At 42.1% G+C, this 72,089-nt stretch overlaps 1 protein-coding gene and 1 long non-coding RNA gene across 2 annotated transcripts; one reads left to right on the forward strand and one right to left on the reverse strand.

The window, feature by feature from the left end:
* Window positions 1-10,417: 10,417 nt before the first annotated feature.
* Window positions 10,418-58,341, reverse strand: LOC146684852 (uncharacterized). The gene is made up of 4 exons (XR_014917135.1): window positions 58,232-58,341; window positions 26,275-26,378; window positions 25,542-25,825; window positions 10,418-10,679 (listed from the first exon to the last, which is right to left on the reverse strand). It is a non-coding gene; the product is annotated as an uncharacterized LOC146684852 (long non-coding RNA).
* Window positions 19,072-22,905, forward strand: mafba (MAF bZIP transcription factor Ba). The gene has a single exon (XM_085443740.1). It carries the CDS (start codon window positions 19,537-19,539, stop codon window positions 20,761-20,763), a length of 1,227 nt encoding a protein of 408 aa, XP_085299866.1. The 5' UTR covers window positions 19,072-19,536; the 3' UTR covers window positions 20,764-22,905.
* Window positions 58,342-72,089: the final 13,748 nt, after the last annotated feature.

Below are 72,089 nucleotides of genomic sequence, written 5' to 3' on the forward strand. Positions count from 1 at the left end.
CAACCTAAAAATAATGATAAAAATTCTTAATAAAATGTGAGTTAACTTAAAGTTTACATTCAGGTTTCTTTTTCATGAAATATTTCTTTTAATTAAAAAATATGCAGATTCTAATAATTAAAACAGATAACTCCTTATGGTTTCAAATTTGCAGTTTGACTCCACATCAATTATTCACCAGTATGCATAGAAGGCCTGCAGGAACATGATAGGTCAATCTTACTACCTGCACCCAAATGAAAACCAGTAAGCTCAAAGTAACAAGTATGTTGGACATATGTTGGACTACATATTAATTTTTAAATGACTTCCAGGCTGATGAATCATGTTTATACAGTTATGTGAAAAAGGACTCTAGGCAGTCCTCTGAAAAACTAAGTACAATCTTACTGCTTCTCTAGTAATTAAGGGTAAGTAGCAGCCAGGTGCTGCTAATCAAATGCACTTGATAAACTGATCATTAGCAAGTGTCAGCACCTTTATAGCAGAAGTTCGGGCAATTAGATTCAAGTGTGTCTGCTCCAGCACACTTGCACTATTAACACAATGCAAGTGTGCTGCACAGTGTTAACACAGTCATTATCTGGACTGGACTGAAAATTTTACCTCAAGTTTAGTACAATTCTCAGAAATACTGCAAAAAAAAACCCTCAGACGCTACAGGCCTCAGTTAGCATGTTAAATGTTAAAATTCATAAAATTACAATTAGAAAAAGACTGAACAAGCATGAGTTTTTTGGAATGATAGACAGAAAAAAGCTTAATTTCTTCATATCTCACACCAACTGTCAAGCATGGCGCTGGAGGGGTGATGATTTCAGCTTGCTTTGCAGCCACAGGACCTGGGCACCTTGCAGTCATTAAGTTGGCATGAACTCTTCTGTATACTAAAGTATTATATAGTTAAATGTGAGACCATACTGTATTATTGTAGGGTCTTTACCTTACAATGTTAAGTGCTTTGAGGCAACTGCTGTTGTGATCTGGTGCTATACAAACAGCACTGAATTGAACTGAAATGTTAAAGCTAACATTTGACTGTTGCTAAAACCCAAATTGGCCGAAACTGAGTTATGTAACACCACAATGATCAAAGTGTCAAAGTCCTGACCTCAACCCTGTTGAAGTGCTGTGGTAGGACCTTAGCTCTCGTCAGAAGTCATTTTCATGTGGGAAAAGGTCAAGAGAGACTGATAAAATCACACAGAAAATAATGACTTCAGGCTAATGCTGCTAAATATGGTTCTACATGCTACTGAATCCTGGGATGTACTTTTGTACATGTAGTTTTTCACTTCACAGAGTCCCATGAAATGCTTCTTTAACGTGACATGTTCATTTAAATTATTAATTATTAATTTCTGGCTTTCTTTCACAGTGTGTCTTTTGTCCTATCTGTCATTCCCCAAACAGCATGGTTTTGCCGTCTTCCTGTTAAAAGGGAGTTTTTCTTTCCCATTGTTGCCAATCACTTGCTCATAGGAGGTCATCGGGTTTTGGAGGTTTTCTCTATTATTGTAGGGTCCTTACCTCACAGTGTAAAGCGCCTTGAACCGACTGCTGTTGTTGGCACTATATAAATAAAATTAAATTGAACTGATTTAATTTATTTAACTTAAGTCACATCAATGTCAGAAGATTAATTGACAGGCACTGAGCTATATTTCTCTTGATTAACCAATTTGGTTTTATCCTTTTGTCATACATAAGCAATATGTCCAGCCTGAATAGAAGAACAACCAAAAAACAAAAAAAACAACTATCTGGCTAACAAAGAAGCCAGACTTCTTTGCTAAGCTTTAGACACAAAGACAGCCAACATATAACCACCAAAACTATTAACAATTTCATTGTGTCAAAATTGGTGGAATTCTGGATTTTTAAATGACATTTCATTAAGGCTAAATATTCATAACTATGACAATAAATAACTCCTCCAAATCTCCTAATTCACACAGCTGGTATACTGATAACAGTACTACCATTTCCATTTCCCTTGAGGAAGGCATCTCTTGCAACATCTATTCTCTGAGCTCCATGGATTAAGTATTTCTACACATAACACACACACTTCTGCTGGTCTGTTGCAATACTGTATGTTGCAGGTCCATGGGTACCAACAGTGAATTTAACACACTCGAGCGAGGAAATACACAACACCTAACCACTAGACAATAAAGGGAATGAAGAAATAAAAGGTCCGATTCATCAAAATCACCAAAGACTCTACCACCCAGTAAATTAAACAATATTTCATAATCACTCTGACAATGAGACAAGAGACAGCAATTTGGGCTGAGAGCTTCTTCGCAGTGGAGGAGGACACACAAATACACACACACATACGCACATAATTATCAGAGCGGACATGCTCTAGAGGCCCCAGACACTCCCCTCGTACCTGCCCAATCAACTGTCCAACAACAGACACCCACCCAGCCTTCATTTATCTTGTCTGTGAGCGTATGTGTGTGTATCAAGCTAATTACCACCATGAACCATCCCACACAGAGACCTAACCCAGACATTGTGGCGCTGTCCAGGGACATGGGAGGTGGGTAATTAGCCTTCCATTATTACAACACACACACACACAAACACACACAGAAACAGACACACACTGAACATTGAGTAGAGAGGTAGTAGGAGTGTTGGGAGGTTGTGTTTTAGGACTTGTTTTGGTTCTAAGGACACTGTAGGAGGTCATAGTTGACAATCTGTAAACTGGTGAACAGCTGGGCTCTGGAATGGAGTTTCAGTTATAAGACTTGCCCATTCAACCCACCCAAGATCACGCTGAAAGAAGAAATATTGCACATTTTTTGAAAAGCTGATATTCAGTGTGTTATCTATTCTTGTATATTTTTTATTACATCCTTTTAAAATGAATTTCTCTTCAAAACTGGGCAAAAACGTTATTGCAAAATTAAGTTTTAAAACGGTTACATCAAATATAAAGATTCCAAAATGTTTTTAACTATTAGATTCTCCATTTAGATTACAAATATTTCACACTGTGAGGACGGTAACCTCAGCGAGTCTCCACACTAAAATCTTTTCTAGTCATTTAAAGGCAAAAGAAAGAAAAAAAAAAGAAAGATGTATAAGTCAATATACTATTAAATCAGCAGTGTGCATACTCCATAATTTTCTCCTTGTCACATACTGTTAGTTTTGGATTGGTTGCAGCAATAATTGTGTTTATACTATAATTGTCATAATTGTGTCCAATTACATGGTTATTGTTCTTCTGTCTGAATGGAGAGTAGATAGAGAAGGATGCAGAAAATGAGACATTAGTCATCGGCAACAGCCAACAACAACACGTACAGAACTCTGCTCTCCAAGAAAAATCCACTTTGCCAAAGCTAACGCCACCTGGGGGCCATGCACGGAGCACAGGGAAAAGGTGCAGGTGGGCTGAAGGTGTAAAAACTCTCATAATTCCAAGCTGGCCCAAAAAGCACTCCATTCCAGCACTGGTCCAGCTGTTGTCTGGGGGTGTATAATTGTGTCAAAACCTTCTATTCCCCTCCAAGAGTGCCCCTCTAAAGCAGTTAGACATCCCCCTCCCCCAAATGGTCCTGGGCATCATCATTTTCCAGCAACCATCCATCTTCGGCCTGCAATTAATTCTCTTCATTTCCAAGCACAGGCCATAAATCCTGGCACACTTAATTAATTTCACGGCCAACGCGGGGCTCCCGTAAAGCGGGGATTGTTCTCGCAAAAGCCCATATTAATTATGCTATTTTACAGCCATCTCATTGAAGGCTGTGTTTCATCTTTCATAATTACATTTTCAACAACAACAGGGGCAACAAAAGGAGTCTAATTATGGATTTGGCGGCACACTCCCTTGTAATAAGTCAATGTTAGCATCAAGCTCACATCGTGGTGCTAAGGCGCTACGACGTATGGCGTAGAGTAGGCCTGCAGAATTACTGCGAGCCTCCATGTTTTATTATGGCTAGAGTAACAATGATTTTAGCTGAGAGGACGATCATAACATTGAGCATATTGAAAGTATTTGGAGGCCTGCTGGCGCAAATCGTGTTGATGAAGTTAGAGGAGATTATTGTCATATTGAGGCTCTGCTGATCATTACTCTTGCTCTCTGCAGTGGAGCTCGTCAGCTGCTCTCCTGATGTTCAAAAAGGGGTCTAAAAGGGGCTTATGGGCCACAGAGAAATGCCACATACCGGTCAAATTAAAAGGCTAAAAATACACTGCCAGCGCCATTTGTTCATAAGATTGTGTTTGCTTATTTAAATGGTGTGACACCAGAAAAAAGATCAACAGTGTGATTTTCATCCGCAGGCCTAACCTCACGGTCCCTGCTGTTGCACCTTTCCTCTGGTCTGTGCTACAGGTCACCACCCAGTCGGGATGGGTGATGGCGCTTGTGTTAACAGCCACCTACACACTTCGTTCAGCCTTCCACCCACACGCTGCTGGAGCTGAGCAGTAATAATATACTCGAACACATTCCCTTAACACAGGACCTGCCATAAGTATGCCATGATGCATGGGCTGTCACGGCTGCCTGGTTGGTGGTGAAGTTAAAACTGCACTTGTTAAGTCAAGATGATAGGGCATCACCTCTGACAGGCTTTTATTCTTCACCATTAAGCGGCTGAAACTACTTATCAGTTTATCCTTTAGTTAAACAATAAAAAACTGCTAATATTATAATCATTTATAAAATCACAATCATTCAATTTCAGCTTCTCCTACATCACGATTTAGCTTTTGGATTACTGGTCAGACAAAACTAGCAATGTGAAGCCACTACATTAAAGAACAGGCTCATAATCTATCATGTTTGTATTAAATCTTTAGTTAAGTAGCACTGACGCAGGTTTTTAACTTAAGTAAGGACAGACTGGGGAAGAAAAAAAAGTTTTTTTTCAGTATTTTCACATTTTAGAGACAGAAATATTTAAGCTGAAAGTAAACAGAATTTTTTCATGAATAAAAATAATCATTTATTTCAGGCCAACGTGACACCCAATTCTTATTAAACACATACAGAATAGTAACAAATGTACAGTGAACATACATCAAAAATATAACTAAACATGCAGTGCATCTTGTTCACTCCACTCTTTTTCTAGAAATGAAAAAAGGATACAAAAAGTCACACAGATCATTGTTTAGAGTTTGAGAACCCCACCGTGTGTCTGTGCACTTATCAAAAGAAAGACAAAAACACTGAATTTGTGATAGGGACGCTGGTAATAAAGGCTGCCTGGCTGACCTGAGGGTGCAGCTATGTCACCTCTGATCAGTGGTGTTACAGTCCACTGCCAGATAGTCCTTTCACTTCCTATTTGGCTCCTCACACTGTGTGCAAAGGCAAGAGCCATAAGTCCTTTGACAGCGACCTTGAGTGTGTGTGTGTGCTCATCCATGTGCAACAATTACCAGCATCGTTGCCTGTGTGTTTGTGTGTCTGTCTATGTGTGTGCGTGATATCCCCCTCACCCCCTTTCTTTTCCAAGGCCATTGGTGATCAGTGGAGGTTAAAAGTTACAAATCACCCCACCCCCCCCCTTCTCTTCACTCCACCCCACCTCCTCCTCCTTCTCTAGTCTTCTCCACCTGTCCTCATGCTCACCCAGAAAGGGCCTCTTGGGGCCTGAGGTCTCATTCATATTTGGAACCAGGGCTCCTGTTGAGGGTCTGCAGCGGATGAGAGGCAGTGGAGGGCAATTACTCCTCTGCTTTAATTGGCATTATCATTTTAGCAGGCTGACAGAGATGGATCACCCAGCAGGACGCAGCGAGGCAAGGGAGAGGGTGTTGGCCTGGTGGACATGATAGGAGAGAGGATAAGAGGAGAAAATAGTGTAGGTGGAGAACAAGAGCAGAAAATGAAGGGTAGAAGCAAGGAAATAAATCTGATGCCAACGCCAGCTGAACTACTTGAACAAATCACCCCCATTACACTAGAAAGCTCTGTAAAGGAATTGTGTGGGCCAGTAGCTCTCTGTGTCTGTGTGAGGATGAGCTAGTCTTCGTAAATGTGTGGCTGATTTTTATGCCCGTGTGTGTAGGGTGAAAGAGCATGGGAGGGGGGAGGAGGTGTATTAGTGTAACCCAGCGTGAAGCCTGGCGCAGGCCTAACGAGCAGCATTGCTGTGGCTTCATAACTCAGCTCCTGTAAAGCTGTCAGTAGAATTAAGAGGCACCCATTATAGGTGCCCATATGAGTGCCTCAATGCAAAATACCAGTCTTCTCCCTGCGGAGCCAGCGGCGGCATATAATTTTAGATACTTAGTGAATCATCTTCAAAGACAGAGTCGAGCTTTATCTGCTCCGTTGTTACAGATTCTGCATTAAGCACACATTATTATGCAGTTTCATTTGAGCTTTTCCTCGTCTTTGTTGTTTTTTTCTTTCATAACAGATTCGCAGGTCTGCCATCTCAGAATATCCCAAGATCCCAACAATCCCCAGAGGCTGAACCAGACAACATGCCACAGAAACACAGTGATGGATCGATGAAAAATTATTATGAAGCTGTCCAACCTGAATTATTGTTCTGTCTGTTGATAATCCCTTATGTGTCTCTTCTGGCATCCAACAAAATCTGTCAGTCTGACTGAAAAAAACAAAAACAAGGGACGGTTCATGGGAGATGATGAAGTGAGTGGAACGGAGGATGTGGGCCCCTCACTTCCCGCCTCTTTTAGGGAAGGAATATACTTGAAGGGAACGATGCTGCTCGCTCACTCTCACTCTCTTTCTCTCTCTCTACCCTGATATGAAAAATGAAAACTATAAGGGAGAAAATAATAAAAATAGCAGTATGAGTGGACAGGCCAGAGCAGTCCATTACTCACAGCTACTTTGGGCTGCGTGGTAAAAATGTGCTGCTCACTGCAAAAGCATGCATCACCGCCGGCCCAAAACAAATGGGCTGTCTCCAACGTATTTACCTCCAATTGTTCAAGCATTTGTAGGGAGAGCTACGGCCTGTCCAGACAACTCAGGCCTGTCCGACTGCAGGACAACAGAGTGGGTTATTGGGAGATATGATGAGAGTGCCATGCAAGAAATGTATATAAAAGATCAGAATCTGGGAGAATCCTAAAATATTTCGTTTTAACAAAACGATCTATCCATCCATCCATTCGCTTCCGCTTATCCTTTTCAGGGTCGCGGGGGGCGCTGGAGCCTATCCCAGCTGTCATAGGGCGAGAGGCGGGGTACACCCTGGACAGGTCGCCAGTCTGTCGCAGGGCTAACACACAGGGACAGACAACCATTCACACTCACATTCACTCGCACATTCACACCTAATGGCAATTTGGATTATCCAATTAACCTATCCCCACAAGCTGCATGTCTTTGGACGGTGGGAGGAAGCCGGAGTACCCGGAGAGAACCCACGCAAACACGGGGAGAACATGCAAACTCCACACAGAAAGACCCCGGCCTGATGTTGGAATTGAACTCAGGACCTTCTTGCTGTGCGGCAACAGTGCTAACCACCGTGCCACCGTGCTGCAAAACGATCTAATGATACTTAAACTAAATAAACTTGTTAGTCTTTTTTGCTGAGCTCTTCCATTACTACTTGTAAGTCATTTATTTCAGCCAAAATATCAGATGTTTGCTTCTGCTAGGTTTATTGCTAGTGTAAGTAGATTCCTGGTTATCAAAATCTTGTGATCGAAATGAGGGAAGTAAATGATGCAAATGCGATCGTTGCTGGAAAAAGCTTGGGCCTTATCCAGATCTACAAGTGGTTATTAACTCTTCCAACTAAAACATGTAAAACAGTAAATGTGTCCTTCAGTCACTGGGAATTAGGGGAAGAGAATGACAGTGAACATGTTTTGAAATCTGTCAACATGATGATATTACTTCCTATATACATTTGTCTAAACAGCAAGATTATTGACCTGGAAAGACAAGCAGATCCTTCTCAGAGTTGTTGTTATTTTGTCTTTTTATCATTGCAGAGGAGTATTAGTCTCATGGCTACAGATCTGTTTGTTTTCTCTCTGAAGCCACTGATGATTTTGGAAAGTGAGACGAGAAAAAGGAGGGGAGGGGGCATAAACAGAGCAAAGGAGACAGAAGGGACGAGGGAGTAGGATTCACATAAACTACAAATTCAACCCCCGACCCCCACCCCCCTACACTATTGACTGAAGTTTGAGTGTCCCTGGGAGGCTTTGACTGGAGCCAGTCAATGGTGGATAATAATTTCATTTGGCCGGTTGTTTTAGACACTTATCTTTCTATTCTTGATCATTTTGGATTTAAAGGGGCAATCAGAACAACACAGGACCCCCGCAGAGCTTGGGGCTGGGATCTGAGCCAGCTTCAGCGTGCAGCTTTACAGCTCGGCATTTCCCATATCCTGGTGTGATACAGCTGTGCTTAATGACAGAGCCCCACTTTTAAACAGCTCTCCCGATTAAGATGGCTCTCCACGTCGCTACTGTTTATCTCCAGTGCAGTCGTTAGCTGGGATGGGCCCGCTAATGATGAGTAGTTTACAATATGGCACTCTGGCATAATCGGCCTCCTGTCATCGTTCCATGACAGAAAGGATCCTAGCAAGCTCAAGCCTATAGCTTTTTTACAGAAGGCAGCAGATTTAGAGAGCGTCACAGTGATAAACAGGAATGAGTAAACCTATTTTCACTTCATGATGATCTGTCCTTAAGTATGTCAAGGCACTGCCTGATGATAAGTAAGTCAAATAATGTGCTGGAAGGCAACCCGGCAGTCACTGAAAAACCCCTTTACTGTTTCTAACCCATTCCAGGGAAATCTGAGATTGAGATGTATGTAACAGCTGAATTATTATTACCACACAACATCAGCTCTAACTGCTGTTGGTTTGATGTGTGGGTGTGTGTTTTGCGAAACAAGGTAAAACTTCCAAAATGTAATAAAACTAATAAAGCTAAAACGAGTCATGAAAGGGGAACTGGAGAGCACGGAGGTACAGAGAGAAAAAGTGAAAAGTAGAAGAGAGGGGGAGAGGCAGAGGAAGAGAGAGAGAGAGAGCTGGTTATTTAATTTATATGGGGAGTGGGAGAGAGTGGCAGTGATACATGGGTTTGTTAGTCAATTGATAAAGGAGAGGAAATTTCTAAAAAACATTCATCACCAAGAGATATGGCCACCATACATCACCTATTTGCAAACAACAAGGACTAATATTTATCCCTGTGAGGGACAGAATGACCCTCACACACACACACACACACACGCATACACACACGCATACACACCATATCGTCATGACCTAATTAAGCCTAAAGAATAGACGTTAATTGGAAAAAGAAAACTGTACTCTACAAAACAACAAAAACATCTTATCCCTTTATTGCAAACATGAACGCCTTTATGCTGTTGTTGTGTGGTTTTTTGCTTCTTTTTTTTTTTCAGATATACAATGCCCCACGTACGAGCTTTTAGCTGTGCAGCAGTCGTAGTAATGGGGTGTTTGGCAGAAGAGGGCCAGATAAGGAAAGTGAAGAAGAATCTGGTGGGCCTACATGGTTAGTTGGATGTACTTAGTATAGCCTATATGTCAGGAAAAGACAGTACAGAGTACCTCTGCACATGCATCATGCATATAAGCTAAAAACAGTACACCCTTGTGCTGTAACACACATACATACACGCATACTTTCTCCCTGTAATGTATTAGATGCTGAATCCTTCTGATACATCGCTGCAGGCGGAATCTTTCATCTTTCCCTCTTTCCTCATTCAGTCGACTTCGTGTGCGGAGACTTTTAAATTGTCAAGGCTGAAATTTAATTATTGAATCCCTCGTGATCGATCATTAGTTAAAACACTCGATCTACAAACCCTGCAAGCCCCCCCCCCCCCCCATACACCCACTCTTCATCACTACCCCTCCAAACCACCCATTAAGATCAAGACAGCACTTTACAGATAGGGGGAGGGGAGGAACACTTTTCATTCACAAAAAACAATAAACACATTTTCAATTCCACACAAGCAGTTTCCATTTAATTCAAAAAAAACAAACAAACAAATAAATAAATGTGTAAATAAACATTGCTGCTGTGTGGGATGAGTGTTGGGTGTAAGTGTGGGCGTGTGTATGTGTGTGTGTGTTAGCGATGTATTGGGGGCGTCTTTGTTGCAACTCATAGTCCAGATGGATGACTTGTACAGGGGAGTGTATTTATTTTGCGGTGAGGGGACATCAGGAGATTTGTTATTCCCTGGCGTTGCCGAGTTTTTCACATTGCTCCACATCCCGGGGACCATATTTCATCCCCACACCCACAATCCCCAAACAGATTTATTTACAGGCTCTCTTCCTGTACATATACACCCCCCCCCCCCCCCCCCCAACACATGCATACTTACTGCTACACACACACACATACTCTTGCATATATGCTACAAACACCAAACCTACTCAAGCACTGGAAACCACAAACACACCTTATCTGATATCAAATGTATGAGCACACACGATACACTTTTTCTTTTTTTTTCTTCTTTTGTTTTGTTTTTTTATTGTTTACAGCAGTATTCTTACTGTGAGCTTTGAATCAGGCTGTTTAACAATATTGCCATTTTACCATTCAGCATAGGTCCACAGTCTCTTCATGATGGGGGTGTAATTGCTCCCATATATTCAACAAAGTGAGGGATCTTTCTCCACCTGAGGAAGAGACAGAATAAGCAACCAGATAAGATGCATCTTGGGAAGATTAGTTATAAATACAAAAGAATTATTATAATAAATATGCCTAATAAACTAGGCCAGAAACTAGCTTAGTAAATGCATCGACTTCATAAGAGGTTCTCTAAAGTAAAGTTTAGCATTGTAGCAACCAGCTTGTGCGTCTAATTCTAATGTGGCAGCGTAGTGCTCATTATTAATTATGCCTATTAAAGTGAATCTCCACCAGCACAGCCAGACTTAAGTACCAGAGTAAAGGTTCACTGGCTTTGTAGGGGAATCCCAATGCTCAAAATCAGTGGGAATTCTGCACCTTTACAACTCTAGAGGCCAGTATCTGCTGCTACTGATTTACATCTGGAGTCTCAAAATGCAGGTAAAAACCCATACTGTAAATTAGCAGCAACTTTTTTTTTTCCATCCTTGCCTTTGGTCGTCTAAAAACAAGTAGCCATTGGGGCTGGGGGCTGACAGCTTCCCTTAAAAAGAAAAAGAGAAAACGATACAGAGAAAAAGGGAGAAAGCAATGACAATGAAAGATTAAGAGAAATGAAGAGGTAAGAAACAAAGAGCACAAGCAGAGAATATAAGGCTCAAACGGAAACCATTCCTCACCCCCCCTGCAAAAGGGAACCCAATGCTTCTGTCTCTTAATAAAGGGGGTTTGTTGGGGTGGAGGGGGGCGGATATGGTGAAATGCCAGGCACTCTGCGTACAAATGAATAACCTGGGGATATGTGAAAGCCAGAGTGTGTGTGTGTGTGTGTGTGTGTGTGTGTGTGTGTGTGTGTGTGTGTGTGTGTGTGTGTGTGTGTGTGTGTGTGTGTCAGTGCAGGAAGGTGGAGGATGTTAGGGGTTCCTCGGCCCTGGGTCTCTCCCTATCTCTGTGAGTAATGATTCAGACTGCCAGTGTGATGGTGTAGTCCCATCTATAACCACTTCCACACAACGACACATATAAAACAAACACACATACACACGCATGCATGCATGCACGCACGCACGCACGCACACAAAAAAGAACATTAGTCAGACAGGAAACGGGGCAGGTGGATGGACACAGCAGCAGGCTGGGTCCATCCATTCAGTCCTGAAACAGACATGCTGTAAACACACAGAGAGAGTTTTAGGTGAAAGCAGACACTGACCCACCGGCAGCCGCGCTGACAGCTTCGCTAGGCTAACGCGTGAACATTATATTATTTTTTTACATATACACTACATGCACACACAGTTTGTTTCTTTCACTGCTCAGCCAACACATCCTGATAAGAACCTAAGAACAGCTGAGCTGATTAGGAACTATCTACATGGATGTAACTGTACTTTAACGCAAAAATAAAAGTGCAGTGCTGAGAGCCTAAATATTATCCTTTAATATCTGGTCAGCACAAAAAAAAAGTTAGACGTCACTGTAGAGATCCTTTCCTAACATGTCTCCACTCTAAGTGATTATGGAGAACAGCCACAGTCATTTTTTTTTAACCTAATCATATATTCTGAAGTACAGCTTAATGTAAGTCCAGCTCTCTTCTTGCTTCCCCAGACAGTCTTTTCTTGCTGAGAGTCAAAGGAAGCATACAGCATAGGGGAAGTTTGCTTTGTTTAATTCAGACAACCGAAGCCTGAACTCGTTTTGACAGAGAGGCAGGTGTAAGATATGAATGGCAAAATGCACATTTTATCATTCCTATCTAAAATCGAATGCATTAAGACTGTATCTCCCATCTTAGCCAGGAGAGAAACATATAATGTTTCAGTTTACATAAAGCATAATCTTATTTAGAAGCTGCTGAATATGAAAATAAAGACAAGAAATATATGCTTTTTTAGCATCCGACTAGATAAAGATGTTAGTGTGGGCTGTCTTTCTGCAAACAGTTCAGCCAGTAAATAAAACAACCATTACATTACGTGATGGAAGCGAACGTGGCTGTCCTGCGGGTTTAGAGTAGGTGGGGTGTGGTCCAGTGGTCAGGGAAATGGCCGGATGACCTGAAGTGTGCTGAGTCATGTCCCAGGTGAGGGATAGAGCTGCCTCCACTGGGCTCCAGGACATGCACTTAACCTGCAGTAATTACTGGAAACAACACTGAGAACATGGCAACATGGAAGTCGTGGAAGTGGCTCTAAGATTTCAAATTACTCTGAGCCTCCTGAGGAATGCTGCGGGGAGACCTAGCAGGACTGTAATGTGGATACTTGAGCTGGTTTTCTTAACATGCCTGGGCTATATCAGACAAGAGTTCATGACTCTCAAACAAAGAACAATAAGGAGCTTTTTTCAATTCTCATTTTTATGCATAAAATCTCTAAATCAAAGCCATTTATAACATTGTGACTTCCATTAGCAGTGAACACAACTGTATGAATAGTGGCCTTGAAAACTAAACAGACAAAAACGATCAATGCTGATTGGAACTGCAGTAAAAAGGAGGAGGAGACGACTGAATCAGTAAACAAAAAGTAAAACAGATATGGATGGGGATACAGGAGAGTAGAAGAAGTAGGTAAAAGAAATAAGAGCAGAACGAGTGGGGGGAAAGAGGAAAAGTGGAAGAGAGACAGAAAGAGAGAAGGACCCTGTGAATGAGACCCAAATGGCTGCTAAAAATCATTAATCTTGTGAGGATCTGTGTCAGCGAACGGCGGCGACACAAAGAGCACTCGGAGCAGCAAGGAGAGCAGCTCAGTGACCCGAGCCCAATTGGCTGAGAAAGGCCCACCAGGCTTTAATAGACTTTTGCTGATCCAACACTTGTTTGCTGGGAGCCACAAAGAGGCGATTGCAGGGGCTGACGGGGGCTTGCAGGCCCGGGGGCTCCCCTTCTGGTCCATGATAAATGACCCAGGGTGGGCAGGGCCAGGGCCAGAGGAGAGGGGTGAGAGAGCTGAGAGGTAAGGAGGTCACCCGGCCAGGGAGGGTGGACAGAGAAGGAGAGAAGAAGACTAAAAGGGTATACGAAGGAGTATAAAGTATAGATGTTTGATAAGAGCAGCGTCTTTCGACAATGTGACTGAACATTACTACAAACAGGGACAGTGCTGTGCAAGAACATCCTGATGGGAGGTGAGAGAGAAAAAACAGAACAGATGAATGGTTGGGTTAGAGGAGGAGTCTGTGGCACTGAGAAAAATAAAAATGCCAGTTCGGCTCTAATCCCTAAAACTGCCTGGTGTGGCGCCCACCCACCTCCAGATCAATCATGCCCACACACTCAAACATGGCCAAAACAATATGACCGAGGGTCTGCTAGCTCCTGTGTGCAGCTTTCATGTGCAGACAATCAGAACAAACTAAGTCTGCTCATAAACATTTATGCTTTACACACTTGACAGGAAGATAAAGTCTTCTAAGATATTATAAAGAGACGTTTGAGGGCTATTAAATCTCTCTCTTTACTCTTAGCTTAATAACATGCCGGTGTTGTGTATAAGTCTCTGCTACATGACGCATATTTTCCAGAATATATGAAGTGGAGGTTTAATGTAAGTCAGTGATAAGCTCTGACAGCTCCATATGCAGACAATTAGAAAAGGCTAAAGAAGCCAGTGGATGTTCCTCAGCACTGACATGTTAAAGTCTGACATTCAGGAACAACACAAAAGTTAAAAAAAAAAGAAAAAAAAGAAACTGCTTCTAGGTGCTTGTACAGCTAGAAGCATACATCAATTAATTCTAAGAAAAATATTTAACTTTTTACTCAGAATTACTGTAATTATGTTTTCAGTACATGCGGGTATCTTTAGAATTACAGTAGCCAGTTATTGGCTAAGAAAATACAGATGTAAATTGCAGTTATGACCTGAGAATATGGTCTTTAATTATGTCCTGCCTGCACTATGATATTTGGTTCTTGTGGTGTCGCCTACATTCTGTGGTCACACAGCCACCAGTTTATGACAAAACCCAATATCATGCATATGCCTCAGCAATAAGCCAACTGGAAGGAAGCCAAACTATTGTACATAGCATTGCAATTTACATTAATGAAATGACCACAGCAAAAGGCAGATTTATTGTTCTTTTTCTTCTGGGATTAAGCCAGTACAGTGCGCACTGACATTTATTTGTCGTTATATTTACTACATGTCAATCAGAGACATCTAATCTCAGAAAAGGCCTACAATTATGTCTTGGCCTCCCCATCATATTTTTATATCCTCTCTGTTGCTCTGCCATATCCAAAAAAGCAAAGCAAATAACTTCAGTTTTGAAGTTGGAGCTGTCTGCATGGGGTTAGTGCCAAAAAGAGACTGCATGTCACTGATGATACACGTCAGACTATTAGCAATGAGTAAATGCGCCACCAGAGGCGCCCTGTCACAAGAAATAAACCTTAATTTCCCTCGCAAACACAACTACCCTTTTAACGTGCAAATAGCGAGAGTGCAAGCGTTGTGATAATACTCCTGAAGAATGGTGGACTTTTAAAGACAACATTTGATGTCCACCGTTAAATCGATACTATTTCATATTAATGAGACTGCATGAATTTGCACTTATCTCACCTCTTGCCGTTTCCCCGAAAGTCTCTTCAGTCAATTATCCCTGATGGGAATGTTACTCTTCTTCAGAGGCTGGCCTCTGCCTGTTTACATAGACGACACGTCTTAATAATACATGTTTTTACGGAGATAATCGATCAGTCTGGAGTAAACAAGAATGCCTGAGTAACTCTCACCTTGTAAACGGAAGATGTAGATTACTGATTCAAAAAGGACGACTGAGTGTATAATCGAACTTAAATTTTAGAGACGGATTTGCTGGTGTTATTACTATTTTATGCCGAAACCCATCACGTTAATGATGGGAACACCTGTTTATACTGCGATTCCGCCTGTTAAATACATTATGCACTTTTAGTGATGAAGTGCATTTCAAATGTTTCAGCTATAAAATATTGACAATTAATCATGAATCAGTTAATTCGTTGCACAAAAACGAACATGCATTCTTGTCAAACTCACAGCGACTCTTTTTCTGATATTGATTCTGCAAAACTACAAAAATACAACTTCAATTAAACGCGGGGTGATTGTTGCATTGACAAAAAGCTACTAAGTTTGTTTTACATTTGCGTATATTACATCTGAAAAAACATTTTAAATCAGTTACTGCGCAATGAAGGCGTGTTTCAGAGGATGGAGCCGGGTCTGCCCGTCTGCTCTGCGTCTCTTTTCTTCCTCCTGCATCAAAACGCATCAAAGCAGCACTTCCGAAAGCACCGTCTCCCCATCTCCATCCCTCACCCTCCCCGTCGCGGGCCTTCCAGCTCGGCTACCTCCCTTTTTTCTGTAACATTTCCAGCAACTTTCGAGAAAACCGTTAAAGTTTACGCGCGCCAGATAGCAAAAATATTCTGAAATAGAACCAAATATTTACCTTAGAGTTAAACAGAGAAGCTGATTCTGTTTCTAAAAGAAGGGGGGAAAGGTGTTCCTTGTAATCACTCTGTCTTTCCATACAGATCGGGTTTGAGTTGAGATCCAACGGGTTTTGGCAGTGCAGCTTGGCCACCGGAGCGCAGATGCGCATGCATGGATAGGTCCTGAAGTAGAATAGAAATCCATATTTGTGAGGCGAATCATGTATCTTCCTATGGACAGACCACGGGCCTCCTGTGTGAAACCAGCGGGCCTGCTGCAGGTGTGAGATGTGAGCTGTGGGAAGCTGTGCAGCCTCTGCAGCCTCCATGCGTCAACTGTTAAATGTAACATTTTAAAGGTGATTTTATTTCTGTTATTCATTCCTAAAATCCGTAGGATGGGACTCTCATTAGGGGAGAATAAGCAAGCATCAACACTTTTTTTTCGCTGTCCATAAGCACACGGATCACTTAATAGATCATTAACCACCGATATGCTGCTGACATGGACGGTTTTTTACATCTCGTCTCTCCATTACAGCCCGTTATTACCGAAGGGGGAAAGCCGCCGCCAGGCCTGCCTGGATCTATTAGACGGTGGACTCGGGTTATATTTGAGAGCATTACAACCTAATGGGGCTGCCGCCGGGTCGGCCTCGCTGGAAAGAAGTTTTAAGTCGGCTGTGCTCGGCATGGCACGACTCGCTCAGGGCGCTGTTCAAGTTGGAGCTCAGGATTTAGAAGCTCGCCTGCAGGTGCAGGGAATTAACAGAGCACGATTGTAACTGGAATACTACCTGTATGTTTTTATATCCTGTGCTCGGGAAAGGGAATGCCTAGAATTTGAAGTTGACTACAGCAGTATGTGGTTATCAGGCGCTTTGAGCCTGAAAATAAAAAGTGGGTAGCGTGTGAGTTGGCTTGAGATGTTATAAAGATTCCGGATAATTGTGCATTATCGCTCGATAAAAGCTAAAAAAAAAAAAAAAAAAAAAAAAAAGAAGAAAAAAAAGGAATGAACGGGATCCAGAGTCGCGGTAAAGTGCACTGCAAAGTGCATTTTTCTTGGATCAATACATCCCGTTATTAGAATGTGCCTTTTGTCCAAAATAATAAAGACATAAGCCTGTGATGACTGATAATAATAATAATAATAATAATAATAATAATAATAATAATAATAATAATAATAATAATAATAATAATAATTCGCGTGTTTGGCTAAAAGCTTCATCTTTTATCATCAGTTCTTCTGGGGACTATATCAATTTAACTTTTAGCCTTAAGTCCAAGACTATTTGCAAAGACATAATAAAACAAACATAAACTACATCACATCGAGTTATCATGGGTTGTTAAATATGAGGGTGATTTATGACAGAAGTTTGAGTCACAGTTCATCTATTGATACACTGCTACAGCTCAAAACTGATTAAGAATTTAAACTAAACAAATAAGCCCTTCATTATCGGATCTCATCTTTGGCAGCCTCCTCTTACATTGAGTCTGATCAATACGCTATGGTCGCGGCTGTGCTCAACCGTGGATATGAGGTGGAAACGAAATGATAATCCAATCGATCCTACAAACGGACTCATTTACAAGCAGTTTCTTTTTGCAGGGAAGCGAGACATTTGCTCACACTCCCTTTTCCCCCTTCTTTCTTTCTCTGTTTTTAGCAGACAATTAAAATAAAGACCAGATCAATGACGCTTGCATACTTCCAGGGAAGATCTGACCCTATTTTGGCCAAACTACCTGTTAGAAAGTGAGTGTTAAAAATACACGCGTGACAGCGAGCTTGTCGGAGACTCGTGTGACAGAAATGAATTGCTGTCAGTCACAATTGCATGATGTGACCTTTGAAAGCAGCAATTAGCGCGGAGATGACGATCCAAACGCAAATTAAAGGGGAATGTATAGCAGAAGCGTCATCCACAGCTTCGTCGGTTCGTGCGTTGCCCACGCAGGGGCAGCCTTGAGCCTGTTTTCTGGCGAATCCGCTGTTTTGATACTGCCAGGAGTAAGACAAACGGTGCGAGCCAAAAGCAGCCTGATGTGCGAGTAACAGAGTCTGAACAAAGTCAACTTTGCTTTTACCGGACAAAAATATATTTAATCCACGAATTTCATTATATAGAATACTGCAGTGGTCTGTTTTTTATTTGTTTAAACAATAAATTGGGATTAAAAAAATCCATAAATTAAAGTGGACCAGTATTGTCGCCAGTGAGAAGCAGATCTACATGTAAACCTTGAGACTTTATTGTGGTTCTTCGCTACAGTGAACATTAAAATGACGTATTTGTAGCTACAGCCTTAATATAGTTATTATACATTAAAGCGCCTGTGTGTGAAATTGTGTGTGGCAGAAAAATAGTCACGATTTAACTTTTAAGGTCGCTTAGAAACTGTGTTCTGACCTTGTGTTATCACCATGCTGCGTAATACAGGCTTGTATGTGACTGGTTATCTTTTGGGTTTTTGAAAGTTATAGACATGCAGCAAATAAACATAAACAAGACAACATAAGAAAATGATTCTTCTTGATCTCATTTTCAAGACAAATGAAGTTGTGTCTTGAACTATAATGCAGGAGCAGTGCCTGTAGTAAGTCCAATTTGTATTGTGCATCTGGAAACATCTGGAACAACTGTTAGGACTACCTCAGAAATCTGCCTGAAATTCAACGTTTGGTGTCATTCTAAGAGTGTTGGACCATAAAGTGGCAGTTCTTTCACGTTTCTCTCATTTCAGACACGACTGAATACGAGGAGCAGCGCTTTACATCGAAGGCATTTCACTCCGCCACTTTCCACCGTTCTTCTACTTTTAGGGAAGTCGGTCAGCTGACTGTAGCTGTCAAGACTGGAGCGCCCTCCTCTCCTTCGTCCCTCTCCTCTTTCTCTTCCTCTGTTTGAGCGCAAAGTCCTGTTCCCATTGGAGAACCGAGTGCTACCGAGCTCGACGTCACCAGGCGATATTAGTATAAAGCGCAAGGCTGGCTTCAAGCGCAGTCTGCTGGATACCAGAGAGTGGAGAGAGTGAGAGAGGCGAGCCTTTAAATCTCTGCGGTGCAGAGCTGGAAAAGCTGCTTCTCAGCGAAAATCAGACGCCCTATTTACACCGCTTACTCGCTCCTTTTATTTTCCTGGGGAAAAAAGGGACTTACAACCAAGAAATTGCAACGAGGACTGGTGCCCGTCTCAGCGAATTAACGTGGTATTTCTTTTGTTATTATTATTTATGTTTTTTCTTGTAAATGCACTTCTGCTGAAGGGACTCGGGTTTTACTTTTGCACTGAGACGCGCAGCTTTCTACCTCCCGCCTGGTCTCTCTGCCAGATTATCCCAGCAGAAGTAGGCTATATGACGCAAACCGTGTGCAGTGCATTAGTCTGAAAGTTTTCCTCCACGACTTTTTTTTTTCTTTTTTTCCTTTTTTTCCACCAACCACGCGCTGTTTCATGCTACAGCAAGTCAGTGCACAGCGGTGGAGGAGCCAAAAGAACTATTGCATGAAACAAGAAAGGAGAGAAGAGACGCTGATTAATAAGTCAGTTTTTGCGACGCTCGCCAACACTTTTGCATATCTGCAAAAGAGTCGCGACAACAACATGAGCGCAGAGCTGAGCATGGGGCCGGAGCTGCCCAGCAGCCCTCTGGCTCTGGAATATGTGAACGATTTTGACCTGATGAAGTTTGACGTGAAGAAGGAAGGCCTGGCCGGGCTGGATCGCAACGGGGTGCGCCAGTGTAACCGTCTCCAACCCCAAGGCTCTGTGTCTTCCACCCCTATCAGTACACCCTGCAGCTCGGTGCCCTCGTCGCCCAGCTTCAGCCCCACGGAGCAGAAAAGCCACCTGGAGGAGCTGTACTGGATGCCGAACAACGGGTACCACCAGCAGATAGACCCGCAGACGCTAAGCCTGACCCCGGAGGACGCAGTGGAGGCCCTGATTGGAGCGACAGCTCACGGCCACCCTCCGCCTCCGCATGTCCAACAGCAGCTGCAGCAGCAAGGCGCTTTCGAGGGCTACAGGGGCCCGCATCACCACCACAGCCATCACGGCCACAGCCAGCAGCATCATCACCCCTATGCGGGGGGCATCCCGCACCACGCCGAGGAACTTTCTGGGCACCCGGGCGGACACAGCCACCCACATAGCCAGCATCATCATCACCACAGCCAAGACCCCGACAGCCCATCTCCGGTGTCCCCAGAGTCCCACCAGCCGCTGCACCATCACCGCCACCATCATCACCACCATCCGCACGGCCACCTGAGCCAGTCAGCGGCGCACCACAGCTCCGGGGGCGGACTCAACGTGGAGGACCGCTTCTCCGACGACCAGCTCGTATCCATGTCGGTGAGGGAGCTCAACAGACACCTACGGGGCTTCAGCAAGGACGAGGTGATCCGCCTCAAGCAGAAGAGGAGGACCCTGAAGAACCGGGGCTACGCTCAGTCCTGCCGGTTCAAGCGGGTGCAGCAGAAGCACGTGCTGGAGAACGAGAAGACGCAGCTGATGAACCAGGTGGAGCAGCTGAAGGCGGAGATCACCCGGCTGGCGAGGGAGAGGGACGCCTACAAACTCAAGTGTGAGAAACTGACGGGGTCGGGGGCCAATAACGGGTTCCGCGAGGCTGGCTCAACCAGTGACAACCCTTCATCACCAGAGTTTTTCATGTGAGTTGCCATAGCCTTTTTCTTGTGAACCCTCCAACTTACTCAACAAACAACCCCCACCCCCACTCCACCACCCCCCGACACCTTTACTTTCTGACTGACTTTGCTGATGCGCAAACGATAATAATCCACACCTCCCATACTGTTTGATTATATTAATAACGGTAACAATTATATTCATATTAGACGAGTAATCCATCAGATAGTATTCTCATATATAATCATCTCACCATCCACGTGTCAACTGAGATACAAAGAGCAATGTAGAGTGTCCGATCAGTCGCAGCATCTTTGTAGATTAGTTGCTTGTAGTGAAGAGACTTTTGTTTTTCTTCTTCAAAGAAGAGGAGCGACTGATGAACTTTTTTTGTTTGTTCGTTTGTCTCTCACTTGAGGCTCCAGCTTTTAAATCACCTGTAAGTAACGTGGGACGGCGTAAGGCAGTTGTATTTTTGCTGACATTCTTATGAACCAACAAGCAGGCCCGATCTCACAGCCTGCAACTCACCAGACTCACATTCGACAAGTGGACCCGAAATCTGAAGAAAAAATTAACAAATGAATCTTAAAAAAAAAAACATAAAAAAAAACGGGACACCACTTTATGCAAATTTATCTTCCGTCTACTAACCCGTCACGGGAGGGGACATTTTATGCAACATCTCATTGATTTATTGCCTGCTTGGTTATATTCGAATATATATTGAAAACAAAACAAAAAAATCTGCATTAAATATTAATCCTGCATGCTGGACATGTACGGTAATAATTTCTATTTTGTACCTTCATCTTCTCGTGTATATTAAGAGCATGTTGTTGATCTGCGCTTTTTTGGGGGGTGGGGGTGGGGGGTTAGAGAAATGCAGCGGGGACAGAACAGCAGGACTGGCGGTGCAGTATCATGGTGTGGGCTTCTTTTTCTTTTTTGGGGGGGCTTGTAAATATTATGCAACCGCGAAAACTGCACAACAAGATTGAGGAGGCTGGTTTGTACTTCTTTCTGTGTGTTGTGTTTTTATTTCATTTGTTATGATTTTTTTTTTATCGTGTTGGGTATTGTTTGAAAGAGGAGTGCATTTGTTTTCCCAGTTGCATTTAAATACAGCAAAACTGTGTCAAGTGCACTTTTTTGGATAATGATTTGCGAGTTTTTCATTTTGAATTTTGTGCAGACCCCCCTCCAGGAAAGACATACTATGATGTAATACTGCAATAATATTAAAGGCAGGCCTCAGTGCGAACTTTTAAGAGTAGTATTTAGGACGCATGTTGTGTGAGGCAGAGGAGACAAGCATGTGACCACGACATTATTCAAACCAGATTACGCAGAGTTTATACTCCATTGGACCGAAGGCTGGATACCGCGTGTATTAACACTCTGCTATTTTCACACTCAGTGTAGCTTTTATGGCACATATTCAGTGGGGCGAGGTGTTATCTGCATTTCTAAACAAATTAGAACCAAACAAGTCCAAATATTTCTCATCATAATTGGCAGCCACCTGTAGCCCCCCCAACTCCATTCGACCAGATGTTGATCATTTATATTTTACGCAATATTTAGAAAATTCGCAGTTACGATTTAGATAACACGAATGTTTTTGATAGAAAGTTTGAATATTAATGTTCTATGTTTTTCCTGATTTTTTTCTGCCGGTCAGTAAAAAAAGGGGATCCAGGTTGTGCAAAGTCTCAAAATGAAAACAATGTGTATGTTATGTAATACTTTTTTTCTTTGTTTTATTATTATTTGATGATTCTGGTTCTGCTGGCCAGATGCATAGTTAAAAGTTTTTATTTTAATGATTTAAATTAAACTGTCAGATCATATCAATTAAAGCATGGTGCTTGCATTGAAACTGTTGTTGAAAAGTCATGCATTTAACAATCTTTGGTTTGTTACTGATTCAACTGTGTTGAAATCGAACTGAAACTGCAGCAGCGGGTTGTTGTTTTGTTTTCACAAATTTCATGTACTTGGCGATGATGGGGATCAACTTTCAATCCTGTTTATATAAATAATAGTAACACTTAAATTTGAACTGTTCCATTCAGGCTGGTTTCTGTTTTGTCTCTTTTTGTTGTTTTTTGGAAGAAATTGTTTCCTATTTTGCTTATTAAAGTCATTGAAATGGCAATAATTACCTCTCAGACTTTATTATTTTTTTCGTTTTCACATTTAAGGATCTGTGACAAAATCATTCTGTCATATAAACAACAGCATACTAGCGGTAATTAAAGCTGCCACGCAGTGTAACGACAGTAACAATATGAATCTTTAAAAAGTTTGCTAATGCCCTGAAAAACATTTAAAATTATTTTTTCCCTTTAAGAGCTAATTTGCACTAATCAAGCAGTTTCCGTTTCATTTGCACTTTGCCTTCATTTTTATTTTCAGACTTAAAAACAAAGTGCAAACTTTGGATTAAAGCCCACTGGCCTGCAGTGATTAGATCACCGGGTATGGTAGTTTATGTGCCGCTGCAGGGAGATTCCTATACACGCTGCTCTGCTGACATGCTGACTTCTGCAGAAACCCCGCGCCGTAAAAGGAGATCTTTGACCTTGCAATATACCGGAGAAGAGATGAAAACCTCAAATTTACATTAAGTGTTACAATAATTTTCATTCTCACCGTGCATGGCTTTGAATACACTTAAAGGCTAAATCTAACTGGTTCTTACAAAATTAGAATCTTAAAAAAAGTCCGACCCTGTCGCCTAACGCGCGGAGCAAGGCCTCAGTTTCAAAATAATCCCGTGTGCGCCCGCGGGTGTGATATTTTTACGGTTAACGGTAATGGAATCTATTATTGCCATGTGTCAACACACTTGCTATACCTCGGAAGTCTGTCTTCACTTCTGATTATTGCTGCATGCAAACACTTGAGCAAAGTATACAATTCTGGTATTTTGTTGATTTGCCTTAAAACAAACTAAATAAATGAAAACACACTCTTGATTTTTAGGCGCAGTATATATACACATCAAAAGCACCGTCACTCTTCAATGTGCATGTCCTGACAGTACGATGATAGAAGCAGAGAAGAAGAAGGGAGTAAGTGTTGATCTGGTCCCGGTCTAGAGTTTCTGGTGTCAGAACATTATCTGCCCCATGTCTGCACATTCTCAAGGACAAAACCGCTAGGAAGGAATCAACCAATGAGACTCAAGGAAGGCAAGTCTAGTTTACATTCTCCCCTCTCTCTCCCTCTCTCTCTTTGGACAGCCACCAGCAGCCTGGGGCCATGAGTGCAACTGGGGTCAACCAGGAGAAAGAGGCCTTTAATATGTGATTTTAATTGAACATAACAAAAACAACTGAATAGGCTTATCTTTATCCCGATTCTTTTCTTCAGATTTTTCATAAACGTTACTTCATGAGTGAATCAGATCTAAACAGGTTATGTAAAGAATCATATTATGACTTCAGCACTCAAAATGTGCATGAAACTCAGCTGGATGCATGGAAAAGAAAAGGGGAAAGAGTCTGGAAGCGCTCGCTGAGACACACAGAGGGAAATAATCCAGCATTAATATCAAATACATGACGAAGTTTACCAATTTCATCGCAGAGGCTTAAATTCTATTTCCGCCACATGTATGATAAACCTCTGAAAAGCAACGCATCAACATTGGACAGCATAAAAAAAGCTGATCCTAAAAAATATTACGGCAATCTGATTTATGTCTAAAAAAATCTGAAAACCTGAGTACATTATTACACTATTTTTTGCTCACATGATTCCTGACTGCATTTTATGTGCATTATTAACAAGCTGCAGCGATAACATCTCAAAGGGAACTTTTTGTCATATTCTTGCCTACAGAGAGTGATTTAAAATTTTGCGAAGAAGAGCGTCTTTCATTGGGGACTGTGTGTATTTCACAGAAATGTGTGATGATAAATTGGGGAAAGGATAAAAAAATATGAGCGAAAAAGGCAGAGGTTGAAACTACGAGAGCGCATCAGCATCAACCTCAGCTCAGCGGAAGAGCCAAGGACACAGGGACCTGGCGTACTGTAATGATTTTAGTCTCCAATCACACATTCATGCCCCCCCACAGAGATCCTATCTGCATTCAGCCCGCTCTGCCAGCCTCCACCTTCAGCTCCTTGTATCTGCAGCGGCAGCATCAAGCAGTCCGGGACAGCAGCCTCAATCATGGCATGCTTCTGTTCATCGCCCGGACCTCATGACATTTTTATGCTCCAGTCAGCTTCAGCAGGTCAGCTCCTTTTATAAGCTCTCCAAGCATTAGCCTCAACCCAGCTGCACGCATTTTAGAGCCTCTGAAGAGTGTGTGCTCACTGCTGCTTCCTCTATGCAGACTTGAACTCAAACCATGAACTCATTTGCATCTTTCATCATTTAGGAAAAAAAAGAGGGGATCTTTTTTTTGTGCTAATTTTACCACACGCTGCTCAACTGAGAGAACCACATTTAGTTATTTTTAATTACCACCAGCATAGCTTGAGCTTTGTATGTATTATCATGTTCATTAATTTAAACGTGGAATAAATCCCATTCAGATATATTGCTCACACACAGAGACACACATGTGCACAAGCAGTCTAGCCCACTTCCACACTAGCAGTCCATTCACTGTAATTGGAAGTTACTTTGCTGCTACTCTAAATCACAGTGATTTCCTGGGAAATTACAGCAGGCTATTTTCAAGGGACACACACACACACACACACACACACACACACACACACACACAAAAGAGCATTAACCAGTTACTGAGACTGTTTTTGGATGTGTTAGTATTTACCTACCAATACAAACACATTGAGAATAGAAGATGAAAGAAATATGTTGTTTCATCTCTCTATTTTCTGCTTTCCTCTTTAGGGTTGAGTGCTGTCAGATTCTTCTTGGCACTGGAAATGTTTGCTTTCTTCCCAAATATGCTGAGGGGATCTCCCAGTTACATTAGTACACTGGACGCGAGTCAGTGGCAATCAGTCTTCAGCATCTTCTCCTCATCTCTCCCTCATCTCCCTCGTCATCCTTCCCTTCATCTACTCCCCCTTCAGTCCTCGGACGAGGCCAGCCAAGTCTGGAGTTCAGATAGCGACAGCGTCACAGCATCTGTTATTCATCTTCAGCATGTTACGCATCATGCACGCAAACACAAAAACACACACGGATGCACATTCTTAAATAATAACATACACACACATTACATCATTCCTCTGGTAGATATCACACAGATTGGTGCAGGTAGTATAAATATATTTCCTTATGTCATGTGATCCGGCACATGCACACACAGACACATAGACAGACACTTGACACAAAATATGGGCTTTCCAAATGCTTCCACATTCACACTGTGCTGTTATTACACCAACTTAAATGATAATACGTCAAAAGGCTTAACTTTCACCTGACTGTAGATGGGAAAGAGCTACTTTTTTCCCACTGACCTCGTCAACCACACTCTCTCGTTGTGATGAATTTGTACCTTCATGGTCACAACCAGTCAATGGTCTGTATGATGGATACCTATAGCCATGGCCGCAGTGAGTCGATGAAAGTGACCCATGTGTACATCTCTGCTTCCGGGATGTGAAACCCAATTCCGGGTGGGATTGATCCATGTCTGGCCACTGCGGGGATAAGGCCAGAGGGAGAAGATAAGAGCAGACACAGAGCAGTCAATGATACGTTTGACCATCAACCTCTACTGCAAACAGGATGCTGTAGTAACTTTTAAAGGTATACAGACCGCATGTCACCAGGTCATGTAAAAGGAACTTGCTGCTGTTTAAGTGCTGTGGCTGAAAAGCACTGGTGGAGGAAGCATTCAAGCTTCTCCACGTAAGCCGTACATGCCACTTATTTGAGCATATTAGTAAAAAACAAAACACATAAGTATAAAACTTGTATGGATTCCTAATGCTATAACTCTTGTACTTGTTTTGTGCTTAAATACTGATTATTCACAATATTGATTACTGAGTTTTAAACCAGTGATTAGACAAAGTAAGCTATTTAAAAACATCATCTTGGGCCCCAGGAAGCTGATTTCTACCAATCAATAGAACAAGCAAAAGAAAAAATCAAAAACAATCCTTTGAGAAATGGGTAGCAGTCAGCTAATTCTACAGAGAACACGCTCTGTGTCTGTGTGTTGTGCATGTCGACAGTATCATCTCCACCTTATGTACTGCGCTCTGGCCTGTTGTCGCCCCAAGATGTGAGGTAAATAATTGAATGGATCCATTAATAAATAAAGTGCAGGGGGTGGTGGGGAGGGGGGATGAGGGCGAGAAGCGAGACGGGAGAGACAGGTCACTCATTTTTACAATCACTGTTCGGGGGAGTGACATGGCTGCACACGCGCTGCCACTTCTCCCTCTCTCTCTGTGCTCTCTTTCTCTCTAGCAGGTGTCTGGACGTAGCGAATACTAGCGATACTGAACTGTGACCCAAAAGCTGTGAGCAGGATGTAGCATTTCAGCACATTTCCTCTCCGATCCACCAGGACAAGCCTACTTCCTGTAAAACAGGTGGAGGGAGGTAACATGGAGCCGCCCCCACAGATCAAACCAAGCCTATTTGAGCCCAGCCAACCTATTTTCCAGTATGCACCGGTAAATTCCAGCTGGTACTGGTTATTTATATATGTTATAAAACACTATTTAATGTAAAAACCTGCCAAGGGAGCAGCAACTGGAAAGGTGAATATGAAGCTGTGGTTTTGAGCCATATAGAATTTTAAGGGTATAATTATCAGCTACTGAGAGGCTGTAGTAGTTTGTTGAAAGTGTATGTTTCCTGTTACAGTAGCTGCCTTTTTTGGCAATATTTCTATCGTAACCTAGTCCTGCTCTGTAAGTATACCACCATTGTGCCACAGTTTTGTGTTTGTTACTACCTCTGCTTGTCTGTTGTGTGGGAAATAAAGATGTTTACAAAGATGCAAACCAGAGCAAACTGTCCAAGCTCTGCAGAAAGCAGTCATTAAAAATAACATCACATTTCATACTTGCCCAGTAAGTTTTTTTTTCTGTCTTTACTAATTCCACACTAATGCCTTCTACTTTCTCTCTAACCCATTCACCTCATTCTCGCATTTGCTTTCTTGCTTTTACCCTTGTTTTCTCTTTCGCTTGGCCTTCTTTTTTATTTTACAGCCTGATCTCTATTTAGATTTCCTCGTTTGGAGTTGCCACAACGCTCCCCGCTGCCAACATCTGTAAGTGGTTTGCAGGCAAGAGACACTATGGAAAAACATCAAAAAACTCAAAAAAAAAGGGCATAATGGGTCTCCTCTACTAGGGTTAGAGAGAATGGAGGCTGTGAGAAGGATACAAACTGCACTGGGATCATGCACAGAAGAAGGCGGCCGGCTGTGCTCTGTCTCGCTGAGGGTATGTATGAAGACAGCTGTGGAGCGACATGTCTGAATCACTGTGAAGCACTATGTAATATTCTGCACAGTGCCGGCAATAAATGCATACCTGCTCATAGAGTACTGTAGCTTATACTGGGTGGAAGTTCTTGGGACCCCACAGTTGAGGTTTTACTGCGGATTGACCTCAATCACGTGTCAGGTTTTAGGCAGATTGGACTTAAGCTGCAGCACTTTTAAAGAGATTATGTTATTGTAAGCGATTAGGGGAAGTAGATACATTGAAGGGAGCTAATGAGGGGTTTCTCCCCTCCCCAGCTGCCAGCCTAATTCAGTGCTCACTGTCCTGTTGATAATACACACTACAATAGTATTACTGTGGCATTAGAGGCTTTACAATGTTGTGGCACTGAGAGCTACTCTGTTGACAGTGTGGTAGGTGTTCAGAGCGTTGTTTATCGCATTGCTATAACAGTCTATAGTGTTTTTCATGAGCATGTGGCTGCTCTTTATACATATGTGTTTGGGGGGAGGGGGCGGGGGGAGGCTTTGTGTGTACAGTAGGGTCTCATTAGGTAATGAGGATGATTACGCTGCATTAGGTGGTGGAGAAGAGAGGCAACAGCCACAGGGTGGGAGGGGAGAAGGAACATGTGTCTGTGATTTGCGGCATAAGCACATACCATTTAATTGACACAAGCTCTCTGTGTCTGCTGTGTCCTCTCCATGTCTGCTTGGTCCTCTCTGTCCTTGACTCGGAGGGCAGAGAGACAGATGTGGTGTGAAAGGGGCGGAGTAGGGGAATTCAGTGAATGTGGAAAGGTACCGGGCTGAAAGTCGGCTGCAGTTAGAGGTAGAGTGGAATATTGGATGTGTCTCACTGCTCTGTAGGGCAATCTGCTGCAACTATGAAAGGCAACTTCAGAAGTCCCTGTGATATTGCGTAATTAATGCTATATAACTCCTCTAAAGGAAGAAGCAGAGAGACTACCAGAGTATTTCCCCAATACTAAGGGGGCATTTGGCTGAATGTGTGAAGACAGGCTTCCCTCACTACTCCCCTTCTATAAGTAGGCAGGTATTTTTACCCTGGATAAAGTGCTGACCCAGTCTCAGGTAATTACACCCCTATTGGGCTTTGGCACAGACAAGTCAGGGCGGTGCTGAGTGCACCTTACACCCCGGCGACGGGTAAACCACACTTATCTCACTATTTACAAGCAAGTATAGAGCCTTGCTCCACATGAGAGACAGGGAGGAGGGCATACCTTGGCAAAGACAGGAAACCTTTCCCCTGGAAGCAGTCGACTGACATCCCATCCCCCATTAAACAACACAAAAAGGGACACAAAAGCAATGAAACTATATTCCATATTTATGCAGAGGGTGTAATCAGAGTAACAACAGAAGAAACACGTATATTGCCTAACTGAGGGATCCTGGCAATATTGTGCCAGTGTGTGGCACATTTCCTGGCAAAGATTCAATCCAGTAATCCCTAAGAGGGTTAGGCATGCTCTAATCACTTCTAACATAATAAAGCCGAATGTTCATGAATGATGGATATCTTTCTTGGAAGCAACAGAACAACAAAAGGAAAAAAACAATGCTTCTATTAACGTGTCAGGGTGTGATGATATCTCTAAATGTCACGAGGAGCATGATACTGGCTGTTTTTTTAGACGGAGCTGTTAATAACATCAAGTATGAAGGAAGTTCAGGTCTGCAGCCTGGCACAATGCCAACAGAACCTGGAGGCATTTGGACCAAATTCAGGCTCATCTTTATGCTGAACTACAAATAATAATCCTTAATAACCAGGGTTGTAATTAAATATGAAAACTATAATAGGGTGCGCATTAACAGGTTGCAACTTGCTCATTTGATAAGTTGGCTTTGTACAGACAGTTGCAGAGACCTAAAAGAATCAGAAAGGTTAAGCTTACATTCACAAGCTTCTACAGTTTCCAGGTAAATCTGCATTATATAACAACTCTGAACTTCTTTCTTTGTTTTGCAATCATGCATTCTCAAAACAAGGCAACCTTTGCAGTCAACTTGTAAATTGATAAAATGGGGAAAAAAACATTTAAAACACCGGCATCAGGATGAGAAAGATTCGTTTTTTTCTTATGCCTCAAAGGTTATGGTCTTAATCAGACTACGTAAAACTTTCAAGCAACTGTTTTACACTAGCATAAAAGCTAAACTAAAATGATGACGGTACAAAAAGACTAAGCAGCACAGGATAAAGTAATTATGTTGGATGATTCACTGATGGCAAACATACCTTGTCTTGTCTGAAACATTGTTCAGAAGATCATATTCGTAAATTCTTAACCTTTATTTTATGCATAGCAATCAACATACCTCCAAGAGAAGATCTGCATCAGAACCAGTGAACATGTGCTCTTCAGAGTGTCTTTGAATAAAACGGGGGATCTTTACAAGACACTTTTCTCTAGTATCTTTAATATATCTTCTCTCCAATTAAATGCAAGTTCTATGGAAACTATGTGCTGTGTGCTGCTAGGCAAGGAAGAGACTAAGGGAAATGGCTGTGGTCAGACCATAGTCCTTGAAAGAGGAGGGAAGTGCCAAGCAAGGAGAAGAAGACGGAGAGGAAGAAAAGAAAAACGAAAAAGAGCTTTCTGAATTTGAATGATTTACCTATAAATGCACACATATGGGCATGCTCATGCACACACAAAACGCACGCACAGAGACATGCACATGCACAAACACATGCATGCACTCTGGCAGCTGAGGTGCTGTGTGTAATAATACACTGATGGGAATGTGCCACTGCACGTTAATTCTCCCTTCACGCTTGCGTTGAGGAACACAGAGCCTCTAATTGATGCTAAAACAAACTGCTGACCCAAACTCAGGATGAAGGTCTGTCACTGATGCACACAGAGAAACACACACTCCTGCCTGCACAAACTATGAAGTGTACTATTTGCACCCCAATTTCACAAAAACTGAACATGCACAACTCCAATGGAACAAATCTGAGGTTTCCTAAACTGTCACACACTTTTGCGTTCTATAAGAGGCTTATAGGTTCAGAGCTTGAAAGTCATCCACCACATGAACAAGAATAAGATGCCTAGGTGGCAATCTGCAATGTCCTTGGATTTCTGGAGGCACATCTGGGAGTCCGTGTGCACGCTTGCATTAGGAGTACCTTCTGGAGGGTGGTTGGGGGGCCTTGAGAAAGTAAACTCTACTCATCCTTTTCACATTCAAATACAGTCATACACACATACACACATGACGCCCCTAAAGGAAGCTCCAGAGAGGCACAACGAAGCCTTTGTGCGGGCCAGATTTCTCATGTCTCCCCGCTCCAGCACACAGATAGATCATCTCAGTATAGCCCTCTGTCTGAAGGGCAAGTGCATGCACGCCTCAGAGACAGAAAGAGGGAGGGAGAAAGACAGTGGAAGAGTGCGAAAAAAAGTTACAACCCAAATCACTTCTTTCCTTTCTCTTTTAATACTTTCCCCCCTTGTCTCTTGTCTCCCACATCTTTCCCCCTCTTTCTCCCACTCCCTCCATACCCTCCCTCTCTCTCCGCAGAGGAATCCAGTCTCTCCACTGGGATTGGAGCTCTTTGAAGGTGATCCAGAACTGTACTGCTTGCTGCCTCTGCTCTCCTCCCTCTCTGCCCTACCTCCCTCACCCTCCACCCTCCGCTGACACCCCTCAGCCCTCAGGGGGCCTGGATCCTGCTCAACCAAGAGCAGCCGTGCTCCAAATCCAGGCCCGGGCTTAGCACTCCTGCCGCAGGCCTTGCTCGCTGTCCCGCTGCACCACAGAGAAACAGAGAGGTGGGAGGCCTGAGGAGACAGGACCATGGGTGGGTGGGAGAAGGGGGAAAGTAGGCGTTGGGAGAAGCAAGGCACGTGTGTTTGGTCACATTCACATTTGGCATTTTGGAGAAAGAGATTAGGAAGGAGATGTAATTGCAACTCTCCCTCCTTCCCAAATATCTCTCTTTTTTCCTCTTCTCCTTCACATAACTGTTTATTTTCCTTTTCATTTCATCCTTACGCTCCCTCCCTTTTTCCATCCCACTTCCCCTGTTCCCTCCATCCCAAGGGCAAGCTCTTCACACACTCGTCAGACTGGTTTCTTTGGCACACCTCGCGCACACAAACACACACTTTTGGGTGCCAACATACGTTCAGACACATAGCTCTTCACTTTAACAGAGGGTCCGTTACTCAATTTCTCAGAACTGAGAAGGAAAAGACAGAGAATGACAAACAGACAGAAAAAAAGAAAAAGAAAAGGGAGGCCGATAAAGAGAGGGAGTGAACTGGAGGGATGTGCATTCCTTTGGCTTGCCTGGCTTGGGAGCACAGGAGACGTGTTGCTGGCTGTTCAGTTTATTATCCCCAAGCCATATGGGTTGGCAAGCTTTTGGGGTGTGGTGGGATTCATGTGTGTTTGTGTGTGAGCAGGGTAAGGCAGCAAGTGTGATTATACCTACAGTATGTCTTTTATCACCTGCAGTATGCATCTGTGTGTAGTCTAGGCCACAATAACCTAAGGAACCACATTTTCAGATTAGAGCTTTCACTAAAACATTGAGAGTTTCCAGCACATTTCAGCCTACATAACAATACACCACACATGCACACATGAGTAAATTTACACAAGCTGATTATTTCAGTCATTTGTGGTTTAAATTGTAACTTAATGATAATCACATGATGGTATGGTATCATGCAGTGTGTTTTAATACTGCTTCCTTTAAGATTCAAGTATATTTAGATTTATTGCAACTGGAATCGCTGTAAAATGTTAGGAGAAATTGGGTCATCGTCCTTTCTCGCAATTAGCTAGTCTGCTTGGTTTAGGTGAAAGTTCTGCCTGGATGGAGCTTACACATGCTCACTGTGAATCCACCGTACAACTACCTACACTATCCTCACATGCATGCAATCAGACATTACATGGACTTCAGAGCTGGCTTCAAGATTGAAGCTGATTTGTAAAACTAATTCCTACAAAGAGCAGTTTAGGGATTCATTTTACTGATCATCTTTGTTTACTTTAAACGTCTAGGTGGGTTGAAGCATTTAAGAGATCAGTATGATCAACTGACTGCCCGTGCTGAAGTTCTAGCTTTGACTTTCTGTGCTTTGGATACAATCTGGAAATCCATCAGCTAGTTTGTTGACTCGGTTCGATTTCAGAAAACACAACCCCTCTTTCACTCTTCATATGGACTCTTTGCCTTCATGCAACCAGAGCCTACTCAAACATAACCGGTCAACAGATCTCAAACTACAAGCAGACTACAAAGGAAAGCTTCCCTTAGATATAAAAAAAAGTTCACTGTCATTTTCTTTGCTGTTCTGTTTTTGTAGCCATTTGACTGAAAATGACCAGTCTTGTTTTGCAGCAGGTCATGGTTAGTCAAAACACAAATACACTGTGTTGCCTATGGCTGCTTCAGAAGAAAAGGCACTTGAGGCTTATATCAATTATTTCAATATCTCACTGATGTTTCAAGTACAATATCATGTACATTTAAAACCAGAACACTAACAATAAAAAATCATGGTTTGACATCTGCAAATTTGACTGCACATAGAAGGAATGGCTAAGACCAGAGTAGGCTAGAGTGAACCAGTGCAACGTCACAAGAGTCAGCAGCATGTGTGTGTGTGTGTGTTTGTGTGTGTGTATACGTGTGTGAAGAAGGCACAAGCTATCTATAGCCTGTGTATCCCTGGGGATTTGAGTCTTAAACTCCATATTCATGACACATCACTGTGGGGATTAGAAGGGCATCATCAGATAGAGGGGCTTACGTCAGCGGACACACACACACACGCTCACACTCAGAAAATAACAGACACACTCTCAGCATCAGTCTCACCCAGGAAAGCACAGCATATACACTGTCCAGGAAGCTCTTTACTTATTTCTGAAGGAAGTGCCTTTCTTTCACACGTGCACATTATAAACCATTGATAAAACAGAGAGGACTCTTCTCTACATCTACAGCTCGCTGCGTATGGCAGAGTCACCAGAATGACTAACCCAAATAGTTCGCTGATAACTTGAGCAGCGATTATTTGCCTATTTGAAACTAAAAGCATCCAGTGTCCGACTAGCGATGCCAATTTAAACACTCTGAGTTGGACCAGGGAGTGCAAATTGTTGAGAAGAGAACAAACCAAAATGTGTGAGAGGAGACGGAGGTGGGGCCGTGCAGGGGAGTTGATTAAGGCCAAACCACGTGGAAGTCGATCTGCAGGGGAGGCGGAGAGGGAGGGGGCGTTAGCGCAGGCAGCACGGGTCTGTGTTGTGATTGTTTGTTCGTGGCGGCGTGTGCATCCATGTGTGTGTGTTCTTATCTCTTCTGGTCCACAGCAGCAGGAGCATCAGAGGAAGCGTGGCCTTTCCTTCCTGTGCCTTTCACACTGTCACAACACACATGAGCCATAAAACTCTGTGGCTCCATCCAACATATAGAGAGGAAGACAGCAAGAGAGGCAGACGGGTTAGCCAGCGAGTGTAGAACATGTGTGCAGGATTTATGGTGTGCAGCACATGTCATTTAATTGACACAATGGCCCTTTTCTGTTTCTGAGAAGAAATACAGAGACATTTGAGGGCAGGATTTAAGAAAGAGCTGAGGTGAATGAGGAGGAAAAGTGGCAGTTGCAGCAGTAGAGGGTACTGGGGCAGTGGATGTTCAGTATGGGCTGGTTCACTCCACAGGGGAGCTGAGGAAGGACACCTCTCTACCCTATATTCTGCACCTGGCATTCGACTCTGGCAGCCAGCCATTCGCCCATTCCCCCATTTCACCCTGTGCTACTACCCATCCATTTCTCAGCAAACATCTAAGTCATCCTTCTCAGTCAGTTACACAGTGGTGGATAGCACTATCACTCACTGACTGCAATGCACACTGAAGCCAGGGAGGCTGAAAAATCAAATAACTGAGCTGATATTTGCATGTTTAAATGATCATTTCATGGTAATTATCCCATGTTTGACCTAATTATGTATTATTTATTACTCTTTGAATGAATAACATCATCATCATCGAGAGAAACAGTGTGGTTGCTTGTACCTGACTGCAGTGTATGGTAATTCAACATGTTTTTCCTAACAGATTTTTGTTGGAAAAAATGATCTAAAGGATGAAAAGGTTGTCTCACCTCCAATTATGACATTCACCTTTTTTGCACTAATCTAATGTCGAGCTACACACAGGAAAGGCTTGCAAATTACATATAACGTCTCCCCCAATCACACCAATACGTTTGATTTTAAAAGGCCTACACTTTGTAATCTACTGTCTTTAAACTATCAAATCAACAGCTCCAGGCTTAAAAGTGGGCAGGCCTGAAGCCTGAAGATGGCTCTTCTGTGTAGAACAACAGCTGTGCCCTGAATTAACATAACCCTGAGAAGGGACACGAAAATAAATAAGTGCAGAAACCACTGTGTAGAAACTTCTCCAACTGTCTGTTGAGGCAAAGTCCATCTGTTAACTCCATATCTATTTAGGTCTTGCATCAACCATAAATTGCAAAAAGTAGTACTTCTGAGTCACAAGTTCACAAAATCGGTGATGTTCTGTGCAGTTAGTTTGGTACAACGCTCACAGGTGAGGCTTGGCACTGACTATGGGTTCTTAAAAGATGTTTTATTGTATGCTTTCATTTGAAACACAGCAATGAAAAGAAAGTCAACTTTAAGTCTAAATGTCACAAAATCTTTATATCTGTATTGTTATCGCGTTCATTGAAAGGAGGCCATGTAAGAACATCCAACAAAGTTGTATTCACACATCCATAATGTGAAAGCAATGGTGTGTTAGTGGAGCACCAATGAATCCCATGAGAGTGAAGAAATACTGCTCTGACCCATGTGAAATGTACTCACTTTATTAAACTTTAGTATACCTCGCTAATACTAGGTTGGAACCAACTTCTGGCTTCAGAACTGAATCTTCATGATTCAACAAGGTGCTGGAAAGATTGATGCAACAGGCATTATACAGTTGCTGAAGATTTTCCTGCAACACATCCATTATGTGTATCTCCTGTTCCACCAAATCCCAAAGGTGCTCTACTGGATTAAGTAGAGGGAACTCCTTCTCATGTTCAAGACACCAGTTTGAGATCATCTGAGCTCTGTGACATGCTGTCCAAAAGTCAACAGAAGATGGGCAACTGTGATCATAATGTAATGGACACCACACCACCAACGCCCGCCTGAAACATTGTTACAAGGTAGGGTGGATCCATGCTTTCAAGTTGTTCACACCCTACCACCCAAATGTCACAGCAAGAATCAAGACTAATCAGATCAAACAATGTTTTTCCAGGCTTCTGTTGCCCCATTTTGGTGAGCCTGTGGAAACTGTAGACTCAGTTTCCTGTTCTTAGACGACAGCAGTGGAAGCCAGTGTGGCTTTCTGGTGCGTTCACAGACGCTCTTCTGCATACCTTGGCTGTAATGAGTGGTTCTTTGGGTTCCTGTTGCCTTTCTATTAACTAGAAGCAATCTGGCCGTTCTCCTCTGATCTCTGGAATCAACAAGTTCATTTCCCCATGAGAAGTGCCCCTAACTGGATATTTTTTTCTTTTTCAGATCATTCTCCGTAAACAGTAAAATGGTTGTGTGGGAAAATCCCAGCAGATCTCTGAAATATACACACCAGCCCATCTGACATCATCTGACAGGTTGGGTCGCCTTGGCTACATACCTAAATGGATTGCTGCCATATGATTGGCCGATCAGACATCTGTATTAGTGAGCAGCTGAACACATGGACCTAATAAAGTGGCAAGTGAGTGTACAGTCATTGTTTTTACTGAATATGCTTCCATAAGAAAATCCCAGCACAGAACATATAAAACAGTGGGAAATGAGGGCAAAATGTGTACTCAGGTGGTGTTTTGCTGTGCGCGCACACACACACACACACACACACACACAAACACTCTCTTTCCATAGAGTAGTGAGGTGGGAATGGTGCCAAACCAACACTTCATTTCAATTTCAAATCCGAGGCCTGACTTTGACCTTTCAGCACAAAACTAGTTATAGACTCACTCTCGGCTTCTTTCTCTCCTCCCACCCGTTATGCTGCTTTTTCAACACACACACGCTTCTTTCCTTCATCTTGCTCACAATTTTAATCTGTAACTCCTTCTCCTTCTCTCCTTTTCTTTTTTATATTCGCTCATGATTTCTCACCTCATCTTCTGACTACTTCCCATGTCTCCTCATGAGTAACCGTAAGTGACTATTGCAGCTCATCCCCACTTGCTTCCTGCTTCCTGTGGCCTTTGAGCAGCACTTCCTGTCCTCTGTCTGTGAGCTTTCTGGAATGCCACCTTTCATCATTATGAAACACTGACACATCTATCAATGAAAAATGCGAGTGCATTTCTCTCTGGTGTTAAACTGTCGACAATGTTGATTGTTTGAAAAGAAAAAAGAAACAAGGTGGGAGGGAAAGTAAGAGAAGCAAGAAAACAGGGTGTGTGGAGAGGAATGAGTACACAACCAGTAAGGACATGTTTTATAAATATATGGAGCCAAGGTCGAATTTATCATTTGACTTTATAGGAAACAATTAGGAAAAGTTTATTTCAGGAAGCGAAAGTGACATAACCAGTGACATAATACCATCAGTAGTATTACAGAATGGGATTTACAATGATTTCTCACTTCGTCTACCAAATGTTAAGTTTTTTGATCACCAAATGGCAGTTACACAACACTAGTTACAGGGAGGGAGAGTGTTGCTCTAAGCCAGAGGAAGGGCGTGAGTGTAAAATAACACTAGAAACTACACTAAAAGAAGAAATGAGATGGAGAGAAAGAGTAGGAGGAAAGTGGGAGATGGAGAGGGGGTACCCAGGCGGGTGTTCCAGAAACCTGTCAAGGTATTTCCTTCTCCAAACACAAACTTTGCGCAACTGCACAGTACAGACAAGCAGATACACACACACACACACACACACACATATAATCCAACGTTTTATGTTAAAAATACCCAACAGTGGTCAACAGCACAACTTTGATTTAAAGCATTCTTTGATTGGGTAGGTCTCAGGCCAACTCCCGATTTCCTGTGCGGCACTGTATGTCGTCTACAGCTGTATGAACATGCACACGCACACACATACACCAGCTTAATGAGGCATTCAGTACCCCCACGGGCTCCATACTTTGTGAGTCTCTTCTCCAGTCTCCAAGTGATTCAATATCTCGTTCCTGCTCCACATACATTTTGGTCAATGTCTCGTCACTCCCAATTCTACCACACTTATGCCTGCATGCGTTCACATAAATATGTACACACCTACGCAAACACAGACACACACACACACCATGTCCCACTGCTCTCCTTCTACGCCAGCTGTAGTCCGCCCAATCTGTTTACATAGCCTGCTGAACCTAGAAGAGAGGAGAGGGAGAGAGAGAGTGTGTTGGATGGGCAGACCATAGCTGTTTGTCTGAAGGGGCTTTCCTGTTCTCACAGGAAATGACAGAGGAAAAAAAAGAGGGAGAAACCAGGAACAGGGGAGGAAAATGCAAGATGAAAATAAATGAGACAACAAAGTGAACAACATGAACAGCAGAAGAGCGACAGTAGCAAAGAAAAGGTCGTGAACGCTCATGGAAACATCTGTCCTGCTGTTCAGATAAGCCAAAAGACAGCGAGTGCAGGACTGGAATCCAGATCTCCTCTCCTCCTCTCCCCACTGCTGGGCAGATCACAGATTAGACTGTTATGCAAACCTGCAACAACAGTGTTGCTTTTTGATTTTTGACTTTGCCACCTGTACTTGCTGACTCACAAGCTAAACCTCAGTGCGGCTTGTGGTTTATTCACGGCAAACACATCGCACATTTCCACAAAGGATATCTAATTAACACGTAGCTTTAAAAGGATGCAGACGATTTACCTATAGTGTGCCTCCTTCTATAAGCGTCACATCTGTGGGGACTGAGTTGATGTGTGGGGCGTTGCTTGTGCCTTCTGGCCATGTACGGGGGTTAACACTGTGTCTGTCTTGACCAGCTGTCCAGACCCGATGACTCCACGTGCATGTTTGATGATGGTGGTGATGGCTGAGGGGAGTAAACAGCCACCAATCACTAAATATTGATTTAAAGCTGCTAATTACTCCTCTGTATCTCCAGGTAAAGAAAGTAAGAAAAACTACTTTTCCAAGTCATTCAAGCCCACTTGGTCTCTCTCATTTTGTTAAATTTGTCCCCTATCATTCAGATTTTCCACAGTTTATGTTAGGCTGGCCTCTTATTTGTACTTTCCACCAAATAAATGACAAAAAAATGACACGTAATTCAGTCATTATGTGGGATGAAACATTATGAAACACATGGGTTAAATGATGTCCAGTCATTTTTGCACATTTAGTTCCTGCTGATGACAAGGCATCAGAGCACACTTTACATTTTTGCAACAGTTTTTATCTTGCATATATATTAGGTTAAAAATGCTCAGTTTACTTGATGGATAAAGATTAAACTAATTTGGCATGAGGTACAGAAAATATGAAATAGACACTAAAATAAAAGAGTAACGTTTTATTTTATTACCCATCCATTTCATAGCGGCTGGAGAGTATCCCAGCTGACATACAGCAAAAGGTGAGGTACAACCCGGCAGGTCACCAGTCCATCATTAATTAAGGTAATGATGTTTTATATCAGCTGTGTGCTACAAAACATTTGCTTAGTTTGAGTCTGTGTATCTTAGATCCCAGATGAAGTGCAAAGTGTCTGCATGAATCACACAGAGTGCTTTTCTCCTCTCAGAACAGTGAAATCCCTTCTTCCCACACTTTTCCAATGATGCACGTTGTGAGGGGGATGCCCATCCAACAATTTTTGCAACTTCTGAAAGCCAACAAACAACAGTTATTCATGTGAAAGTGAGAAAATAAGGACACTTTTTTTCCAAAACGCTCTATTTAAGTCCTCTGTAGATTATCTTTGTGAGCTGTACTTCAGAGTGGGAGAATGTCACAAAAGAGTGTTTTCTGTTTTTCCCATTCTTTAAAATTAAACTCTTTTTTTTTTAGAAATACTACTCCTATCAGACAATGTTCATATAACAAATAAACCCGTTTATTTCAAGCATTTCGTGATCATATGTATTTTTGGGTCACAACAGCATGTGTACAGATATTTAAAGATGATGTCAGTTCAGAAAGCACTCTGGTTTGGGTACTGTGATAAAGGTCACTTACAAGTTTGAAAACTGCATCCAATTAAAGATTTTTGACCACTCCACTTCTTTCTCTGCCTCTACCTCTCTGTTCTGTCTGTAGTCATTTCCTTTGTGGTGTTGTGAAGGAGCTGTCCACCTCTTACTGGAAGGCACACCTCCTACTCCCATGTCCTCCCTCCTCCTACAGCCCCTGCTGCATTCCTTTATCTTTAACCATTATAACATTTTCTTCCCCACATCTGGCAGTTTTTCTGTTGTCCTGCTTCTGCTCCCTGTATGTTTAGCAAAGGCAAAAGGCTCTGAGAAGCTTGTTTGTGTCTGTGGTTGTTCTGTTCTTGAGCTCGCTGAGTAACGAGTGTAAACGTACACAGCGCGAACATGCAGGAATCAGGCAAAACCAGTGAGAGTTGGTGAGAGACAGAGAGACAGGGATGCGACATGTAATTGTGCTCTAATGAAAGATAAACAGTGCAGTCTGAGGGAGTGTGTCTGGGCAGGGCCCTCGGCTGGCCTAAAGGCTCTGCTCTCCTAGGCTCTTAATTAATGTCTGAGGAGGTCAGTCAGCCTCTTATAACCTGTCACCAAATACTCTAAGTAGCGTAAATGTGTTTTTGTTTGTGTGTTTGCGTGTTTCGCTGCAAGTCTGTATGTTTATGTGTGCGAAATGCGTCAGAGAAAAATATAGAGAATGCCCACTTTGCGGGAACTAACTGCTCCAAATGTTCTCTCAACTGCTCTCATTCCACCCTGCACGATGATCAACCTAACTGCAGGTGTCCACCTGTCTTTTTTATTGTTTTTTCTTCTTTTGCGCCTGGTGGTGGTCACATTCACTTGGAGCACTGTCTCTTTTTATAACCACATACTTTTTGTTTCTCTCAGTCCCGGCAGGAAAAGCTCAGCTGTCGTATACCCTGTTTCAGGGGCCAGTTTGTTTCCTGGCATGTCTTTTACTGGACCTTCCACTGATAATCAAGATACACTGTATCTGGTTATTATAAAAAATGAAACAGCTTAAAAATGCAAAAGTTATCATTTTGATCTGTAATTTTGTTGTGCCAAAGTTGATCTGAAGCAGGTGTGCGTCCACACACTGTGTGCATGTGGGAACGTCACTTGTGGCCAAGCAAGGTTTAACTAAAAGAAGGGTATTCCCAGCCAAAAGTCTGGCCACAAAACCCAGACTAAGTAACCTCAGAGTCTGGGTGGCTGGTCTGAACCTCGCCGTCAAAGTCCTAATCAGCCTGCACATTACACACTATTATGGTTAGAGCGTGGGGAGGGAGAAGGTGAGAGTGGTAAAAAACATAAACACAAGAAAGTGAGACACTTCAGTTGCTATAACTGTTGCAACGTTATTGTTGGGTTTTTTCTCGCCATTCGGTTTTTGCATAAAATCCAAACTGAAAGAAATACATGGAGAGAAAAAGACAGTGACAGCTGTTTGCCTTTTTGACTTCGCTTTTCTCACTACCATTTATGTTGTTCGCTTTCCCTACGAACAGACAGGTGAGAGTGGAAGAGCTAACCAGGAGGCCCTGACCCTTGACCTCTCCCCTCTAACTCAGTTCATCAGTTGGTCTGACCTGACCTCAGCCCTAACAGTGACTCAGGGTCACTGCCAGTTGTTAAAGGCACACAACAAGCCTGGGAAAAAAGAAAAAGGAAAGAATCACAACTTTAACTTAAGAAAAATTACCAATACATGAATGTAAATTGGGAGAAAAAAGTATTTAAACATGATGTAATGAGTAATATCAAAGACATTTATTTAAATTAAACCCAAAAGTACACTTATCCCTCTGTTAGATTTTAAAACACCAAAAAATTGGGGGATGTGACACAAGCAGAAATATTTCTAATTCATTTCTAATTTTTCAGATAAGAAATCAGAAGCCATTTGGGATAGCAAACAAAAAAAATGCATATTTTTATCATTCTATATTGTTCTGTAAAATCCCAATCTGAAAAGTATGCTGTATACACTGGGGTCAAACAGTTTTTATAGCATAAAAATACAACAGCACACTCGGATTTACTGTTCTAGGCCCTGATGTATTAAAACATTTAAAGTTATAAAAAACTTGAGTACTCGAGTACATGTGCTTAGACACTTGCCAGGAGAGGACGAGAGGCGAGGTAAACAAGCTTCCATAGCCCGTGAGCTGAAAAAGTGTGCAAACTGCCTCCTCTACATCTCTAATTGCATGTTTTCTCCCCACATACCTGTAATTACACTCTGCCTACCACTCATCTTTCGCTCTCTGAGGCAACACTCGTGCTAAACCATAATGAAGCCAGGCTCTAATGATTTACAACTGCTTAGCATTAGCACATACACTAACAGCTTCAGACATTACCAGCGACAGTAAAATTACATCTTTATCAAACCAATCCAAATTACATGAGATTAAGAAAAATATAGATTTAAAGAGTGGCAATTTAGCCAATCCTTTTTGTCTTCCATTTAAATGTGTTTAGCTCGACGATTTTGAATATATGAAGAGCTCAACAGTATTGGGCAATTGAGTTATACGCCTGCACAGGTATAACTTAAAAAGGCCCACTTCAAGTTCTGTTCACCTCAGACTGACAAATATGAAATGGAAAAGTGTTTGTCCTTTGATTTATTTACATTTGTCCTGACTGACTGACTGCATGTGCCTCCCAAGGACAGAACTTTCAGGAGAGAAAGTGTGCATATGTGGAGTCATTTGCATAAGTAGGCCATTGGTTCCTAATGGAGGCGTTTTGTTCAGGCGTTAACAAGGTGTCTCGCTGGGGCTCTCGTTCATTCGCTCCTTCCTGTCGTCCGCTGACTCTGACGTCCAGGCAATCAGCGCTGCATTTGGGCTCTCTCTTTGTGTGATTTACGAGCTCCCAGATTCATTTAAAAGCCATTGTTCTCCTCTGACGGATACCATGGCCCCCTCCGCTTCCACACTCTTGCTCAGGGACCGCACGCACACGCACACACACACACATTTTTACACGGCTGCCGCTTACTTTATCTCTCACTCACTCACCCACTTGCTCAATCACTCAACACATACACACACTGTGCCCATCTATCATGAAGCGATGCAGGAGGAGATTGTTATCCCGGTAACCGTATTAACCCACAGATCTCCAGCACTGGCTGATCCAGCAGTGTATTAAGGCGCAGGACAGAGAGCGGTAGACGAAGGGAAGAGAAGAGAAGAGGCTAAAGAAAAGAAAATCAATAGCTAAATTTATTATCATTCACATTCATCCTCAAACAACACTTCTGTCCGCAAAGCACAGAAGATAGGAAAGATGGCAAAACATCTCCAGCCTCGTCCCCTCTCTCGTTTGCTGAAGATTGTCTGTCAGCGAGGCGTCTGTAAATGCATCAAGACACACCTGCGCTTGATTAAGTGTGTTTAGACTGCAGATGGAAGGATGGGGGCAGGGTGTGTTTGGGGGCAATTTAGAGAGCAGAGGTTTTATGAGAGTAATCATCTCCAATAAGGCCTTCCTGGGAATCATAAGCCCCCGCCCTGCACACACACTGTGCCTAATGTGCGCCACACACACAAGCAGAAAGGCACACTTTTGCACCTCCGAACCCTCTCACACCCGCACACAGAGATCCCTTATGCCTCTCTGTTCATTTTGAGCTTTAATAAGAGCCAACTACATTTTAATCTCATTCCTCATAAGTGGACAACTTGTATTTAATTCTCCGAGATGAGAACAAGTTGGCCTCCCACAAAGCAGGCTGTATTGAGTTACAGCCTCTGCTCTGCGTTTATGTGGGAGATTAACTTCTCCCTCCGAGTTCATATTTTGATCTGGGCCAGGCTGTGGCAGAAGGGACGTTGTTGGAGGGAAAAAAGTACAGAGAGAGAAAGAAGAGGCCAGGCTTGGAAAAGACATAATGTTGTTACATTGTTTAATGACATTAACGTATGTGCACGCCAGTGAGTACACATCTACTGGAAGTAGACAGCATTAAGACCCCTTACAGCCATTAGGTTTCTTAACGTGAAAAGTAAAAGATGTTGTCCAACAGTTATGCATTTCATGCTCGCACAAACCTCCATCCTCAAGTGGATGAACTTGAGGATGTTCATCCACTGTTCATGAAGTGGATGAACAGGCAGTCGCTAGAAGATGATTTTGAATTCCGGCTTTGAGATTTACTCTGTCAAGCGGCACCGCCTAAAGTAAATTATAATAAGCTTTGAAAGTAAAGAGTATTAAATTGCCAGTGCTATGTTCTATTGATAATATGACTGATCATTTTATTTTGGGGTTCTACTGCATTCAGTGTGGAGTTTGCATGTCCTGCTTGTGCCTGTGTGGGTTCACTCCAGGTACTCTGGCTTCCATCCACAGTCCAAAGACATGCACATTAGGTTAACTGGTGTTTCTGAATTAGCCTTAGGTATGAATGAGAACATAACTTATTGTCTGTCTCTCTGGGTTAGCTCTATAATAAACTAGTGACCAGTCCACGGTGTACCCTGCCTCTCACCCTGTAACAGCTGAGATAAGCTCCAGCCCAATCAAAACACTGAACTGAATAAGCAGAAGAATGCATGGCTAGATAGCTGGCTGGCTGGCTGGATGGATGGATGGATGGATGGATGGACGGACGGATAGATGGATGGATAGATGGTTAGTCTACTAAAGCAGTTTCATGTGCTTTAATGCCTAAAAGAAAATCACATTAATGTCTAATACTCTAAACTGCTGCTGTAAATCTCCTTTCTCTTTAAGCTCCAAAAAGCCCAGACTGCGCTGACTGGGCTGGCAAAACCAAGTGTTGGCTTTGTAATGTAACTGCTGCTGGCTACCTGGGGCTTCAGCACCTCGGGAGTCTTGTGTTCATCGTGTGCAGTCATGCACTGCTTCTGACTGAGATATTTTTGAGACAATAGCAAACTGAGAGCCCACTCTTCATTCGTTTGATGATGTACACACTAGCCAGTAGGTGCTTCTAGAAAGATGATTCTGTTCATCTGGACAAACAAAATCAACTTTCTCGCATCTCCTTACCTAGATGACTGAGCATGCAACAAGAAAAACACAGCATAATATGAGCACTTGAATTTCCTCCAAATAGGCCTATTTAGCATTCAAGGTAATCGGGAACTAAATCCGGTTCCTTTTTTTTTTTTTTTTTTGTTAAGGGGGCTATTAGCTATAAATTAATACTTCATTCTTATCTTTAGTCTGACTGATAACAATTTCCTCACACTGCTCTCTCCATAATCACTAAATCTTTTATCAAGAAATTCTGCTTACTCTGAACAGCACCGGCTCCACTGCTCAAAATGATCTTTCATGAGAACAGTGGTGCAAACTATGTTTTTATGTTTTCCACTGGAAAAAAAAAAAAGAGGTTGCGTGTCACTCCAGCAGCTGTAACAGTGTGTGTCAGCTGAAGTGTGTCGGGAAGACTGCAAAGATCCCGTAAGCACAGGGCACAGTGGCACTGGGTTTAGGGTAAGTGGGATGTTGACAGCTTTTTGGACAGCTCGCGCTCTGCTCCGACAGGCCAAGAGTTATTATCCAACCTGAGAAAGCCCAGTGGCAATGCTCAAACCTTCAAACATTCTCAGTTTCAACTGTGTGTGTGTGTGTGTGTTTGAAGGCAGGCTGAGGAGGGCAGAGAGTCATCCAGTAGATTTACTGTGTCAGTAAGCAGCTGTGTTTGTCAGTGCAGGCCCGAGGCTTTTCAGTGTCATCCAGTCGGTGTGATTATACACCGTACGCTCCTCCCATTTTCTGCCCTTCTCATCCACCTCTTTTTACAAAGGCCCACTGAAAGCCCGGGTCAGCTTACCTGGAGCACAATATCGGTAAGAGAACGAATTTCCAAAAGAAATGTGTTAACACTGAAACAAAAACAGGTATGCACAATAATTATATTCATATTTATATCTCATTCCCACACACAAACACATATGGATGGTCAGATGGATGGATGCATGCACATGGCAATCCATGAGTAGCTATTGTTTAAAACCGTGACCTCAAACAGCCCTTACTGTGAAGTAGATTGGCCAGAAATGATGTTGAGATTTGTAATTTTTGAAAAGAGATCCTGCACTGGCCTGAGAAAACGTATAAGCTGTGCTCCATTAGGAGAGTCTGTGACGTCTAAACCGGCCTGTATGACTTTTCAGCAAGAGCACTTGCTGTTGCTTTTACTGCAGGTGTTCAAAGTTGATTTGGTTTGAAAGGATTACAGGGTGGAGGAATTCCAGTAAGTACAGTTTTCTTTTTTGTGTCTGGCTTTGTGTGCATGCCTGCATGTGTGCATGTGTGCATCTGAAAGAGAAAGAGGGACATCATTAGACTGCTTATTTCATGATGGAATAAGACGGTGTTCCCACCTCATCTGTCACTCTTCACCTCATCCTGTCTCAAACTAAAACATTCATCCCTTTCTTGCAGCAGAAACCCATCAAACCTTCTCGGTGCTCCCTGAAACTGCTTCTAACTTCTCGCTCAGCTTCTTTTATTTGTGCTATGTTAAATACAGCTAAAACTTTTATAGTAATGTTTTGTGCATCATTTGGGGGAGTTATGTCACTGTGACCGTGGAAGAGTATCAGCCACAGTATCAGTCTGAGTGGTTTAAACTATCTGTGTAGAGCAGCTGTGGTGTGGGTAGCTGGGTTGTGTAAGTTTATTCTACTGTGGGCAATCATTCTGAGTCACTCTGCAATCAGCCACCAGCTTCTGTAAACAATGTTTACATGCATGAAAAAGATGTTAAACATCACTGAGCACACCAGCAAGTCAAAATATCTAATAAATAAATATGCATAAAATTCATTTAAATGAACGACTTCATGCTCACCTTTCATAACTTTTTTATAAGCTTTCATAAAACCGGATTTTAAAAAAATAAAATGACTCTTCAGACTTCATAGCATACATACATTGCTGATATACAGCGGAAGCATTTGAGTTAAGTGCTACATATTTCCCTTGAGAGTTGATAGAGACTGAAAAACAGAGCTAAAAGTGAATCAATATGGGATATATGACTAGAAATAAACTGTAGTGGTTTCATAACTGCTGGATTTATGAATAGTCAACTTTTTTCCTAATAAGATCGGCTCAAAAGGTGCTTAAGTTTAAGTAAATATTTTCATACCTTGTACCCAAACAAATTTCAAAAGGTCTGTGTGTAACGTGCTGTCTTTAAACTACAAACAACACGATCTAATAATCACACCTTCCAGTGCACGCTGTGATCAGCATTACTCTTACAGATTTATAAAAACGCTAAACCGCCCTGAAAATGTTTTTTTCAGAAAAAAACATACCCCTTAGTCAAAATACGAGACAAACAGTTCAAATACTGTGTTTAAAATTTCACTAAAAGCCATGTGTCCCTCTCAGTTCACCCTGCCCTGGGCTAATGGTTAAGTAAACAGCCTGGTGTCTGGCCTGCTGTGGGAACAATCTGGGACTATGTGTGTCGCTCTGCACACCTCTGCACTAATGCTGGTCAGAGTGTCGCGGCTCGCAGGCTGCATGACTCCATTGTGGGCTGATAGACACAGACAGGCAGGCAGAGATAGACAGTAAGGGAGAGGAGAGAGTTCACCAGAGCTCACCACTATGAGAGTCATTAACCGTTTCTTACTCAGCTTCCTATTTAACCGAGTCAAGGAACTGACAGCAAGTTCTCACCTCCTGAAGTTCCTCCTTCACTTTTGGAATGGCAAATTTGTCTTCCCTTGTATTTTGTTTAATACTAAATGCAAAATTTACATGCAATTGGAGCACGATCAGAGCCGGCTGACCTGCCTGATTCTCAGCAGATAAAAAAGGAAAGCTGTAGGCCTTAGTTACTACATAAAAAGTGAGTCTATTTTTAATTAAACAAGAAGTCCAATAATTAGTTTGATTAATAGTAAGCTATTTCTGTTATAAGAACAGATTGATTTGCACACCAAAAAATACCATATATGGATTTCATTAGCTGTGTAACGGTTCAAGCACAAGGTCTTCCTGAGACTTCTGGTAAATTCAGCAAGTAGCTTTTAATCTGAAGCAGTAACCACAGGAAAGGTTTCGCAGTAGCTTTTGCAAGCTAATAGGCAGCAGCTATGGCAAGAGATAATGAGATCAGTGTGTAAAGATCAATTAGCTTTTCTTACAGAAGCAACACAAGCTCTGGAAGTTGAACTCAGTGAACAGCGAGAGTTTTAATTTGGATAACAATGCGTTAGTAATTTCTCTCTAATTTTCTGACCATACTGGTTCAGGAAGATGACTCAGTTGAGGGTGGAGTCGGTTGCTCTTAAGCAACCGACTCCACCATATTATATTATTATTATATATAGTTATTATATTTATACTAAAAACTAAAAGAATTACAGCTGATATGTATAATAACAGTAGAGTGCTTTTACAAAAACGAATTAAATTGAAATAAAAATATAGAGGAAAAAGTCCTTAGCTTTAGTCTTTGTTAGCACAGCCTAACCCCAACAAGATATAGGGTGTCTACATGACTCTGAGTAAACTGCCCTCTCAAAGTGTCTCCTCCTAACAAGGAACTCCCACATCGCAGTGATTGCAAAGACTAAAATGAATGCCGAAACTAAAAAGAACCAACAAATCCACTTTGGGAAGGAATGAAACGAAACTCATTTTAAAGCAGAAACTCAAAATGAAATAGAAATTAAAAACTCATCAGAAAACACAAAACTCTAATAATAACTGTGGTGCTGCAAAACCAGAATACTGCACATCAGTAGCGGCTATCCCCTGCTACTGACGTGCAACAGAAATGCATATGATTACAGTCTGGCCCAGCTAAAGTGTGCTATACTGGTCTAGTGGAAGAGGTCTATAATAGTCCTGTTAGTTCCCAGCAGTTAAATATAAGGAGTGTCTGCACTAATAACCACCTACACTGAATATAGACCTTCAGACATTGGAAGATGTTTATCTATTTTTCAGTGTTTGCCTACTTGAACGGTCATTTATCGAGTTGACGTTACCTCTGTGAAGTTAGTTTGTTTGGATTTAACTTTCACTGCTTTCTGAGACACAGGGAGTGAAAGACAGAAAGAGAGCGAGAGGGAGAAGTAGGCCATGACTCTGAATGGTGGCAGTGTCATGTCTTTGATGTCAGTTTGTGTCCAGATCTCACACGCCTGATTGGACAGCTCCAAACAAACCGGCAGGAGCCCAGTTCAACACTTCGAGCACGCAATGACAGAGAAAACCTCAAAGGGACAAGCGGGTGGGTGGGATCTGAAGTCATTTTAAGAAAGTCTGGACTGAAAATGTTGACTTTTAACCCTTTTAAAGAAAATCCAGTTTCTTCAAAACCTAACTAGACTGCTAATTTCTTCTTTTCAGCTGCAGAAAAATCAAACACGATGCATTATTTTTAATATATTTGTTTATTCTCCAAACATTTAGCTCAAAGACAGACAAAAGACACACTATTTCCCCATAAACACGTGCAAATATGTGACTTCAATATGTTGTTAAAGTCGGGGAAAAAAACAAACTCAGTGAAATTACCTCTTGAGACTTCATGTTTAAATTTGTGCACACAAACATACGATGCGGGCCTCTCCAGGCATGTTTACAAATGTGGCTCCCCAGTGACTGGGCTAACTGGGGTAAAGAGACCTCAAAAAACAGCGGTCTACAGGGATATTCCACAGAACAAACATATGTATGCACGTACACACCAATGTGGATACACACTTGGAAGATACCCCATGCACACATGCATGGTGAACACCCACTGAACCAAGCAGAACCCACCTAATGAAGAACATTTTTAAAATCTTTTATATACCTACGAGATAGGCCAATGAAGGTCTTCCATTTACAAAATAAAAAACAAACAAATGGAAAACTGCTGCTTTATGTGAGACTGCAAGCTTTTGCAAATCAGTTCTTGTATATATCATCAGGTTTTTGATTAAACATATCTTACCAACTACTGGATGTTTTCCAGTATTTATCATATCATTGATAAAAGGATTGCCTCTGTGTTTTTTTACTCTCAGATTTGTCAGAGCTCTCCTTTCTTGTGTCCTCAAGATGTTCTTAAGGAACTGAAGAATGTCCGTGATCCTAGCAGAGAAATAATTTAAGGAACTATAGCAGAGCTGACACAACAAAGTACAAGCATTGCTTTCGTTATAAGCATTGGACCCCACCTGTCCCCAATGGCAGCTGGATAGACTCGAGCTCTGCAGCAACTGTGACTTAAAATTCAACCCTAAAGTGTAAATTCACAACTATCCCTCTGACCTTCAGATATAAACCAGTGGTGAGTGATTCTTACCTATGATGCCTCTTTAGCTCAATGGGATAAGTCATCATTTGTGCTGGTAATGAGAAGGCCGTGACCTTATGTGGCGTATGACCTACTACATGTTTTACAGTAGCATGTGTAACTTAAATTTTAGACATCTGCATAAATTTTACGTTGGAAATAGAGCACACGGAGATAACCACTCACACCTACAGCCAACGTAGCGAGAATGGAGAGAACCCATACATGCAAATCCCACACAGAAAGGTCCCCTGAGGCACAATCGCTGCACCAAAACTTCTCCATGGTACAAATTTGTAGCCTCAATCTGTGGCTCAATTAAGTCGAGTCAATCAAAAGACAGATGAAGGAGAAAAGGAAAACATCTTGCCAGAATTCACTGTTTAGCAATGATATCTGGAATTCTGAAGGGGAGGTTGATCGGTAGTTCAGCAGGCAGCTTCGGCATAAATCTGCCAGCAGGGTAGGGTTTGAACTTCTCCCTCAAGCTGATTTTAATTCTTTACAGAACTAGTTTTTGTCTTGGTTCTTGTGTACAAATGAGTGGAACATTTGTTAATGCTTTCCAGCAGAGACTGCCTGAAAATATGCATCAGTATCGCACTGTGTGAATTATTATTGTGTCATGCCTCTCTCATTAAGCTTTTCACCACACCTTCAAGTGTGGTTACAAGAACTACTCGTTGCAAGCATGCTCTGGCCGTAAATGGTATTGCGCACTGATAAATTATGCGATTTAGAAGTTTTGGGAATTATTTCAATCATGGCAATTTATTATCCTCATATCATATACTGATATCATCCTAACGTGACCGAAAGACAGTAATATCACACCAGTGAAACAGCAAAGACAGTTTTCCTCTTGGTGACATCAACAAGATAAAAGCACAGAAATGCAAAACTGTGGATTTCTTTCGTCTATCATGTGACTCTAGCGGCTAAGCTAGCCACATCGCAAATATACTGTACACACACACACACACACACACACACACACACACACACACACACACACACACACAGGGTTATACAACCCAAAATCAATACTTCATGTGCCCTGTGTCTTTTTGTGCTGAGAAGACATCTTGCGAGAAGACAAGATGTATAAATGGCAAAGTTACCTTTGTAGTGTTGATTGAAATCACTGCTGGGGCGGATGTTTCTATACGATACAGGCATGTGCTCTTACTGCTGCGTCTGTGTGCATGCATGTAATTGACATGAGCACACCCACAGGTACACGTGGGAGCAGTGTGCCAGCTACATACATGCTAGTTAGGGAGAGTGCTTAGGCAGCACAGCGCAGCACATTCTCTGTGTCAGTTGTCCTGATGAAATAAGGTTTATAGAGGGGTGTGGTACAACAAGGTAAGGCCCAGAACAATGATTGTTTGTTTGTTGTTGTTTTATTGGCAGTGATAATTGCTCCCCCTCCTCTTAAGGATGCTTCCTTACCGCCATGCCGCCACACACATGCACACACTTACGCGGCCACAGGAATGCGTCCACACTCCGTGCCGCCGGCACATGTATCCCTGTTCTTGTTTTAGAAAAATTTCAACATGTGCAATTCTGGAGATCTGATCTAAAACAAACTCTAAAAGACATGCAACAGAATGAGCTGTCCCTAAACTGAGTTTTCTAATTGTTGGAAAATCAAAACTGAAAACAGTGTTTCTGCACTGTCATGTTACACAAAACCTTCAACTTTCCCTTTTGTTTTCATGTAAACTATGAGAGAAAGCAACCGATGGCTTTTTTTCCTTATTACTCCATACTCTAGACTTCAAGTGAATGTACATCAATTTTAAAACAATTAAAAAGTATGTTGTGTCGGTGTACTGGAATATAGTTCAAGATTATTTTGAGGACTGGCAGCCATTAAGTCAGTATATGATTGAGTGCTGAACAGTAAAACACCCAAATCCAATGATTTTGTTTTCTAATGTCTCTGCTCAGAGTATGGGACTTTTACTGATCAGCTCTTAGCTCTGCTTGTTTGATTTCTTTTTACTTTAACCCCTTTTTTTAGCCCTTCCTGGTACAATCCTCAAGGGATTTGCATCTCCTCCCAGAATCAAACTGGTGATCTTTTCATTGTTAGGTGAGTGTTTAAAGCATTCCGCTATGGAAACACAAGTTCTCAACTATGATGGATAAAAGGGAAAAGTTGAAATTGAAAAGAAACGCTCCCGTGGTTTCTTTCTGCTGTATGACATGAACTGTGGCTGAGTGAAATCCATGGTAGTGCATTCCTTTCTTGTTGCACTTTGTGAACCCTGATGAATGAAGCCTTAATTCACATGAATTCTCCCGTGCTGAAAATCACATCATGATCTCTATTAATCGCTTTCTGTGACACACGTGCAGAGAGGCTGTTTTTCTGTGAGGCGTAGGTAAAGACAGGCAGGCTCCAGAGCATAATTGAACATGTAGCTACACCACCACAGGGAGTTGGCAGCGCCCGGGGAGAAGACTTGGCTCCCCCAGAGAGGCCTGGAGCATAACCAGACCAAGCTGTGCCAGGCACTGAAACAAACACACAGTGCCCCATCTCCTTTAACCACCACCCCTTTCTCTGCTATCCCACTCCTTTAAACACCCCTCTGCTGATTTCCTCTCCTTTCATGCATAACTTTTTAGCTCTTGCTTGTTTCTTAAATCCTGGACTTGAAATCTTGTTTTGTCATTTAAAAAAGTGTTCGGGGTCAACACTCAATTCAGTTAGTTAAAGGAATTTTCAAATGTTTCCCAAGAAAATTTCCTCAGGCCTTCTGCCAGGTCCAAGTCACTTAGTTGGGAGTGAGAACCATGTTCTATCTTGTCTGATCAGCAGTGCTGTCAAACCTTCTCTTTCACTGCCACATAACACTGTTTGCTGTCATAAAGTGGTAGAGACAAAAAATTAAATAAAGACTTAAAAACATTTGTCTAGTCTGGCAATATAGTTTACACTTGGCCTTATGTATATAAATACACTCATACATGTTCACATGTTGTATAAACCAAACAAACAACGTACACACATACACAAAAGCAGCAGCAACAGATATGCAAGGATACATTTACACAGAAAGCACTGGCAGGGTTTTTCTGTCAAGCTTTGGTCAGTGGGGGAAAAGGAGGTTTAGTCTAATTTGGGATACAGTGTCTAACCATAACAGCATCATATCTACACCAGAAACCTCTAGGTTTCTAGGAATTTAGAGTTCATGACTGGATTTTAAAGGCAGACGCACATTGTGACCATGTCATCATCCACGAGTGGCTTTCCCAATGCCAGACGACTCTGCGTTAAGACATTTTCAATATATATGAAGATGTTTGTATGATTTTGTGCAGCCCATATGTAATTGATGTATAGTGAGGCCGTGTGGTACGCCAGCAACAGCTATATATTTACACTTCCTTTCCCCAGTACAGTGTGCTCGTTCTCTGGCTTGCTTTGAAGAGCTACATAAGTGGGCATAGACCCAGCCTAGCCCGGCCCTGACCACACTAGAGGCCATGGGTCGAAATGGAAAGCGTGTATAAATATATGTGCACATATGGGAGTGACGTTTTGAGGATCATATCTGAATGTGTGATGAAATGAGCAGCACCTACTGGCACTGTTGCTGTCAGTGGAAAGAACTGAGAACAAAGAGCTGTCAGTTTGAACACATAACACTGCGAGGCCAGGACAGGACATGGCATGCACCGCGCTCAACTGTGCCACCTGAACACTCCCCGACACACAAGTTAAGTCAACACCTGCTGTGTAAACGCTAAATGTTGTCCCTCCTTACATCTCAGCTTTCCCTCTTTGTTTTGATTGGTCTAGTATTTCTCCCTCTATTCTGCAAGGCTGTTTAATGAGGCCCAGTTTGTAATTGGGCCAGTCGTGTTATTTTAGGGTTGGAGCACAAAGTAATTACCCATCCGCGGCTGTACTGTACTCTCAGAAAGACAAAGAGAAGGAGAGAGCAAAAGAGGGAGAGCAAAATAGATTAACGGGAAAAGAGAGAACACGAAATACTTTGTAACTCAAAACTATAATATTACTACATTCTTGAGAGTTTAACTTTTGTCCTTTGCAGCTGAATTGCGCTCATATGGGAAGTTCTCGAGCAGCTCAAACATATCGAAGTTGTGAAACTGCCCTTGACTTCTCCATCAGCTGCATCCTGTTGATGAACTCCAAAATCAACGTGACTATGACTTGGGCTCGCTTGAGCTCAAAATAACATAAAGAAGGGGAAAACTAGAAATGTAACTCTGAACATTGGATTGATTCAGCACATTGAAAGCATTACACAGTGGAAAAGCTATTGTACACGTGCACTCACTCAGATCATGACTAGGCTAAAGTTGTTATCTGAGAATGAAGCTCAGCATGAAGAAAGGGCTTTAAGACATTAAGTGTTGTTTCAAAAGGACATTTTTTGCACCTTGAGAAGTACAATTATAGTTTTATTGGAGTCGTGATAGTGAATATATCCGGTTAAAAGCTTCACAAGGTAGAAACAATCTTCAACATTATATTAGGATTACTGCATCTATAATTTATTAATTATTAGGTCTTTTTTAGCTAACTTCCATAACATTTTCCATAACATATACATGTCTGAGATGCTTTATGTGAGCTAATATCATTTAGAAATCTTTGGATAATAATCTCTTAAAAGAGCACACTAGCAACCAAAACTGCAATAAATAAGAATAAATAAATCTAAATTAATGCAGAAGAATATGAATTATTTTCTATTCTATTCTATTTTAATGGAAATTACAACAAATCTGTCAAATTCTTACTACAAAATCTTTTGGTTCAACAAATAAAGAAAAACATGTATTAAAACATGTCTTAGATATGGATACTCAGACTCTTCTAGTGTGTCTGTGGGCTTTATGCTAGCCTATATACTTGCAGCAGTGGTAACTTTGAATAATAAGAGAGCCACTGAGGTAATGATTTACCATGCCAACCCTTCCAGTCCCTCTGGTGATGAGAGGTGATGTCATCACAGATATTAGTGCAGCACACACGCAGACACTTGCAAGTCTTTTACAAGTAGTCGTACAGGCTGCAGTGTATATGAGCGTGTCAAGGAGACTAATCCTTCAACTGATAAGATTAAACTGTGCCAAACATGTGGTCACAAAGATGTGAGCACACATATATATATAGATACAGACACGCTTGCAAAGCATGTGTTCAAAAAGCATAAACACGGTTGCTGTAAATGTTCCTGTTCAGCTATTAAAAATTAAGTACCATTTTTGGATGGAGCATTTTCCAATAACCATACAAAAACCCGGTGCAGTTGGCGTTTACAGTTTAATTTAACATTAACATTTAATCTCCTAGTTAAACAATAAATGTAATATTTCACATTATATTAAATTTTCTTTTCCTACAGTTGTGTTTCATATGCATTCTACCATGAAACCAATCACTCTCTAACCTGCAACCTGCATATTAAGTGGCCATTTATCGGAACTGGAGGAAGGGAAGACGCATCTGCTGCCTCAATTTGTTTTCTTTTTCAGTTCTTCCTCATTCTGACCTGACTCACTTTGAGACGAAGGGACAGTTAACGCATGTTACAACATCGAAACTTGATGCTGGTGGCCCTCACCTCATAGTTTCAGTGGAAAATTTTAGAGAAATTAACTCAGCACTTTTGTTTCAGCCTGCTCTCAAAGGACACAAGAGGGTAAGCAGTCACGTTGTCAGAACCAGAACAGGGGAAAAAAAAGCGTGTGAACTAATGGAAAGAATGACCAAGCATTAATAGCGACATGAGTGAAGGGGCAAAGAGGAAAAGAAAGCTGTAGGACAGGTCAGGAGATGGACCAGATTATAAATAAACAGCAGGAAGAGGATGGCTTGGCGCAATCTGGACCCAACCAGATCTAAAAGCTTTTTTTGTTTTTTTGTTTTTTTGTTTTTTTAATTGCTATACTCACATAAAATTAAATACACCACCACTGTTAGTCCACAACATGAGCAGCATGTAGCCTACATGATTAGAAAGAATTCTGCTGATGCGAACTATGCAGTGTAAAGTAAACAAATGGGAATACGAGCACATTAGAAATAGCACAAACAAAGGAGAAGAAATACTACACGGAGACAACCCTGCTGTGATATTAACACCTCCTTTGTTCTTGCGGCTTCTACAAGATAGAAGTGTCAGCTAGAGATCCTTTCATATTGCAGAAAAGAAGAATAAGAGATGTACAATACAATACAATGCAATATTTACAAAATCTCCGTCCACGGCTGTCTAGACTAATTTATAGTAATATTGTACTTCGCATGTCCAGTGGCACAGGAGCCCCATCAATAACCACTGATTCAAGGTGTGCAACTGAGATTAGTGATCAACTCAGTGTGTGATCAAACGGGGAATATTGTGAGTCATGGTGCGGAATAATGGCCAGAAAAGTCTCCTAGCAGAACATTATAGTGACACAGACCTATGACCTTTTGTATTTTCTTTACCATTTTTTGGTATTAGATGAATGGATGATTTCTTTTTTATAATAAGCTAATGAATTTCCTGTTTTTTCATGAATACATTTTAACTGCCAAAACCCTAATTATTTCATTCTTGGCTGAATATTTATGCCACATTTTAAAGAGCAAATCCCTCCCTGGGACATTTACTAATCACTGCATTTTATTAAATGCTTATCCAATTAGGGGTCACAGGGGTTAGGGAAAGGCTGCCATAAGGCAAGAGGTAGTGTACACTCAGGATAGGTCACGGGTCTATCGCAGGGTAACAAAGAGAGACAGACAACTATTCATGCTCGTATGGAGGGGCCCCACAGTTGGAGCCAATAGCCTTCTTGCTATGAAGCGACAGTGCTAATCACCATCATCATCATTATCACCATCATTACATCAGATCATAAAAAGTGTCAGCACAAAGGCAGATGTATACAGATGGCCATTTTAACGTGAGAGTCTATTGGGACTGACTGGGTTTTAGAGCCGGCCTCAAGTGGCCATTTGTAGAATTGCAATGGCACCGTTGCCTTGGCTTCAACAGTCACCCCTGGAGATTGCCTCTTGCTTAAGATCAGTCTGCTGAGATAATATTTTGACGTGAAAATTTGAAGATTTTTAGGCAGAAACTCAAGAAGTTTTAAGATAATTTGTCTTCTCTTTTTACAGGACATAAACCGCATTTCTTTGCATGCACACACACATTAACATGCACACACGGTTCCTGGTAAAGAAAGAAGAGAAGAGTAGATGAGGAAGGCCTTCTTTCAGTTCCCTCAAATAAACAAGGTTTTTATAATGTGCATGTGTGTGCGTGCGTGTGTTAGTGTACAAGTTAGTCTGCGAGGGGTTATTAGGGTGGGGGTTCGTGAATGATGATGACTGTGGTTTTTCAAGGAATTTTAGACTGTGCCTGGCCGCAAATAAACGCGAATGCACATATATCTCTGAGAGGGAGACAGATAAAAGGCAGACAGACACAGAGCGAGAGAGAAGACACAGGGAGATGTACTGTGATTCACGGTTCCTCCTCCTAAACCGAAGCCTCACCCGCAGCTGATGTTGCAAGCCCTTGTCATAGCCGTGTGAGGATGACAGAGGATGGAAGTGGCAACCAGCTCCAGATTCAACCAGCCAGACCTGGTTCCAAACTGTGACCTCATGACTGCCTGCAAAGTCAAAAAAGTCAAGTAAACAGACAAGTTGTCTTAGAGAGCCCTGATCCTCTTAATGGGCGATAATGAGGGGGGTCAAAATGTTTTACTAGCAGGCTCCAGGCACGAACGACTCAGTGGCTCCATAACTTTGAGGGCTTCAGCTTACTCCTTTCTTACTGTCATTCACTCACCTCCTTCTCTTTTGGCTTATAAATACATTAATTACATCAGACCCATGATCTAGCCTCCCTGAACTCACAGCTGGAAAATATATAAACAGAAATGTAGTTTCGCTGTTTCAAAGAAAGCGGTAATGAATTACACTCCCTGTTCTGTGGACAAAGGAAAAAATAATGTTTTTCTAACAGATTTGGCAAATCCATTTAGAATCTTTCACTTTTTTGTTTGTAATGTATCATCATGGGATATAACATATCCAGTTGTCCTCCAAAATTCTGTATATTTTCAAGTTATCGGCTCTCATACAGTTGGAATAAATAAAAACAGAGCAGGAGCAGCTTGTATTTTTTAAAAATCAGTACCGTTACTATAACAGTCTAACAGATGAGAAAAAACAGGGACACTGGTGAAAGGTGAAAAAAGGAATCTCAAAAAGAGCAAAATAATAGCCAATGTAATTAAGATGTTATAAGAAAGAAGAAACATGAGTAAAACTGAATTTAAGGTCCATTCCTGTTATTTTAACCAGAACTGCTCTTTGCTGTAAACTGAAAAGCGCTGCCTTTTTCGTGAGCAAATGAAAAAGTCCATTAAAAAGAATGGCAGCGTGACAATAGAAAGCAGAGAAATTGAAATGGTACAATGTGATAGAGCAGATCTACATTTATGAAGGCACTCTGTAGCCGTGCACCTTTGCCTGTTGGCATTTGCATTTGTATGAGCCCAGACACGAGGAGACGCAGCGAGTCTCGAAGTCTCCGCTTTAATCCAAGTGAGAGTCAAGTGGACAAGAAGTGGGGATGCTGTTGCCGCAAGTTCCCCAATGGAGGACTTTTGAGCTTAAGAACACGGGAAACAGAGACGATGCAGACAGGAAATGCAGGCAGACGGAGGGTATGCAAAGTGTGTTTAAAGGAGACAGGACCCTATGTGGCAATAACAAAGTTAGGGGTCAGTGACACAACTGATGAGAGGCCATATGGATGATGTGTGCAATGAAGGCTAAAAAAAGCTCTTGAATGGCCAGTGGACACTTACACACATGTTGTGGGCTCTTTAGCAGCTGGGTTAAGGTTAAATTAAAATAATTAAAAGTGCACTTATTCACACTGATTGGCTGGACCATGCAGAAGTGAAAGAAGACTAACAGATTCTGCTATCAGTGATGAAAAGTAATAAAGTAAACTTAACCTGGGGAGGTAGCCTCTGATTTAGCTTCTGATTTAAATCCAGACTGGGATCTTTGTTGCATCTCTTTTTCAAACATCTCTCGACTCCTGAAGACTTAAATTTATATACTAAATATCCATAGCGATCAGATAACAAGACTTGAAGATGTAACTACTTGAAGATGTAACTGGTACGAAACTATAAAACTACAAACTATTCGTGAAAAACAACTGGGCTAAGTCACCACAGCCTTTGGGAAACTATGCTGGAAATGACTAATGAAGTAAGGAAAAAGAATTAACAGATAATGAAAATAATCATCAGTTGAAGCCCTAGTGTTTAATCCAGGTGCCCATATTGGTTTTAAATGCATTTCCAAGATGTCCAAACACCTCAGGGGATTTCTTAAGCATTCAAAATAAATTCGAATGGTCACGCCATGGCCAGTGTGTCGTGAGATTAGCACATCCTTGAGGAGGCAACGTGTGTGTCTGTGTGTGTGGGTAAACTTGGTCATCTCTGCACTGGCTGCCATTTAGTAGAACAGAATTAGGCGTGAGGACGTCTGTCCGGTACCAAAAAATGACATCAGCCAGTTGGCAGAGGAGGTGTCAGAGCAGGTGCTATATGGGAACGAGGGAGGGATGGAGACATGCGGGGAGGGGGTGGAAATGGGGAAGGACAGGGAGAGGATAGAGGGAGGATGGAGGTGTGGGACAGCAGAGCAGAGGGTGGTGCAGGAGGATGGGGCAAGAGCCAAGAAGAGTGTCCAAGTGAAGCTATTTATAGCTCTCCATCATGGGCCATTCTACCAGGCCCTGATCACCACCAGTATTATCCCTTTATTTCCCCTCTGCTCATATTCAGCTCATAACCAAGAGGAGGCAGGAATACATTTACCTCTGAATCATGTCACGTCTCTCTATTCTTAGGCAGGAGTGCTTAATATTTTTGGCAGTTATGTCAAAAAATATGAAAGATAGTAGTTTTGTCATGATGCTTTTCGTGTGAAACGCTGCATGCTTCAAGGAGTTAGTTTTAGGCTATATTGTAATACCCATACACACTTTTAAGCAGGAGTGAGTGTATTTCTTAAGCACTATACCCCAAACAAACACGTGAAGGTACTTTAAAAGTGTCAGATTCATACTATTTTATTGTATACATGTCTTCTACTAGGGATCGTATGGAAATATTGTACCGTACCACATTTATTTGACAACTTTGCAGATTTTAGATATGACATATAAAATGACTATTGCAGGTAATTCATGAATTAACTGAGCAGAAAAGTAGAAATTAAATTTTACAGCAATCGAGAATAAAACTACATGGAGTGTGATAGACTTACATAGCACTTGCACATGCATAATGCTAAAGTAATGCGCAGTAAACACCACTGCAACCATCCTAGCTCTTTCTGTCAACTGTTTTGTTTTTAACAGAAACCCTACAGACAGTTGAGAAACAAAAGGAAAGGATGAGCCACTAATTAACCCAACTGTACTATTTGCAGTGTAAACGCAGTCTTTTGACCTGTGCTTGACATTAGGTGACCCAGCTACAAGAGATCCATTACTGTCCGTTGCTTCAGCAAGGTTATCATGGGAATAGTCAAAGCATCCATATCACAGGGCATCAAATGCCGCTGTTTTTTTTTTTCAGGAGCCACTCAAAACACAAAGATATGCACAAGATGTCCCTTGGTGTTAAGTCTGTATAAGGAAGGAGAATGAGTGATGGTGGTGTAAATCACAATCATGTCAACCAAGGCAATGTGGTTTGTGTCCTGTTTTGGAAGCTTAGCATTTCACAATTTGTTTTGCTTTTAATTTTTTTAACTTGGTGTTTACAACTAATTTTACTTGCAGTTTAGATTCACTATTTTTAGGAAGATATTGTGGTTTTGGTTAACATATGTTGCTTTAAAAGATTATCCCAGTGGTGTAAAGGGGGGCCAAAACCAGCTTCTATACAGTACTGGTTTGGACAGACACAGCAAAAGACATCCTGTGAGTATTTGTGAGACACTTTGACAAAACTGCAAAATCTGACGCTTAGGGAGAAAAAGCAGTTGGCAAGCAAGTGGATCATAATGAAAGAGTAAGTTATGTAACCGATTAAAAACAGAACTGCTTCTCGATTTTTAGTGCACGTTGTTCCTTGTTAAACTTAATGCTTACATTATCCACAAGGCAGTTTAAATTCTGGCTTTAATCAGAGATACATGGATACTATGCTAGTAGCAGCTATTTTAGCTATGAGCCACTATCTAGTAGCAGAAATGAAAAGCATGCTACAGAGATCTATTCTTCATGTAGACAAAAGGCCATTTTGTTAGGTACACCTGTTCAGTTGTACGTTAACACAAATATCTAGTCAGCAGATCACATTGCAGCAACTCAGTGGATTCAGGCATAAATCCGGAGAGTAACCGTGCTCAAGACAACCTGCTGAAGTTCAAATCGGGCATGAGAATGGCAAAAAAAAGATTTAAGTGACTTTGAATGTGCCATGGTTGTTGATGCCAGACGGGCTCGTCTGAGTAATTCAGAAACTGCTGATCTACTGGGATTTTCCCACCTCGCCATCCCTTGAATTTACAGGGAATGGTCATAAAAAGAGAAAAAAAAATATCCAGTGAGTTGCAGTTCTCTGGAGAAAATACCTGGCTGCTGTCAGGAGCAGAATGGGAAGTTAAAAGAAACTCAAATAACCAAGTTAGAGCAAAGTTATGCAGAAGAGCATCTCTGAACTCACGACACATCAAACCTTGAAGCAGATGGGCTCCAACAGCAAAAGACCACACTAGGTGCCACTCCTGTCAGCTAAGAGCAGCAAACTGAGGCTACAAGCGCACCAAAAATAGAAAACTGGAAAACTGACGCCTGGTCTGACAGTCAGACAGCAGGGTCAGAATTTAGAGCAAACAGCGTGAGGGCAAGGATCCATTCTGTCTTTAATAAACAGTTACTGGTTACTGTATGGTGGTGGTGATGGTATAATGACTTGGGGAATATTTTCTTGGTAGACTGTGGGCTTCTTAGCATTATTTACACACCACAGCCTACCTGAGTATTATTGCGGGCCATGTCCATCTAATTATGACCGCAGCGTACAGATGTTCCAACAGGCTAATGCACCAGATCTCAATCTAATAGAGCACCTTTGGGATCTCAATGAACAGGATATTCACATCATGGATATGCAGCTGACAAATCTGCAAAACTGTGTGATACTATGATGACAACATGGAACAAAATTTCTGAGCAATGTTTCCAGCACCTTGCTGAATCTATGTATAAAGAAGTCTGTCAGGTCTGAAGGCAAAAGGGGGGTTCAAGCTGACTTCCCACCAAATATCTTCACTGTATGTTTGCTCAAGTAACGCAAGTACAAACAGACTTTAAAATCTGGCAAGTTTACCTTCAAATTAGAAAACTAAAATGTTAAAAGTACAGCTTTGTGCATGGCAACATCAGTATGTCTACAACTGGTGTGGACAACAGAACCCAAAAAGTTGGCCTCATAACCAGAAAAAATACATCCAAAAAATCTTGAAAAGCATTCCCATAAATCACACGGTGACAGATTAGCTGGAGTTAAACAAAGTTACTGTGCATGGATCTGCAACTAGACCTTATCCAGGCCCACTCCTACAGCGGCCTGCAGCACTAAGCCATTGTGATGAGTTGTAATGTCTCTGGGCCACGTGTAACACTATAATAGTGTCTTTGTCTTCCACTTATCTGGCTGCAGCTCAGACTGTGGAGCAGTGTTTCAACAGCTACTGTCTAACTATCAGACCTAAGGACACAATCTAGCTCTCTGTGTGAAGGCTTAATGTCAACCAGTCTGCATTGACAAAATAATCATCTGAGTTGAGACAGATAAGTAGATTTTTTTTATTTATGTTTTTTTGCACGCCCACACTGACGCCTTTATAGGAAGCTGGAGCTGGCAGAGGTTAGGCACTTTTCTTCCTCTGCATGCCACAAGCAGACATGCAAATCTATCTCCAGTAAACACATACTGTAAACACTACTAAGCATTATAATATAGGAGTACATGCTAAAACACTTTTCTCAGTTTTCTTGAATAAATGCACACACATGTAGCACAGATGACCAGACGCTGTAGTGTATGGTGCAAGCTCCAACTTAGGAAATGTCCTTGGCTTTTCGCTTGTTTTCACGGTGAATCCCAGAGTCCACCCACACAGGCAAGCCCTGCAGAGACCTTCTGTTCCTCAACACAGGACACAAACATGCACAAAACACACACGCACGCACACACACGTATATTTAGAGAGAGACAGCCACCCAGAGAAAACAACAATAGAGAATTGAGGAAAGATTTTATTGTGACTCTGTGAAGCATTTCTATTTGTCATTTTGTGGTTTGCTCCAACTTGGACATTTATTATAGACTTGTTGACTAAATAATGTGCAGATGGTGACATCTGGAAGGAGAGATTTCATTGTTCAAAAAGTGCACACATTACATCTGAATCTTTACGCACCCTTTCGCTAACTTTTGCTTGACTTAGTCGATGCTCCGTGGACAAGAATGAGTTAAATTAGGCTTAACAGCACACATTGACACCAGCAAACAGCATAAACAGTTGGGCCTGTGTGTTTTATGGAGCCAGCAGAGAGTGGAGTACATATGGATGCCTCACATTATGGCACATATCACTATAATGTGTGTGGTAATGGCCGTGAAACCACATGTCACTGTGGATGGAAGAGAGACTCCAGAACAGAGGCAAGGCCCAGAGCCAGAACGGTATTGCAATTCACCTTCAATCGCTCTCCATCTCTGTTTTGCTCTGTCTGTTTATGTCATCTCTCTTTTTTTCTTCCTGATCTCTAGCCCTTACTTTCCGATTCCACTCCGGGTCTCTCACCACTTTTCAAATATCTCATGTTTCCTTCTCGTGCTCTGTCAGTGTCTTTCTCATTTTTCCAGACTTCTCTTCTTTAACCTGAGGGTTACTGCCTCTGAAAGAATGTCCTGCACAGGCCAAAGCAATATTGTGGTTATTCTTTGAAAGAGTCAATTTCATGCTACTCTATAATATCAAATCAAGGTTAAACCAATGACAATCCCGGGAGCAAGACTTCTGCTTATATTTTTGATTGCTTTAAGCATCAACTGGGTGTTTTTTTTTTGTTTTGTTTTAGGAGTACTTAAAATGCACTTTAATGGCCCGTTTTCATTTCGCTGCCGTATGTGAAGCAGCCTGTGAACGTAGACGTCATTGAAAAAAAAACTTGGCTCAGGTTCAGTCAGCATGGTGGTTTAATGCGAATAGCTTCAGACTATAAAGGTGATCCGCTCTTATCACATCCTCTCCTTCTGTCCATTTTACTCCCTCTTATCCCCCAGCAGTGACGCTGGCAGCACTGCATGTGCCCCACCTTTGCCATTTTTCAGTATGACACTGCATGAGAGTGAGAGTGTGACTTTAAAGCATGCAGGCAGGCTTTGCTCTAATGTTTGTCTCCAAGTGGAAGTCGCCTGGCAAAGTCCAGAGAGGCTATTGACAGTGGACTTTGGAGGGTGGAGAGATGAAGGCACGCTGCGCCAACACGCTGAAACACACGCACACGTCCCAACTCACACTTGGATCATAGGCTGGTACAGCCCCAGGCTATTGCAGGGTAATAAAACGATCCAGTGAAAATGCAGGAGGAAATGACAGGGAGAAATCTGTTAGTGTCCTACAGCTGCTGCTCTAATCAGATGCACGTTGTGTTTAACGTGGGCCTTGTTTGACTGAAATTCATCCACTGAACACAGGTTTCAGGTATACATGTGCTGTTGTCAATAAAAAGAACCACAGCGCTTGGATGTATTTTTCAGTAAATTGTGTCAAACAAGCCTGTTGTAGGTTAACGACCCTTGGGTGGGCTCTTGCTGATTCCCCACCTTCTGCCACTGTGGTTTTACCTCTCTGGAAACTCTGGCTCTACTGCTGGCACAAAATGGCTACCAGATGCAACACGCTGGCATAGGTGAAAGTCGGCCACAGAAAAACCTCTTTATAATAGTTTCTTCAAAGCTTTTAAAAATCCAGCTACATCAATAAAGATCTTTTGTTTATCCCTTTTTAAAGATATTCACACCGATTTAGATGCGTAACACTTTTACACACAACCACTGCACTCAGTGGTTTTAAGATTCACGAGGACGTCCGATATCGTTCAGTCTGTGCTAACCTCGTACCTACACCACAACCCCTCATTTAGCCGTCAACGTATGCAAACGTATCATGGAAAATCACTAAGACATAAAGAGGCATATACATCAATACACAATCTCAAGTACGCACACACATGCACGCACACACACAGACTACTTATCTTGAGATCATCTGCCCAGAGAGAGAGATGTTATTATAGGACCCTCCCAGACATGATGTCAGTCAGCTCCTAAGAGCTGTCTTTAAACCTGACACAAGCTCAGGCTTGTGACGTAGGACTTTTTCATTATCTACTGTATATAGAACTGTGCTATAAATTTATATGAAAGTCTTTTGTTTTTCAAATTAGGGTCAGTCTCTTCTGCTGTCTGTTAATGCTCGAATAGCAGGCTTAAGTAAGACGTTTTCTGCTTTTTGTTTTGTGTTTTTTTCTAGCAGAAAAATACATATTCTCAAGAAGTAGCTAAAGCAAGAGCCTTCTCATAGAGCAATGGAGATGTATAATTATGGGTTGTGTGTGCGTGTGTGTGTGTGTGTGTGTGTGTGTGTGTGTGTGTGTGTGTGTGTGTGTGTGTGTGTGTGTGTGCGAGAGAGAGAGAGAGAGAGAGAGAAAGAGCATGTGTGCAAGTGCGGTTTGGGGAAGAGGACTGGGGGGAAAGAGAGAAAAAAAATGTTGTAATTTTTACAGTGAATTCCAGCTTGATAACCAGAACCAGCTGGCTTTGTCTCTTAAACACACACACCAATCCTGAGCAATTGTTCTTGCTTTGACATTTAAATAAAAACCTATTAAGTAAGTTCAGCAGTTATTCAAAAATAATACTAAGAGACATGCAACTAAAACAGCTAGCGCTGCATGCCCGCTTGCAATAGTGATTAATGATTGTAATCATTACAATAACTCTTTTTGTAACTCTGTGTCTGACTATGAAGACAAAAAAAGAAGCCTACGTGCAAATTTCCTGCAACCATTTATTGGTTGGGTTACAATATTAATAAAATCATTTCAAATTTAACATCATTATGATTCACTTTGTGGAAAAGTTTAAAAGATAACTAATGACCAGTCCCGCTGCCTGCTTTTTACTGGTCGCTTCAGAAGTTGCGTTCACTTCTTGTGTGTATATCTGAATCGTTCCATCATCTCAAAGGAGCAAAGTTACCAGACAACACATGCAAAAACAACATCACCTATCAGTGACACGAGATAAAGCAGAGATGAGTGATCCGTGTTTACACTCAATGCAAATGAAGGATAAACTGCTGGAATATCTACCACATTCCTTTATCAGTATTACAGTAGTTTTCAGCCCTGTGCACTTCAACCTCCAACATGCACAGAGACTGCTCGGCAGTTGACATCTCTACTAAGCTGCCTCCTTGACCCCAGCTGCCCCGGGCAACCCCTTGTTGTTGCAGTGTTTAAAAAGATGTGAGGTGTATAGCCTCCCACCAGGACAACTCTGCGAGCGAACACAGATTAAAGGCTGCTCATCTCCGAATGCGAGCCCTTAAGGATACACACAGCACAGCAGAGCAATTGCATGTGTGTGTGTGTGTGTGTGTCAGTGTGCTTGCGAGTGTCAGTCAACACATGAGCTCACAGTTTTTGCGATTTAACTTCTGTGCATATGTGTGTGTTTGTAGAAGATGCCGCATGTGTGTGTGTGTGTGTGTGTCTGTGTATATTCCTACTTCAATCTTACATCTCCAATGTGTAAAGCCTTTAATTTTGAATGGAGACAAATGCTGCGCAGGGCCATACTGAGGCAATGAAAAGAACCATTTCTCTCTACCTACAGATCAATGGGTTCCCATTCAATTAGAAAGTCTGAAACCATTAGCACCCAGCTAATGACTCCATTCTGGGGAGCTGGGGAGCTTTGGCCTCAGGGTAGGATGGTGGCGTGTGGGGGAGCCAGAACAGCATCCAGACTGGGTGGGGGATTTCTTTAACTGCATGCATTATGAGCACATTACACTTCTTTAGTGTCTTATAGGGCAAGTAGTACACTTTCCAGATAGCATATTGCAGCAGGGTGTTGACTACTTTGTCCTCTGGTCTTGTTTCAAAATTGCTAAAGCCTTGCACCTATTATTATTACTTTGGAAGGGTTTCCGCATTCTCACCTCCATTATTCTCTCTGTTTGGCTTTTAAAATAAATAAATAGTTGCATGTATAAATAGCTTTGTATAACTCATAGTGCAGCATTTACCAGCTCACCTATTTGCAATCCAATTCCACAAAGCTCTCAGATGAGTGAGGGGTTAACCTGCAGGTCCGCCTACTATTGCTGTAATGATGACAGCTATTCATTAGAGTCTGATGGAGCTGATGGAGGCAGTACTCCTCCACACCCAGTATTGCTATGCCATTTTCAGCACAGTCCTGTCACAACCATTAATTCAGCCCATCTCGTCAAATATATTATCAACTGGTCTAGAAAGAAACTTACAAGAAGAAAGTAGGCATGCAGCCAGGCAGACAGAAAAATGGTTGCATATAATAAGGTTTACAGGTAGGAACCATGTGGCTACAGGCAGAGGTAGGATGCCATGGTCAGAGTCCATATCCTGTGTCTTAATGATGTGTGTTGTGGCCTCAGGGGAATGGCAGCTTTAATGGGGAGGCAGTCTGCCACTGGTAAACACATGCTGTAGCGCAATGAAAACACTGCCGGCGAGGAATTAGGTCATTTGTGATAAGCATAAGAGCAGCATCGCCTTGAAATCATTTTTGGCTGCGTGCATGTGTTTGTGTGTTATGTGGAAACACTCCCCCATTAAACATTTGTTTAGCTTGACATTAGTTTACTTCAAAAGTCTGCTAACCTAGACAAGTCGAACTCAAACTCTTTTTCTGTTTATTGCAGAGTAACTTGAAATCGCTTCAGTCTCGGAACTAATTCATCACAAACAGGCTGTTACATTCAGTGTGTGCGTGTGTGTGTGTGTGTGTGGGGGGGGGGGGGGGGGGGGGGGGGGGGGGCTTCCCACACTCAGGCCCCCACTTACTCATGCTGCCGATTTAGACCCCGAGTCCAATGTAGAGCTATCATGGATATAATGATATTACATTTCACCGAGACATTTGTACGCAGTGAATGAGCCATGACACCAGCCACATGAGGTAAGGAGTTGGCCCAGTATGGAGGTTGCTGAGGTTAAACGGAAAAGCAGGGGATGTGTCATTACTCTGAAAAAAAATAATAAAAAAAAAACACTGGTCATGATTCAGCTCACTCTGTAGTAAAGATCAAGTGTTAACATAATCACTTCTCCAGATTTTAAAGAAACTTGTCATTATTAGAAGCAGAGTGTTTGATGGACGGTACATGTGTAGGTAAAGGGTAACAAACAAGAGGAGCAGAGGAGGAGGGAGGAGAGGAGAGTCCCATTCAGCCCTCCAATTGTTTCAAGTTTGATTGCTTTGGTCTGGCCGCTCCAGTACAGGAAGAGCCGGGAAAGTAATCGGCCTTATTCGTGCTCGACAAGCAGGGCCTGTTTTACTCTCCTCCTGGGATGCCCAGTGTGGTGGTGTAGTAATGGGAGATGGGTGAGAGGCGTTGGAGGGGATCACAAGGGACAGTGAGGGAGGGGGAGAGGTTAGGTGTGGAAGGATGCGATGCAGGATAGAGGGGAGGGTGCATGGTTCTCTCCCTAAGAAGTGCTAACTTGGACAGTGGGAGGAATTTTCTGTGGTTTATCCAACGAGAGCTGCTCCATCTGTATAAACTGAAGCCTGCCAAAATGTAGGCTCTCTCTCTCTCTCTCCACACACACACACACACACACACACACACACACACTCTAAAGGCTGCCAGAATGTCGACTCCCTCTGTCCAAAGAGGAGCAGAGAAACTTAACTCCCTCATTACTTGCTCAGATAAAAAAAAGCAGTAAAAATCTCCTTTACAATTTACATTTCATTCACGGAAGATGCTAGCCTCAACATCAAGAGCAATTTTTTGGGCTTCAGTAGCTTACCCAAGGACACTTCGACATATAAGCACAACCCACTCTAACTCTGAGGAGCAGATGTTATAAGAAACACAAATGAGCACACGCAGAGCAGAACTCACACACATGCAAGTGCTCGTACGCAGGCAAGCATGCACACACGCACGCAATCGGTTGAGAAGGTGAGTCGTGAGGCTCTCCTGGCAACAGAGTACTTAAAAGAATTGTTTTCGCCCCTTCTGCCGAGCTGCTCTAATGACAGTGGTGTGGAGACAGAGGTTATGTAAGTGTGAGCTGCAATCGCACTCCACGCCATTTAGACGTGACTCAGCTGGCCTGGTGCCTGTTGCGTGAGTGTGTAAGGACAGAAGGCGAGGAAGACAAAGTGAACGTGTGCTAAATGAGAAAGACTGGACAGTCAAATTTAGAGAGAAGAAAGGGGGGAAAAAAAGTTTAACGAAAGGTTGAGTGCAGATGCATGTAACTCATTTCAGTTGTCTTTTTTATTTTGTTGGTTGCTAATGCAATAAGATGACAAGGTGACATAACATTAAATATGTTTTTACTTACTTATTAACAGTTTTGCATGGTTGTTTGAGTTAATTCCACTAGAATTTCAAATTCAAATGTCTGTGTTTGAGTGTGCATGTGTATTATAGTATGACACACAGTGGCCTCTTAGTTTCCCAGTAGGGCTTGTGGTAGAGGACTGACATCTTTCCACAGGATATGAGAACTGTGTGATCATCCATCAGCGCTTCAAGCAAAGTGGAAAAACATACGCTCTACAGCGCCTCCTTTTGTGCCTCGGTCTGAATGACTCTCTCTTTCTCTCTCCGAAGATGGCTCGTGTCTCTTTAAAACTTTGCTCTTCTCTTGCCAAAGGGGCAGGGTTGTACTCTGTGAGTCACTGGGCTGTCCCTGGCACAGGCAGACACACTCACATAAATGTACACACATACACATACACACATATACACATACACACACTTGAACCTCTCCATGTTTATGAGTGGAGCTGGCCCTATGCCCAGCTTTAGGGCTGCACGGCCCCAGCAGTGTATTGCTTAACCCTTCAGGAGCTCATATTGTTCCCATTTAACCCCAAAAGTGGGGAAAAGAGGGGCATCAGCTTGTCAACACTTAACTGTTCAGGTCAAGCACCCTTACAGTATGTTATCCAAATATCTGCAAGAAAATGCCACATACAATAATCCTAATAAAGGTCAGAACTGACAAGCTACATTTCAAGGAAGCTGGTCCTTTAACAGTTACTTCAGATGGTTGTTTAACTCTTAAGGAGGTCTCTCCAAGCAATGCTACTGCAAAACTCAACAAAGGAGGAGATTTTTTATTACTGGTGTTTAAAATCACAGTTTGCTCTTCAATCTGTTGTGGCTTCACATAACCCTTAGCAAGGTTTCATTCCTCTAGTTTTTGTGGGAGGATGTGCTTAACTGCTGGCCTTGAAAGTTCATTTCCGATACCCACTAACACCAGTGACATTTGATCCTAGAACCTGGTGTATTGTGTCCACGGCATTGTACTAGTATTTCAATCGTTATTTGTTTTTAATTTGTAATTTATACCCTTTTCACATACACATACATTCATTTACCCATGCAGATCTCCGCTTTGTGACCATGCAGGGTAGCAGACAGTCAATATTTGTACTATGCCAGTGCATGCAGTGGTAGCATGCTTTGAGCAAGTGAGCAAATAGTAAAAACCTGCAATCTGAGCATGTGTACACACAGGGACACACATTTGGCACATTTTCATAGTAAGGACTGAACAGCAGAATGGGACATAGCACGTAAGGCCATGGGGAGCTGGTACGAAGTGTTAAGTATGACAGGTGTAGTGACAGATAATTTGACCTCATCGACATCAGCTGTGGGATCTCACTATAAAAGACAGACCCCCTCTCTTCTCTGCTCTGTGTAAGATGGATCCCCATGGTGCTATCTCTGCTCCAATAACCATGTCAGCTCAGAGGCAGAGCTATTGCCCTCCCACCTTTACCAGAGGGTAACCTCTGGAGTAATCCCTGGAGGGTACCGACTAATAAGAGTATATGGATATGATCCTATAGAAAAGACAGTCCAGCACAGAATTAAACGGCAGTCAAATGTATGTTAAACACTGGATGCTTATATGTGGTGGTACTAATGCAGTGTGAATAGATGTAAAACATATGGGGTTTGTAACACTGTTTTAACTGCAAGGATT

This window comes from Copadichromis virginalis, linkage group LG20 (assembly GCF_057382275.1).
Source record: "Copadichromis virginalis isolate Kocher_CV1m ecotype Utaka linkage group LG20, C_Virginalis_male_GT1.1, whole genome shotgun sequence".
Classification (NCBI taxonomy): domain Eukaryota; kingdom Metazoa; phylum Chordata; class Actinopteri; order Cichliformes; family Cichlidae; genus Copadichromis; species Copadichromis virginalis.

Excerpts from the sequence above, each read along its gene's own strand:
- mafba (XM_085443740.1), top strand. The coding sequence starts at position 19,537 with ATGCTACAGCAAGTCAGTGCACAGCGGTGGAGGAGCCAAAAGAACTAT.